Source organism: Moschus berezovskii, chromosome 9 (genome assembly GCF_049115385.1).
Source record: "Moschus berezovskii isolate FMDL1 chromosome 9, NW_MosBer_1.0, whole genome shotgun sequence".
NCBI classification, from domain to species: domain Eukaryota; kingdom Metazoa; phylum Chordata; class Mammalia; order Artiodactyla; family Moschidae; genus Moschus; species Moschus berezovskii.
In genome coordinates, this window is record NC_142468.1 from 78798954 (window position 1) to 78865243 (window position 66290).

General features: G+C 39.1%; 2 protein-coding genes and 1 pseudogene across 18 annotated transcripts; 1 reads left to right on the top strand and 2 right to left on the bottom strand.

The window, feature by feature from the left end:
* Positions 1-975: 975 nt before the first annotated feature.
* LOC148776587 (olfactory receptor 11G2-like) lies at positions 976-50334 on the bottom strand. Of its 17 annotated transcripts, none has more exons than XR_016038248.1 (5): positions 50010-50334; positions 33102-33339; positions 22512-23139; positions 15713-15797; positions 14643-15162 (listed from the first exon to the last, which is right to left on the bottom strand). XR_016038248.1 is itself a non-coding variant. In XM_088839855.1 (5 exons), the coding sequence occupies exon 5, from the start codon at positions 17026-17028 to the stop codon at positions 16087-16089; it is 942 nt and encodes a 313-aa protein (XP_088695981.1). In that variant the 5' UTR covers positions 17029-17039; positions 22512-22606; positions 22912-23139; positions 33102-33339; positions 50010-50334; the 3' UTR covers positions 16083-16086. The 17 variants fall into 17 exon arrangements, 7 of the variants coding, with proteins under 7 accessions (XP_088695981.1, XP_088695978.1, XP_088695982.1 ...); XM_088839855.1 differs by lacking the exons at positions 14643-15162; positions 15713-15797 and adding an exon at positions 16083-17039 and having other exon boundaries at positions 22512-22606; positions 22912-23139; XR_016038244.1 differs by lacking the exons at positions 14643-15162; positions 15713-15797 and adding an exon at positions 20602-21910 and having other exon boundaries at positions 22512-22606; positions 22912-23139; positions 50021-50334.
* Positions 50335-51394: 1060 nt separating this feature from the next.
* On the top strand, positions 51395-52365 carry LOC129555060 (olfactory receptor 11G2-like; annotated as a pseudogene).
* Positions 52366-58087: 5722 nt separating this feature from the next.
* Positions 58088-59410, bottom strand: LOC148776588 (olfactory receptor 11H6-like). The gene is made up of 2 exons (XM_088840338.1): positions 59363-59410; positions 58088-59059 (listed from the first exon to the last, which is right to left on the bottom strand). The coding sequence occupies exons 1-2, from the start codon at positions 59408-59410 to the stop codon at positions 58088-58090; spliced, it is 1020 nt and encodes a 339-aa protein (XP_088696464.1).
* Between the last annotated feature and the right edge of the window lie 6880 nt (positions 59411-66290).

Genomic DNA, 66290 nt, shown 5'->3' on the forward strand with positions numbered 1-66290 from the left:
AAACAAAGTCTAGAAAAGGAGGACCACAGAGAAGGAGGATCAAAGGGCAATATAATCTCCTTTCAAGGCATTTTTGATTTCTCAGCCAGCCATTCACATACAAGATAAGATTTCAAAAAACTCTAGCAGAAAGCAGAAACTGAGAGTCTAAAGCGCTGAGCAGATGTTTTAGGAGTCATGATTTTCAGAGTACAAAAATAGGAATTCAGGGATTGCTAAGGTGGAGGTATCCTAAAAACAGTCCAGGTTTGCAGCTGAGATCTCAGAAAGGTCATATTCCCGAGTAAGAGTCACATCCCAGAAATAAGAGCAAAAGTGATTAAGGTTGTTTTTACAACATGAATCCTTAAATGGGATCAAACTGATCTGTTTTTACTCTAACTGCTACTTGAGGGAAATTTAACCTTTGTTGCATTACTATATCCATTGTCTTTATGATGTTAAAAATATAATGTGCAGCATTCAATTAAAAATATGAAAGTGTATGAAGAAAGAGGACAGTCAAGAACCACGAGAAGAAAAAATGAACAGATAACATGCTCACAAGATACTGAAATATTTTCTGAATAATGTTGTTTTTAACCTGAAAATAAATAGAATAATTAGAAATGTTTGCAAATTAGTAAATAAAAATTTGGGCTCTACTTGCTAGTCTTTTTGGTTAATAGTTTTTATAGTCTCAGAAATTTCTTCAGCGCCTTTTTCATATCTTTGTTCCTAAGACTATATATTATTGGATTAAGAAGTGGTGTGACAACAGTCTGTCACGTTTACATGAGGCAAAAATATCCAGGTGATTCCCTTTAGGGCAATTCTCCTACTTTGAGAGTCTGAAAAGATGCTCTAGAAAATAAGGAAAGTGTGAAAAATGATTCTCTGTGTGTCATCACCATTTCATGCTCAACCTAACTATAAATTGTCAGTGGGTGAAAACAGATATTTTGAATAAAACATATCATTTGTTACTCACCTTTTATTACTTCACTCCTTTGTACAGAAGAGCTGTGGTGTTCACTTGACACAAGGGGAAGCTGGAGCTGTTCAGAGAGGCAGGACAGTTCCCCTGAATCAGCTGCAGAAAGTTCTGAGACAGAGGGAATGGAAATATGAATACGGTGGTGTCAAAGTTGTGTTATGTAAGCAGGATGTCTGGACTGAGTTTATTAACAAAGCCAAGCAAGATAAACTACTCCCTCACCTCCATGCTGTCTTGGAAAGGTTGGGTTAAACCCAATCTAGATTAGTCAGATTTTCAGATGTAATATATAAGATGAAGGGAAGATATTTCTCTGAAAATTTGCTTTTCCCCCAGGGCTAGTCCACAGAGGCACAACGGGGTAGAAGCATCATGCCCTGCTCTCACAATAGCACATCCATCTGCTTCATTTGGTTTGGTCAGGAGATGTCACAGCTGTCTCATTTCTGCAATGCTTTTGAAAACAAGAATAGCTCTCATTTCTGAGAAGTGGCAGGCAGTTAAAGCATAACAGAAGAGCAAAGGATTTGGAGTAAGTAGTTGAGGGTATGATATACAACATATAAACTATTTCTAGTTCTTCCAACTGTAAAATGGGTCCAGTAGTACTTTCAGCAAAGTACTTTCACCAAAGTACTGAGGATTCTGAATGATAAAACATGTGGAACCTTGTCTAGGGCCTGACACACTGTAATCCATAGGAATTTTTAGCTGTATAATATACAGCTGAAGCAAAGTAAAATGAAGCTTTACTTAAAGGATAGTAGTTTTCTCACTCTTTTATACTTATTTCTCCTCTAAGCATTATATCATTTGCTTTCTTGAACAAGAGGACTATCCAGACCTGAAGTTTCTCTGAGTGTCTGGTCTTCCTGGAGAGGAGAGTTGGTCTTCTCTACAGAAACCATCAAGGGGTGAAGGAGTAGAAACTGGGTGAATATCTTTCTACACTTGCTGAAGGATGCGAAAATTATAAGCAGAGACTCCAGAGAGTGAGAATCCATGAGGATCTATTTACCACTTCCAGAAGGATCTCTGTGTTAGGAGACTGTTCTTACTAGTTATTCCCTTCCTCTGGGACCTGTCTTCTCAGGAGACTGTGGTCCTTCTAACTTTGTCTCCCAGTAGAGTAGAAAACATTACTTTTTCCAGCCCCAAACTTCTCAGTGATGGCATGAGATTTCATCAATCTTTTGCCAATATGAGCCAACTCAGGGTGCTGTTCAATGGAAAGTCTATTAAAAAAAACAGTGTGGTGGCTGTTATATAGAAGATGTTCCTGGGTCTCTAGTTCAGTTTAGTTGCTCACTCATGTTCGACTCTCCGTGACCCCATGAATCACAGCACGCCAGGCCTCTCTGTCCATCACCAACTCCCGGAGTTCACTCAAACTCATGTTCACAGAGTCAGTGATGCCATCCAGCCATCTCATTCTCGGTCATCCCCTTCTCCACCCGCCCCCAAGGCTAGTCCACAGAGCATCAGAGTCTTTTCCAGTGAGTCAACTCGATGCATGAGGTGGCCAAAGTATTGGAGTTTCAGCTTTAGCATCAGTCCTTCCAATGAACACCCAGGATTGATCTCCCTTAGAATGGACCGGTTGGCTCTCCTTGCAGTCCAAGGGACTCTCAAGAGTCTTCTCCAACACCACAGTTCAAAAGTATCAATTCTTCGGCAATCAGCTTTCTTCACAGTCCAACTCTCACATCTTGACCACGGGAAAAACCATAGCCTTGACTAGACGGACCTTTGTTGGCAAAGTAATGTCTCTGCTTTTTAATATACTATCAAAGTTGGTCATAACTTTCCTTCCAAGGAGTAAGCGTCTTTTAATTTCATGGCTGCAATCAGCATTGGCAGTGATTTTGGAGCCCCCCAAAATAAAGTTGACACTGTTTCCACTGTTTCCCCATCTATTTCCCATGAAGTGATGGGACCAGATGCCATGATCTTTGTTTTCTGAATGTTGAGCTTCAAGCCAAACGTTTCACTCTCCTCTTTCACTTTCATCAAGAGGCTTTTTAGTTCCTCTTCACTTTCTGCCATAAGGGTGGTGTCATCTGCATATCTGAGGTTATTGATATTTTTCTCAGCAATCTTGATTCCAGCTTATGCTTCTTCCAGCCCAGCGTTCCTCATGATGTACTCTGCATATAAGTTAAATAAGCAAGGTGACAATATACAACCTTGACGTACTCCTTTTCCTATTTGGAACCAGTCTGTTGTTCCATGTCCAGTTCTGACTGTTGCTTCCTGACCTGCATACAGGTTTCTCAAGAGGCAGGTCAGGTGGTCTGCTATTCCCATCTCTTTCAGAATGTTCCACAGTTTATCGTGATCCACACAGTCAAAGGCTTTGGCATAGTCAATGAAGCAGAAATAGATGTTTTTCTGGAACTCTCTTGCTTTCTCCATGATCTAGCGGATGTTGGCAATTTGATCTCTGGTTCCTCTGCCTTTCCTAAAACCTGCTTGAACATCTGGGAGTTCACGGTTCACATTTTGCTGAAGCCTGCCTGGAGAATTTTGAGCATGACTTTACTAGCGTGTGAGATGAGTGTAATTGTGCGGTAGTTTGAGCATTCTTTGGGACTGGAATGAAGACTGACTTTTTCCAGTCCTGTGGCCACTGCTGAGTTTTCCAAATTTGCTGGCATACTGAGTGCAGCACTTTCACAGCATCATCTTTCAAGATTTGAAGTAGCTCAAGTGGAATTCCATCACCTCCACTAGCTTTGTTCGTAGTGATGCTTTCTAAGGCCCACTTGACTTCACATTCCAAGATGTCTGGCTCTAGGTCAGTGATCACGGTATCATGACTATCTTGGTCGTGAAGATCTTTTTTGTACAGTTCTTCTGTGTATTCTTGCCACCTCTTATATCTTCTGCTTCTGTTAGGTCCATACCATTTCTGTCCTTTATCGAGCCCATCTTTGCATGAAATGTTCCCTTGAAATCTCTCATTTTCTTGAAGACATCTCTTGTTTTTCCTATTCTGTTGTTTTCCTCTATTTCTTTGCATTGATCACTGAGGAAGGCTTTCTTATCTCTCCTTGCTATTCTTTGGAACTCTGCATTCACATGCTTATATCTTTCCTTTTCTCCTTTGCTTTTCGCTTCTCTTCTTTTCACAGCTATTTGTAAGGCCTCCTCAGACAGCCATTTTGCCTTTTTGCATTTCTTTTCCATGGGGATGGTCTTGGTCCCTGTCTCCTGTACAATGTCATGAACCTCCGTCCAGAGTTCATCAGACACTCTTATCAGATCTAGTTCCTTAAATCTATTTCTTACTTTCACTGTATAATCATAAGGGATTTGATTGAGGTCATATCTGAATGGTCTAGTGGTTTTCCCTACTTTCTTCAATTTAAGTCTGAATTTGGCAATAAGGAGTTCATGATCTGAGCCACAGTCAGCTCCTGGTCTTGTTTTTGCTAACTGTATACAGCTTCTCCATCTTTGGCTGCAAAGAATATAATCAATCTGATTTCGGTGTTGACCATCTGGTGATGTCCATGTGTAGAGTCTTCTCTTGTGTTGTTGGAAGAGGGTGTTTGCTATGACCAGTGCGTTCTCTTGACAAAACTCTATTAGCCTTTGCCCTGCTTCACTCTGTGCTCCAAGTCCAAATTTGCCTGTTACTCCAGGTGTTTCCTGACTTTCTACTTTTGCATTCCAGTCCCCTATAATGAAAAAGACATCTTTTTTGGGTGTTAGTTCTAAAAGGTCTTGTAGGTCTTCATAGAACCGTTCAACTTCGGCTTCTTCAGTGTTACTGGTTGGGGCACAGGCCTGGATTACTGTAATATTGAATGGTTTGCCTTGGAAATGAACAGAAATCATTCTGTCGTTTTTAAGATTGCATCCAAGTACTGCATTTCGGACTCTTTTGTTGACCATGATGTCTACTCCATTTCTTCTAAGGGATTCCTGCCCACAATAGTAGATATAATGGTCATCTGAGTTAAATTCACCCATTCCAGTCCATTTTAATTCACTGATTCCTAGAATGTCTATGTTCACTCTTGCCATCTCCTGTTTGACCATTTCCAATTTGCCTTGATTCATGGACCTAACATCCCAGATTCCTATGCATTATTGCTCTTTACAGCTTCTTTCACCGGTCACATCCACAACTGGGTATTGGTTTTGCTTTTGCTCCATCCCTTTATTCCTTCCAGAGTTATTTCTCCACTGATCTCCAGTAGCATACTGGGCACCTACCGACCTGAGGAATTCCTCATTCAGTACCCTATCATTTTGCCCTTTGATACTGTTCATGGGGTTCTCAAGGCAAGCATACTGAAGTGGTTTGCCATTCCCTTCTCCAGTGGACCACATTCCGCTCTGATCCCTGTGATCAGATTGACTAGTTTCCTATGGTTATGATTTCAGCGTGTCTGCCCTCTGATGGGGAGAAGGCAATGGCAAGCCACTCCACTACTCTTGCCTGGAAAATCCCATGGACGAAGGAGCCTAGTAGGCTGCAGTCCATGGGGTCGCTACGAGTCAGACATGGCTGAGCGACTTCACTTTCACACTTTGGAGAAGGAAATGGCAACCCACTCGTGTTAATGCCTGGAGAATCCCAGGGACAGGGGAGCCTGGTGGGCTGCCGTCTATGCGGTCACACAGCGTCAGACACAACTAAAGTGACTTAGCAGCAGCAGCCCTCTGATGCCCCCTCGCAATACCTACCGTCTTATTTGGGTTTCTCTTACCTTGAGCGTGGGATATCTCTTCACAGCTGCTCCAAGAAAGCACAGCGGCTGCACCTTCCCTTGGATGAGGGGTATCTCCTCAACGCCGCCCCTCCTGACCTTGAACGTGGAGTAGCTCCTCTGGCCCTCCTGCACCAGCTCAGCCACCGCCTATTGAATGGGGGGCAGCTCTCTGGCGTTTGCGCTGCGGGAGCCCTGCGTCTCCCGCGTCTGCGCCGCCGGGGCGGGGCCGGCGTCTCTGGCGTCTGCGCCGCGGGGGCGGGGCCGGCGGGGCCGGCGTCTCTGGCGTCTGCGGCGCCGGGGCGGGGCCAGCGTCTCCCGCGTCTGCGACGCTGGGGCGGGGCCGGCGTCTCTCGCGTCTGCGCCGCGGGGGCGGGGCCAGCGTCTCTTGCGTCTGCGCCGCAAAGAGGCGCGGCCGTTAGGAGCTACCCGACGCCTGAGGCCAGGGCCGGTGGCCAAGAGAAGCTGTCCCACGTCCAATAGGCGGTGGGCCTCTAGTGAGTGCTGTCAATTATGGGTTTTGGGAACAAAGTCTTCTCTGATTCTCCTGAAGAAAGAGATGGCTTGAAGGTATGATGTGACTTCAGTCATAGAGGGCTGCGCAGTTACTCCAAGAACCAATCGCCTCCAGGACCTCCCTGTTTGTATTATAGATCTACCCTTTCTCATTTGTGGTTGAGCCCTGTGAGTCTCAAACTGGTGTCTCAAGCAAGTGTCTTGATGGTTAACTTAGGTCCAAGAGAAGCCAGAGCAGAACATTCCTTAGCTCTACTCAGGGTTGCTTCAGGGAGTTGGATCTAAGATTTTCTGATCTTGACAGAGGTACAGGTATTTTAGCACAACCCATTTCTTGTCCCTCTGTCCCATTTGTGAAGGAGTTTCATGTCAATGACTTATCAGGTCATTTAACTTGTGTGAACTGCTTTGATGTTTCCCTCTGTTTACAACATGAGATTTGAAATTGGCAAACAAGGACCGTTGCAATTCAGCTGTAACTATTGTTACCCTTGTTGTTAAAGTTAAAATATATATATATTTATAACTTTTTTATTATATTGAAGTATAACTGATTAAAAATGTTGTGATAGTTTCAGATGGGCAGCAAAGAAATCAAGCTATGCATATACCATATCCATTCTTCCCCAAAGTCCCTTCCCATCCAGGCTGCCACATGATATTGAGCAGAGTTTCCTGTGCTAAAGAGTAGGTCAATATTTTATATTTTTAATCATTTCCCCACTACTTCTTACAGAAGTCCTTGTGTCACAGCTGGATTAAATTGCTTAGACACACAGTGGAATATTGTATATTTCGGTGGGGTGAATAATTTTACCCTCTGAAATGCAGACAAAAACACTGTGAATTGATGACTACCAGTGGGAGAGTTCAGCCCTGTGGAGTGAGGATCCCAGGAGATTAACTTAATCATGCAGAAGGGAGATAACTTATGAAATGTTCTCTTTGCTTTCTTTCTTTCCTTTTCTTTTTTTGTAGCCTCTCCTGTCATTGTTTCCCCCAGCTCAAAATATTTTCTCACAGAATTCTTGAAGGTGGTATTAGTGCTTTGTAACAGCTCATCGGTTGCCGGTCCATATTCCCTTTGTATTTTCTCCTCCTTTCCACTTCAGTGCAACTGCAAGCTTCTACATTTGTTTTCCTGAGAGTTTTTTCATCACTGGGAAACCTGCTTTGGCTGCCCATTTTTCTTTCTTCCAGGCTGGAAGTTAATGACCTCCGCACTTCCTGAAACCCTCAACTATGGACAGATTGGAATTGGAGTTTCAATATCCCAGCTCCTTTAGCAAAATATTTGGATAAGTCTGGAATGTCTAATTGCCTACCTTGGGATCCTCCAGAGGGATTAGCTGCATTTGCTCCCAATGGGAGTTGCTTTGACTATTTACCCTTTGTTGGAAGACTTCTCTTCCTTATTTGGCTTTTCTCTATCAGTCTTCCCTTCATTACCTAAATGAACTCTGCATTTGAATCTTTGTCTCAGGATTTATTTTTGGGGAGACCAGTAAAGACATAGGGGCTGTTATATTTGGTCTAGCCACCATTTGTGACACTTTTAGATAATCAAGTTTGTATCCAGTTTCAAACAAATTAAAATTTTTTTTCCATTAAGCTTTTTAACAGCTTAAATATTTATATTGTCAGGTGGGTGCTATTTGTTATAATGGTTCCTTTAAGAGTACTATCATCAAACAGATTAATCATTATAAAAAAATGTTTAACTCAGTCACAAAAAGGAATGATGTACTGAAATATGCTACAACTTGGGCGACTTTGAGAACTTTAGGCTTAGTAAAAGAAGGCAGTCACAGAAAGTCACATGTTGTATGATTTCTTCATATGGGCCGTCCAGAAGAGGCAAAGCCATAGAGACAGGGAGCAGATTAGTGGCTGCCAGGTAATGTAGGGGGGTGAGAATGGGAAGTGACCTACTGTAACGGATATAAGGTGTTATTCTGGGGTTATGAACAAGCTTTGAAATTACAGAAGAGTGGTGACTGCACCATACTGTGAATGCACTAAATGCCACTAAATTGTATACTTTAAGATGGCTGATTATAAGTTAAATGAATTTTGCCTCAATTAAAAAAATTAGATCCTAAAATTAATCTAAAAAAAAAGAGTACTCTCATCAAAACACCACCTATCTGCAGTCAGGCCTTTTTACTGTGGAAGATGGAGCATGCACGTAGATTTTCCAGGTAAAGGAATAATGGATTCATGTGACAGGTCACTGATTTTTTTCTCTTAATTGGTTATTAGCAATAAGCTTTCTTATAAGAGAAGTTTCAGAAGATAGTATTCCACTGAAGACACAGCTTGATTAACACACCCTTGTGAGCATAATGCTGTTGCCTCTTCTCTTAGAGAGCCCAAGAGTTTGCTGTATGACTCAGTGGCGGATGTCTGAAGTATAGAACCATTTTCTTGTAGAGCATGTGCAGTAGAGATTACTTCATTCTGTAGCCAAGCCATTTGGTTTCTGAAGAGCTTTCAAGTCATGTTGTTATAGACCATTTTCCTAGAATGTCTGTACCCTGGTTAATTCAATACTATAAACAATTACCGAATGATACCACTATTTTTTTCATACTCCTGTCTGGTGTCAGGTTACCCATCATCATTTTCTGGTTTTAAATCCCATTATGGTTGGTTGGAGGAGCCTGGCGGGCTATACTCCATGGGGTTGCAAAGAGTTGGACACTACTGAGCACACACACACACACGGTTGGTTTGAGTAAATCTTTTTCTCGTTTTCTTCATTCTTTTTTCCCCTTTCCTCTTCCCTTTCCCTTTCTCTGTTTCCCTCCTTCCCCCTCTTGTTCTCTTCCTCCCTCCCTGTCCCTCTTTCTCTTTTTCCTCACTGCCTCACTTTCTCCCCTCTTTTCGTGCCTTCTTCCATGCTCTGCGGGCTTCCCTTGTGGCTCAACTGGTAAGGAATCTGCCTGCAATGTGGGAGACCTGGGTTCAATCCCTGGGTTGGGAAGATCCCCTGGAGAAGGGAAAGGCTACCCACTCTAGTATTCTGGCCTGGAAATTTTCATGAACTGTATGGTCCATGATGTGGCAAAGAGTTGGACACGACTGAGAGACTTTCACTTCCACTTTCCATGCTGTGTGCTTAGTTGCTCAGTATCCTAATCTTTGTGACCCCATGGACTGTAGCCCATCAGGCTCCTCTGTCCATGGGGATTCTCCAAGCCAGAATACTGGAGAGGGTTGCCATGCTCTCCCCCAGGGGATCTTCCCAATCCAGGGATCGAATCCAGGTCTCCCTCATTGCAGGCAGATTCTTTACTGTGTGAGCCACCAGGGAAGCCCAAGAATACTGAAGTGGGTAGCTTATACCTTCTGCAGGGGATCTTCCCAATCCAGGAATGGAACGGGGGTCTTCTGCATTGCAGGTGGATTATTTACCAGCTGAGCTACCAGGGAAGCCTTCCTTCTTCCAAACATACATACATAATATATATTTATATATATTTTCTTTTTGCATACATCTGTTGATGGACATTTAAGTTGTTTTCATATCTTAGCTATTGAGAACAGAGCTACAATGAACACGGTAGTGCAGATGTCTCTTCAAGGTATTGATTTCAATTTCTTTGGATAAGTAGTCAGAATAGGGATTCTTGGATCATATGGTACTTGTAGTTTTAATTATTTTAGGAAGCTTTGGATTGCCTGTTGATGGTCCTATCTTTTGTTTATCACTTTATCTCCATCCAATGATTCAAAGGAAGTTAATTTATAAATAAACTTAATAAGTAAATAAGTTTAATGAGTAAATGAGCTTAATAAGTAAAACACTCCCTTTTTAGATTTGTTGAATTTTGAGTTAAAGACTGCCCATAAACCCCTCTGGTGTAACTTCTCCTTCATTCCCTCCCTAAGCAAAAATATAGAGTAATCTTTATAAAAATAAATGCTGATTGTTTAGGATTTAACAGTAATTAGAATAGCTTGTGGATTTTAGAAATGTTAGATTTAATTTTACCTTTTACATAGAGGGGGCTGAGGCTCAGAGAATTTTAATCACTTTTTGACAATGCACAGCTAGTAAAAGACAAAACTAGAATTCACATCTAGATCATGGGTGTTTGGGTCCATTGCTCTTTGAGCCTGAGTCAATGAGTTGTTGGGGGCAATGACTGCATTCTTGTGTGTTGCCTGCACAGTTCACAACATATTTATCAATATTCAATCCAACACTCTGTCCTTCTCTGGCTTCTTTTCTCACTTCTGCTTCATTTCCTTACACACAACTGAGGGGTACTGGCTCTCTCTTTCTATGCTAATGACTCGTTCCTGAACATCTGCTGCACTATCCCAGCATGGGTGGCTCTGCGTATTCCAGTATTCTTGTGTTTGCTCATTCATGTCCTTATGTGCTTAGTTTTCATTTCTCCCTAATATTATTTATCACATTTTTTGTGACATGGACCCACCGATGTTCTGTCCTGTACTCTCAGTCCAGTCATAAATTACATATTTCATTCCTTGAGTTCTACTTCTAGGAGTTCAGTTAAAATGCAGACAATAATCACATCATGATATTGGTATATTCTGTAGTAAAATCAGTCTCAAACCCTGTAATCTCTAACCTACTCAACAATAATCTGGATCTTACAGATCTTTGTGGAATGAGAATTAATCAGAGCTCATGAATTGTCTTTGGATAGCCCTGTAGCTAAGGCCAGTTTTTTCTGTTGTATGGGAAAATAACCACTTTTGACAATCCAGATTGACTTATTTTTATTCTTTATAAATGTCTAGTTATTAGTACAAGGAAAAATATTCAGTATGTGTAATAAAATTTTGGTAAAGATACCATAAGCACAAAATGAAATGGTAGAGAAAAATATTTGCAATGCATTTGACAGGTAAAGTGTTAATATCTAAAATAAATAAAATACTTTTTTGAGCAAAGTGTGAAAAATTAAAAATGGATAAAGATGTTAACAAGCAAAAAGTAGAGAAAATCCACTGGCCAATGTCATAAGGAAAAAAATGCTCAACTATCACTAGTAAAAGAAGGGGACTGTCTCTTTTAACCCACCAAACTGGCAAAATTTAAAGTAATTTTTTTAGCTCCTAAGGGTGAATGGGTACTTATAGTGGAAACATGGTTGTGCATAGCCTTGAGTGAAAGCAATCTAACAGTATCTAAATATTAAGTGTACTGATCTTTGATCCAAAAATATCAATACATTCCTAGAAATTTATCCTACAAAATAAAGGTATAAGTAGTTTAGAATAAGGGCTTCCTTGGTGGCTCAGATGGTAAAGAACTTGCACGCAATGTGGCAGACCTGGGTTGGATCCCTGAATTGGGAAGATACCCTGGAGGAGGGCATGGCAACACACTCCAGTATTCTTGCAAGGAGAATCCCCATGGACAGAGGAGCCTGGCAAGCTACAGTCCATGGGGGTCACAAAGAGTCATGTGATTGTGTGTATAAGCATACAGTTACATGTGCATTAAGATTAATATGGAAGGATACACATTAGATTATTCATATTGATTATTTAACTAGTTGTGAGGTAATTGTGGACAGAAGTAGGGAAAGAATAAAGGTAACAAGAGAGGAAAAGATCATGTACATGTACACCCATGGCTGATCCATGTCAATGTATGGCAAAAACCTCTACAATATTGTAATTAGTCTCCAATAAAAATTAATTAATTAATTTTTAAAAATTAAGAAAAAATGAAGATGGTGTGCAGAGAGACAGCTTGTCTGTTGTGATCATATATGTAAAATTATATGTGTGTATGTTTACAATCATATGTATGTAAATCATATGCATTAATGTAAATTTTATACTCTGTCTATATTATACATATGCACATAAATACATCTAAAGAGATGAATAACTAAAATGTAATGATATGGAACCCTGGACAGTGGAATTGAGGTGACTGAAATACATTTATACTTTACTATTTAAAAAATGTTTAAAATGCCATAAGTGCTGGAGAGGATGTGGAGAAAAGGGAATGCTCTTGCACTGTTGGTGGGAATTTAAACTGATACAACCACTGTGGAAGACAGTATGGAGATTCCTCTAAAAACTAGAAATAAAACCACCATATGACCCAGCAACCCTACTCCTAGGCATATACCCTAAGGAAACCAAAATTGAAAAGACACATGTATCCCATATGTAGTAAACAGTGCTGCTCATTGCAGCACTATTTATGATAGCTAGAACATGGAAGCAACCTAGATGTCCACTGACAGTTGAATGGATGAAGTTGTGGTACATATACACAATGGAATATTACTCAGCCATAAAAAGGAACTCAAATGTGTCAGTTCTGATGAGGTGGATGAACTTAGAACCTATGATGCAGACTGAGTGAGCCAGAAAGAGAACTGAACACATATATACAGAATCTAAAAAAATGGTACCGAAGAGTTTGTTTACAGGGCAGCAGTGGAGAAACAGACATAGAGAATAGGCTTATGAACATGGGGAGAGGGGAGGAGAGGGTGAGATGCGTGGAAAGAGTAACATGGAAACTTACATTACCGTAAGTAAAATAAATAGCCAATGGGAATTTGCTGAATGACTCAGGAAACTCAAACAGGGGCTCTGTGTCAACCTAGAGGGGTGAGATGGGGCAGGAGATGGGAGGGAGTTTCAAAGGGGAGAGGATATATGTATACCTATGACTGATTCATGTTGAGGTTTGACAGAAAACAAGAAAATTCTGTAAAGAAATTATCCTTCAATTAAAAATGTTTAAAATAAACAAGTATTATGTAAATAAGAAAGAGAATTAGGATATTTATTATCAAACAATTACTATGTTACAAATGCATTTGAGATAAAATGCTGAATGTAAGCTGCTGTGCAAAGAGCTGAAGCAATTTTCAGCTTCCTTGCTTCCTACCCTCAGGGAAACCATATAATATACCATTATTATATCATGTTTTATATGATAAAATAATTATTTTGTCATATAATACAGTCAGATTTCTTTTGCTTGTAGTAGCAGTAAACTGTAAACCATGAGACAGGTTTTCTTTAAGAGATTCAGAGACCCTTTCTATGAATGTCTATCAGGGACACACCTGATCTTTACCTTTACCCTGTAGTCCATGAGCTATAGTTATCTGTGTGAAATACTTCATTCTCCTGCTATCTCACCACTTACCTTTCCATTGTTTGCATATACTGTTCCCCAGTTGACTCCTGTAACAACTAATCTCTCTTTTGGTCATAGCACATCTCACAGTTTTAATTTTTTCTCATCCTACACTGTCAACTCCTTGAGGGACTGAAATGTGACTTACTGACTTATCTGATTTATTTCCTAGATATATACTTGACATATTACAAGTATTCACTAAATGCTTTTAATGAATTAGTGAACAATAAGGAATGCAAATGTAATAGCCCTGAAACTAGACCAGTTAACACTTTACATGCATGCTAAGTCGTTTCAGTTGTGTCCGACTCTTTGCGACCCTGTGAACTGTACCCACCAGGGACAGGCTCCTTTGTCCATGGGATTCTCCAGGCAAGAATACTGGAGTGAGTTGCCATGCCCTCCTCCAGAGGATCTTCCACACCCAGGGATTGAACCCAGGTCTCCTACATTGGCAGGCGGGCTCTTTACCATTAGAGCCACCTGGTGGGACTAGGTGAACACTTTAACAAACACTTTAACAAACTTTACTTCCTCCCGCACATCTTCAGCTGGTTGCTCAGTTGTGTCTGACTCTGCGACCCCACGGACTGCAGCATGCCCAGATTTCCTGTCCATCAGCATCTCCCGGAGCTTGCTCAGCCTCATGTCCATTGAGTCAGTGATGCCACCCAACCATCTCATCCTCTGTCATCCCCTTCTCCCGCCTTCAATCTTTCCCAGCATCAGGGTCTTTTTAAATGAGTTAGTTCTTCGCATCAGGTGGCCAAAGTATTGGAGCTTCAGCTGCAGCATCAGTCCTTCCAATGAATATTCAGGAGTGATTTCCTTTTGAATTGAATGGTTGGATCTCCTTGCAGTCCAAGGGACTCTCAAGAGTCTTCTCCAACACCACAGTTCAAAAGAATCAATTCTTTTTCGCTCAGCCTTCCTTATGGTCCAATTCTCACTTCCATACATGACAACTAGGAAAACCATAGCCTTGACTAGATGGACCTTTGTTGGTGAAGTAATGTCTCTGCTTTCTAATATGCTGTTTAGGTTTGTCATAGCTTTTCTTACAAGGAGCAAGTGTCTTTTAATTTCATGGCTGCACCATCTGCAGTGATTTTGGAGTCCCCCAAAATAGTCTGTCAAAATTTCCATTGTTTCCCCATCTATTTCCCATGAAGTGATGGGACCAGATGCCATGATCTTCTTTCTTTGAATGTTGAGTTTTAAGTAATCTTTTTCACTACTGTCTTTCACTTTCATCAAGAGGCTCTTTAGTTCTTCTTCAGTTTCTGCCATAAGGGTGGTGTCATCTGCATATCTGAGGTTATTGATATTTCTCCCTGCAGTCTTGATTTCAGCTTGTGCTTCATCCAGCCTGGCATTTTGCATGATGTACTCTGCACATAAGTTATATAAGCAGGGTGACAATATACAGCCTTGACGTACTCCTTTCCCAATTTTGAAATTGGAAAACATCTTCAGAGAACAAAATAATTTCCCATATTTTCTCTCCAGAACCAAGAAGTCTGAATGAAATGATGTTTGTGGGTTTTTGGATCCCGGCTCCTTTGTTTGCCTTGGAAACAGCCTGTGCCTTGCCATAGATTCCCCAAGAAACCCAGGAATTGTGGGCGACTGTTTCTTAGGCTCCAGTTCTCATAAAACTTACCAGTAGAGCTATCATTATTATCTATAGAATTTTGTTTCAAAGATACCAAAGAGTGAAAATAAGTCTTTCTTCCTTCTTCAAGACATCCTCTTGCCAAATGCAACCATGGTTAGGTTTCTTATTTATCCTATGAAAGATATTCCTTTTTTTAAACCACAAGGACAAATTTATAATCTCATCAATAAATGACAACTTACATACTATGCATCATTTATTCACTTAATAACAAATATAAGTTGGAGGTAGTTCCATATCTGTATATCTGAAATTCTCCCATTTAAGAAATGCTACATCATATTTTATTGCATGAATGTCATACATATTGAAATATGTCTCAATAAATAGGCATTTGAGTGGTTTCTAAAAATGCATTTTTCACATATGTATGATTATATGTGTAGATTGTGTATCTAGGAGTGAGTACAATTGCTGGGATAATGGATATGTGAATTTTAAATTTTCTGAAATTGCTTGCAATGGCCTAAGTAGAAGTTGCACCAGTTTAGACTTTTATCAGTAATGCATGCTTTCCCCTCTTAGATGAAAGAATATTTGATGGTTGTACACCAGAATGCCAAACCCTTCAATATTTTCTTATAGTTTATTATGTATTTCTCTCTTTATGAGTAGAATGAGAAGTATAAAGAAGATTTTTCTAAACATTTTAAAGTTATTACCAGAGCAAATCACTCAAATTTTCCATTCTTCAGCTTCTTGATCTGCAGAATGAGGGAGTTGGATAAAGTCTCTGAGTCCTTTCTCCTAAAATTTTGGGAAAAGTACGAATAGCCATGATGAATAGGTTCAACAATAGGATGAACAATTCTCGAAGTGTTCAGTTTCAGTTCAGTCACTCAGTCATGTCCTACTCTTTGCAACCCCATGGACTGCCGCATGCCAGGCCTCTCTGTCTATCACCAACTCCTGGAGTTTACTCAACTCATGTACATTGAGTTGGTACTCGCTATTTACTGAAGATGTTTTAACCTGGAAAAGTATAAAGATAGCCCAGTTGCCCAAAGATTTCCCCTTTTTTTTTTGACCAAGTTTCTTATTTTTGTATTTCCAGAAATTTCTGCAGGGCATATTTTATATCTTTGTTCCTCAGACTATAGATTACAGGATTAATGAGTGGGGTTCCCACTGAATAAAACAGAGTCACAAGCTTCTGTATTCCAGCATCATGCTCAGATGTTGGGCTCAGATACATGACCATCACTGAGCCATAGAAGAGTGAGACCACAGCCAGATGAGACCCACAGGTAGAGAAAGCTTTCCTTTGTCCAGCTGCTGAAGGGACTTTCAATACAGCTCTCAAGACCAGAGCATAGGACCCCATGATGCAGAGGAAAGGAATAAATAAGAGGAGAGAACTTATGACTGCCCCAAAAAATTCCATTACTGAGGTTCTAGCACAGGTGAGTGCTAGAAGAGGACCTGGGTCACACAGGAAGTGGTCAATGATCCTGGATCCACAGAAGGACATTTGGGAGATGATGATGATGGGGGCTGGGAACCAGAGGAAACCAAGTGCCCAGCAGCTGATCACAAGATTGGTGCAGAGACGTCCAGTCATGAGAGTGGAGTAATGTAGAGGGCAGCAGATGGCAAGGTATCGATCAAATGCCATAACAGCCAAGAAAAAACATTCTGTAGAACCCAAGGAGAAGAAAAAGTAGAACTGGAGAAACCACCCAGAGAAGGAGATGAGCTTGTTGTCAGAGAGGAAGTTGGCCAACATGTTGGGGACAGTGGAGGCGACATACCAGATCTCCAGGAAGGAGAAGTTGGCGAGCAGGATGTACATGGGGGTGTGGAGTCTCTGATCCCAGCACACAGCACAGATGATCGAACCGTTGCCCATGAGGGTCAGGAGGTAGACAGCAGAGAAGAGCACAAAGAGGAGAACCTGCCCCTCCCTGGAGCAAGGGAAGCCCAGGAGGATGAAGCCAGTGATGGTGCTGGAGGTGTTGGGGGTGTTGAAGATTTTCATGAGTCTGCAAGCTGTGAAAGGTCATAATTACTGAACATCCCTGGAATAGCAGAGGAGCTTCATTTTCTTTGTCCCAACATGAAGCTGAGATTTATTTACTTGTTATTAATTCATTATAATTGAGTGTTTACGTTTAAATATTGGGGATACAGCAATGAACACAAGAGATTAAAACCCATACCTCATGGAGCTCATCCCAGTAGGAGAATGCAATGTGTAATTCTCCTTTTGAAATAAATACATTGAGTTATTGTTCTTCTTGGCAAACTGCTTCTTAAGGGTAGGCTGAAGTTATTGCTATGTCAAACAGTAGTGTCATGGTGTTGACTGGGGGTGTACATGATCTTGCAGTTAGAAGGGTTTCTATAATTTCCTTATAATAAGTGGAAAACTGCATTTCCTATGTACTCCTTGAGTTGTCACCTAATGTAGCTGCTTGTAGGCAGGTACCTTGTTGGATCATGTGATTTTGAAGCAGGAAAACATGTGTGACTTTTGATGCCATTTAAAAGTTGACATTTGGCTATTTTCCAACCTAACTTGTTGATTCGTTCTCTCTAGTATCATTATCTGACAATTTCATAAGTAAATCAATCAACTTTGATGGGGAAAATTTCCTGAAAAAATAGCACCAAGAAAGAGGCCATCTAAATAGATTTCTTGAATAATAAATATATCAATAATATGGCCATGTTGAAATAGTTCTGTCTATTCTCTGTGATAAAAATGCAGTGCTGTGCACAGCACTTTGGAACCCATTCTTCTCGGTCAAAATCAGTATTACTTGATTCTCAGGTCAAGGGGTACTCACTCATGTGTTCAATAAGAACTCCCATGATTCTGTCTATTTCTATCTTAATGTGCATTACCTCAATGCCTTGCTGGCTTCAGCTAGAGTGAGATTGGGAGGGGAGAAGATGACTGCATTATGTGTTCCAGCTTCTATATGCTTTTGCTCAGCTTGTAAATTTATCTGTCAGCTCATGCAGCTCAATTTCAAAAAACATACAACCCAATCAAAACATGGGGAGAAGACTTAAACAGAAATTTCTCCAAAGAGGACATACATATGGCCAACCAACACATGAAAAATGCTCAACATTGCTCACTATTCAGTTCAGTTCAGTTCAGTCACTCAGTCGTGTCCGACTCTCCGCGACCCCATGAATCACAGCACGCCAGGCCTCCCTGTCCATCACCAACTCCCGGAGTTCACTCAAACTCATGTCCATCGAGTCGGTGATGCCATCCAGCCATCTCATTCTCCGTCGTCGCCTTCTCCTCCCGCCCCCAACCTTTCCCAGCATCAGAGTCTTTTCCAGTGAGTCAACTCGTCGCATGAGGTGGCCAAAGTATTGCAGTTTCAGCTTTAGCATCAGTCCCTCCAATGAACATCCAGGATTGATCTCCTCTAGAATGGACTGGTTGGATCTCCTTGCAGTATAAGGGACTCTCAAGAGTCTTCTCCAACACCACAGTTCAAAAGCATCGATTCTTCGGCGATCAGCCTTCTTCACAGTCCAACTCTCACATCCATACATGACCACGGGAAAAACCATTGCCTTGACTAGACGGACCTTGGTTGGCAAAGTAATGTCTCTGCTTTTTAATATACTATCAAGGTTGGTCATAACTTTCCTTCCAAGGAGCAAGCGTCTTTTAATTTCATGGCTGCAATCAGCATCTGCAGTGATTTTGGAGCCCAAAAAAACGAAGTCTGACACTGTTTCCACTGTTTTTCCATCTATTTCCCATGAAGTGACGGGACCAGATGCCATGATCTTTGTTTTCTGAATGTTGAGCTTCAAGCCAACCTTTTCACTCTCCTCTTTCACTTTCATCAAGAGGCTTTTGAGTTCCTCTTCACTTTCTGCCATAAGGGTAGTGTCATCTGCATATCTGAGGTTATTGATATTTCTCCCGGCAATCTTGATTCCAGCTTGTGCTTTTTCCAGCCCAGCGTTCCTCATGATGTACTCTGCATATAAGTTAAATAAGCAAGGTGACAATATACAACCTTGACGTACACCTTTTCCTATTTGGAACCAGTCTGTTGTTCCATGTCCAGTTCTAACAGTTGCTTCCTGACCTGCATACAGGTTTCTCAAGAGGCAGGTCAGGTGGTCTGGGATTCCCATCTCTTTCACTATTACAGAAATGCAAATCAAAACGACAATGAGGTATCCCCTTACACCAGTCAGAATGATCATCATCAAAAAATCTACAAACAGTAAATTCTGGAGAAGGTGTGGAGAAAAGGGAACCCCCTTACACTGTTGGTGGGAATGTAAATTGATATAGTCACTATCGAGAACAGTATGGAAGTTCCTTAAAAAACTCAAATTAGAGGTACCGTATGACCCAGCAATCCCTCTCTTGGGCATATACCAGGAGAAAACCATAATTCAAAAAGATACATTGCACCTCAATGTTCATTGCTGCACTATTTACAATAGCCAGGACATGGAAGCAACCTAAATGTCCATTGATGGGTGAATGGATAAAGAAGATGTGGTACAATGGAAAATTACTCAGCCATAAAAAGGAGCAAAATTGTACCATTTGCAGATACATGGATGGATCTAGAGACTGTTGCACATAGTGAAGTAAATCATAAAGATAAAAACAAATATTATATCAATTTTATGTGAAATCTAGAAAAATGATACCAATGAACTTATTTGCAAAGCAGAAATAGAGATACAGACATAGAAAACAAATGTATGGATACCAAGAAGGGGAAGGAGGAGTTGGGATGAACTGAGAGACTACACTTCTATGGATAAACTAGGTAACTAATGAGAACCTACTGTATAGCATAGGGGACTCTACTCAGTGCTCTGTGGTGACCTAAATGGGAAGGAAATCCAAAAAAAGGGATATATGTATATCTATAGCTGATTCACTTTGCTGAAGTGAATGCTGAATTAAAACTTTCATTATGTTTTAATAGCACATCTCTCTCTCTACTATCCTTTGTACACAGTTCAGCTGTAGTTATGTTTATTTCTAAAATACGCCTTGAGCCCTGATGCATCTGCTTCTCTCTTTCCCCAGCACCCTAATAGTTTAAGTTACCCATATTATTTCTCTAAATTACTGCAAAGGTCTCCCAAATGATTTCTCTGCTTCCTGCCTTTGCTTCTATACAATCAGTTCTCTACACAGCAGACAGACTGACCTTTTAAGAGTGTAAATAAGATCATGCAATTTCCTTATGCAAAAACATTCCGCAACTCAACCTAGAATAAAATCCAAGTTCCCTTTTATGATCCATGGGCCCCTGAATGATCTGGCTTCCACCTATTTTACCATTTTCTTCCCTTTTCCCTTTTCTGATCTGTCTTTTCCTATTCCCCCTTCTTCATTTACACAGGCTTTCTTTGTATCCTGCAATACACAACTTCTTTACTGACTGGGTTCTTTGCTTTAAATGTTCTCTTCGCCTGGAAATGTATCTGGAGCCCATTTTTCACTTTCCAGCCTAATTATTCTGATCTTCTGAACACCTTATGTATCTCTGTCATTCTTTTGTTTGTAAATTCCTATCAAAGTCTGAAATTCTTTTGTTTCTTATGTGTGTATCTTTGCCAGCCAAATGAGGGCAAGAACCTTGTCTGTTGGGTTCATTGTTTTATTAAAATTGTGGCACAGAATAGTTTTAATTGTTTTATTGATTGCTTTTTTTCAAAATTATTTTTCTGATTATAAAGTTTGGTTATTATTGAAATTTTGGAAAATGTATGCATTATAATGAAGAGAATAAAAGCTTCCTTAACAATATCTATACATAAAACATATTTTGGAAGAAATAGATTCCAAGCCTGAAAACAATAGAGTTCTGTTTTCTACAGTGGAGTGGACTCCTGGTATCCTCACTGACTTCTCTCAGCAGCCAGCCGGGACGATTCCCCTGTGAGCACAGTCCTTTGCCTTGCTGGCCTGGACAGGCTACTCCATTCAGAAGCACAGCTTCCAGAACTGGACCACCTGAGTCTGAATCCTGCCTCCACCACATTATAGCCATGGATGCTAGACCAAGTATTAACCTCTCCATGGTTTGGTGTCCTTTTCTGTAAGGTGAAGTGAATACAACTTCAGAGGGCATTTTGAAGATTACAGAAAGAATAGTTTTAAAATGCCTAGCAATATACATAGGGTGTATATATATATATCCTATTGTTTAAACTTTTTCAAAAGCCGCAAAGCAAAGTGTATTTATCCACTACTGATGAGTGGCAGGCAATTATGTTATGCTAGAAATTGTACTGAATTTGGATACAAGAGCCCAGGATTTGAATTCCAACACCTAAACATTGCATTGTCGTGGCAAATTCTATAAGCCAGTTATTTTTTGACTCTTAGTTTCCTCAGATGTCAGATGGAGATGATAACACCTTCCCCAGAGGGTTGTTATGAAAACTATTGAATGGAATAATAAATTGACAAGGTGGAAGCAGCTTCTCAATATCTGACATGTGGTAAATATTAGATGTTTTGGGTAAAACTGTGGCGGAGATAACAGGAGACATTTTTCTCCAGAGATGTAGATTCTCCATCTATATTTTAATATTTTTCTCTTCTAAAAACTGAATTACCAGACACAATGGCCATGAAATGGTGTCACATGGTCAGATATGTGGCTATGAAGGGACCCTGCTGACTGGAAGTTGGTACTTGCCAGCTGCCTCTATAAAGATTACATCATGACCATTGCAAGCTGCTGACCTTCAACACCCCCTGAAAGAAGTTCAGGGTGAAAATCAGGAATGAGGCACTCTGTGCTCTGAAAAAAACAAAAAACTGGCAGAACAGGCCTTCAGATAGTTAGATCTTTTCAGAAAAAGGTTTTATGAGTTCCAATTCTTGCATCTTCTCATACCTAGAAAAACACTGACGTCATTAATGGTGAAATCTGCTTTAGCTATTAAATTTTTTTTTTCTTTTTACAATTAAAAGTCAGAATAGAGTAGCTATGGTTCAGACATCCTGGGAAATAACTATTTCCCAGATATCCTGAAAAATGATATTATGGGTGTGATTTCAGATTAGACGCTGTGACCTAATGTAGAACTTAATGCTCCTGTAAATGCATTGGAAGGACTGATGCTGAAGCTGAAACTGCAATACTTTGGCCACCTCATGCGACGAGTTGACTCACTGGAAAAGACTCTGATGCTAGGAAAGGTTAGGGGCGGGAGGAGAAGGGGATAACAGAGAATGAGATGGCTGGATGGCATCACCGACTCTGTGGACATGAGTTTGAGTGAACTCCGGGAGCTGGTGACGGACAGGGAGGCCTGGCGTGCTGTGATTCATGGGGTCGCGGAGAGTTGAACACGACTGAGCGACTGAACTGAATGAATTTTTGTTTCTGTATTTTGCTCGCTGCTCGTAAAACCAAAGTTACTCCATTTTAAGATAAGTTTGTTTTTAAGTAAAGATTCCTAAAATTGTTTTTGAAAAAAAAAAAACTAAATTACCTTCTTTCCTGAAGTAAGAAAGGGATTCTCAACTGAAGCTTCTCAGTTTTTTACAGACTTTTCTGAGTAGAAGCAGTTGTCTTTGTAGTAACCAGCTGGGAGAGAAGGTGTAAAGAGTAGGTTGGATGGGGATCAGTGAATGTATGTGCTTAGGATCCATGGATGATAAGCACAGCTTGTCCCGTCCTCCTTGAGGAATCATTTACTCTAAGAAGGACTGTGCCAGGAGACAGGTCTATGCTAGTTATTCCCTTGTTCACTTCCTATCTCCTCTGGAGACAGTGGTGCCTTCATTATTGCTTTTATTTTCCCCAGTGATGGAGGAAGTAATATCTTTTCCTTAGTTTTAGTCTCTTAGAGATGGCCAGAGATTCAATCGACAGGTTCATCAGTCACTCACCAAATCTGTTCAGAATACTTCTCATATGATCAGGGGAGATTCTGTCAAACAAAACCCAGGCCAAGGTGTTCGTCTTGCTGGAGTTTGTTCTTTGGTCTTCTGATAAGTTGTTGTCAACTGTGGGTGCTGGGGACAGGTGCTTGTCTTGCTATCAGACAGAGGAGACTGGTTTTAGGGAGTAATGAAGCTGTGCAATCACTCTTTCCCCCAGACTATCATGGCCTTTTTCTGTAGAAAAAATAGAAATCTTGTGTTGACTCTGATAAGCATTTATCATTTAGAAAGAGTTACTTACACTTTCAAATAAGAAAATTTAATTTTGAATAAAAATTTTTTCCCAAGAATTGACTTTGCTTTTAAAAGTCTGTTTTAGAACTTTGAGGTTTTCACCAATTTACTAACACAAAAAGGCTCATTTGATTTTAAAAATGATCAATATCTAAACTTGATTGGATCATGGGCCAGAAAAATAAAATCTCTCTTCACCTTTTGCTATAAAAGATATGAGCAGTATAATTTGGGAAATTACAGAATAAGGTCCTTATATTGCATAATGGTATTATAGCAGCATAGATTTCTTAACTTTGATAATTATGCGAGGTTATGTGAGAAAATATTTTTAATTCTAGAAAATACACACTAAATCATTTAGGTAAGTTGTCTTCAGCTTATACTTAATAGGTATATATATAGTGACAGTCAGACATATGGACAGAGAGAGGGTAATAGATGTAAAAGGACACAGAGAGACTGTAAGAAATTGTGGTAAAATTTTAATGATTTGAAATCCGGATGAAGGGCATATAGACATTTTGTACGTTACTATTATTGCAACTTTTCTGCAAAGCTGAAGTTTTGTTTGATAATAAAAAACAATAAAAATAATCAGCTCACTTTTATTTATCAAATGTGCCTTTCTCCCCCCCCCACCCTGGTTCTCAAGGTCTTATTTGGAAGCAGTTAGTCTTTTTAAACATTTGCAAACAAAATACAGTTTTTCTTATGATTTAGCTGGGTCCTAAATCCCATGGATGGAGGAGCCTGGTAGGCTGCAGTCCGTGGGGTCGCTAAGGGTCGGACACGACTGAGCGACTTCACTTTCACTTTTCACTTTCCACTTTCACACATTGGAGAAGGAAATGGCAACCCACTCCAGTGTTCTTGCCTGGAGAATCCCAGGAACAGGGGAGCCTGGTGGGCTTCCATCTATGGGGTCACACAGAGTCGGACACGACTGAAGTGACTTAGCAGCAGCAGCAGCAAAGAAGATAACAAAAAGAAGAAAAATTGCAAAAATATAGAGAAAGGTTTTAGGGAGTTATTTCAGCCGTAGTAACATATTAGCAAGTAAAGTTTATTCTGCTTTTTGCTGCATATCTTTTGTGGCTTACACCTGACTGAATATATGACTCCCAGAAATCCATCACTGAATATTTACTATGTATGTGCCACTCCTCTGGATTGTGAATGAATATGAAAATTGGAAAAATAGAGAAATGCAAAGAACATTAAAACTTGTCCTCATTTATCATGGGAATTTAACATGAATATTTCAGAAGAAAAAATACGAAAAAGTGCCACAGATATTTTATACAATTATTAATGATAAGAACTTGGAGCGCTAAAGAACATTGACCATGGGATAGGAAATGAACTGTGTCTTAGATATAAAGGTCCATTAGTATCCAAAACATATTTCGTATGACTCTTTTCACTGAAGTAAAATGCAAAAGCTTCTTCAGTTTATACTTTGTGATATTTCTTTAGAATTATTTTCCATATCTTCTCAAATATGTTTATATGTATATACTTAAGTATGCATCTATCCATATTTATAAATAAACAGGGTTGTAAATTGTGATTTGTATTAAATTTTGCAGACCTGTTTACTTTATTCTAGAAATTCATTTGTACTTATGAGAAATATCAATTTAAATAGTAGTGAAATGTAAACTGTGGCCAACTCTTTTCAGGTAGGGACATATTAATTCAGAACTAGAAAGTATGCCATATGATTGATAACAGTCTTCAGTTTGAAATGTTGCTAGCATGATTTCACCTTCCTTTATACATTATCAGTTGATATATCAAAGTTGAGAAACTTCCCCTTTTCTGCATGGTACCAGTGAAACTGACTGATGAGAAGCTGGATGGGCTAACGGACCTCTTCCCTTCTGTCCAATACTAAGGGCTCACTTTTCTATCTTCAACTCCGGCTCCCATTCCCTCAGGGTACCTTGTGGCGTCTCTTAATTTAATTCAGAGAAAATTAACAAAATACAGTTTTGAAGTTACAAATATTAGTTTTGTTAGAAAAAATAAGGGACAAATGGTTAGTGAGGTTTTATATAGACGAGCATCCTTAGGATATGCTAGTTCTTTTAAACTGGGAAACTGAGCTAGATTTATCATTATCATTATTTACAAAATAACTTACTGGAGATTCAAAGTATTCTTTATATACTATTACATATCTTCCTTGGCCTGAAATAGGTTTACATCCTAATAAAACCTTTAAAATTGAAAATATGATAAGTAAATAAATGCTCTAAAATTTTTCAATTTTTTAATTGGAGGAAAATTGGTTTACAATGTTGTGTTGGTTTCTGCAGTACAACAACACGAATCAGCCATAATTATACGTATATCTCCTCCCTCTTGAGCCTTAAAAATGCATTTATTACACCTAACTTACCGAATATCACAGTTTAGCCTAGTTTACCTTAAATGTTCCAAGAACATGTATTAGCTTACTTTTGAGCTAAAGTCATCTGACATAAAGCTTATTTCATAATAAAATTGCTGAATTTTCATAATAAATATTATTGTTGATTTATTGAGTACTGTACAGAAAATGATAAACAGAATGGCTGCATGGGTACTGAATGGTATAAGTGTATAGGTTGTTTACCCTCATGATCATGTGACTGACTGGAAGCTGTGGCTCAGAGCTGAACCTAGCATTGTGAGAGAGTATCATACTACTTATCAACAGGCCAGAAAAATATAAAACTTCAAAGTATGGTTTTTACCAAATGTGTATTATTTTCTCACAGCTGTAAAGTTGAAAACTGGTTAAATAGTAAGTTGGGGACTATCTGTACTTGGTATTGAAACATTTGAAAATAAAGCATACAACTGGGGGAAAAAAAAACCCAAAATAGAAAAAAAAAAAAAAGACCTCCAAAACCTCCATATTACTGCCCAAATGTTGCCATTTCAAATATTTTGAAATGCTTCCCTTTGTATTTTTTTCTAAAGACCAGATTTTAATTTTTCTGCACATGTGTCATATTGTATTTATAATAGTATGCTATACTTATTCATGAAGTTTTTATCAACCATTTACCCAAACAATAATAGTTGGATATTATTTCATCTTTAGAGGCACATGGAGAATTTTTCCCGCTTTTAAACAATATATGTAAGTCTGCTATGACAAATAAATAGTGATGATGAATATGAGTTTGGACTCAGAGAGACCTGATTGAATCCCTGCTTTCCTAGTTACTATTAAACTGTATTACTGGTAAATTGTTACCTATTCTCTCCAGGCCTTAGTTTTCTACTCTGTAAAACATGTAAAATGGTAATGGCTCATATAATGTAATGAGGATTAAAAGAGAGATTGTATACAAAATGCTTAGCTCGGGAGCTCACATGTGATAACCTAACATTAAGAGGTGCCATAGCATAACACTTTATAGTATGGTTTTTGGAGTCATAGTTGGTTCCAACACTCATTAACTGTTCAGGCAACTTGCTTATTCAATCTAGGCTTTAGTTCCCTCATCTATAAAATGAAGATATGAATGGTATGCTTGAGGTTGTACATTACTTGAATGGCTAAAGTGGAAGTTCATTTTAGGCACATTGAGAGTTAGCTAGTGTAGCTATCGTGACTTTTAAAATTACTTCACAACTTTTAAGTCCAACATATAGGACAAATTGCTTTCGAAAGCCAAGACCATTTCCTATTTCGGTTACATCACTTGATTCTACTTTTTTCTCCCAGAACAACTGCACAGTTCTACTTTGTCATGGAAAATGATCAGCCCTTGGCCATCTGCCGCTCACTGAAATACTTCATTCTCATGAAAGATCTGAGGTAGGTTGATGTGTCTTTTTTGGCTCATTGATTTACTTAAGCACTCAAGTGTTATTTTCTTTCTAAGTGACATGGTCTTGTAGGTTGAGTTCCCTGGAAACAAATACTAATAATAAATATCAGTAATATTTGTACTGTGATGGCATCTGAAGATTGAGTTTTATATTTTAATACCTATATCCCAATGATGTGCTTCTTTATTTCTGTCTCTTTTTGGGCCTTTCTTTATTTTTAATTGAAGGATAATTGCTTTATAGTATTGCTTTGGTTTCTACCAAACATCAGCATGAATCAGCCATTTTTCTATCTATATCTGTTTGATGAATTGTGAATTATATTCCATCTTGAAATTGTATTTATTTCGATTAAGGATGCTCATTAATATATTAATAGGTTTGGCCAATTATAAGTCATGATGGGCGGTAAATGCTACATGGATATCTATTTGAGGAATACTTCTATTCTGTATATTGTAGTACACTAGTAAATAGATAGTGGTCTGGGAATGGTTATATGCATTTTTCGGAACTTGCCATGATTTCTTACCCCTTCATACTCATGGGTTTTTATCCGTGCCTTCCTTTACCTGCTCCCATAGCAACTTAAAATTCCCTTGTTTACAGAGCATCTTGCTTCATTTACTACTTGTTCATGATCCCCAGAAGAGAAGGAAATGTGTCTTATTTGCTTCTGTATATGGCTTGTCCCTTCCAGTTTAGTGCCTAACATATTGAATGTGTTTGTTTTAGTGAATAAGTGACTACGGAGGAAGATGATACAACAATTATTTTAAAAAAGCTGCTTTCACTTTTTCATAGTTTATTACTCTCATAGGTCCTCAGAAGAGGAAGACATTTCTTACTTTATTCTGGCTGAACAAAAGAATTTTAGTGAGATGACATGAAGAGGTTGTCAGTTTCTTTTTTTTTTTTTAGTTTTCCTCTGAGAAACAGTCTTCTTTTTAGTTTCTCAAAGAATCACAGAATTATGAAAAAATGTTACTTTGGTTCCAATTTCATAGTAAAATAGTTTCAAATTTTATTTTTAGATGATAATAATAAATGTTGTTTAAATGAAATACATGCATATGGAAAAATTCAAAATATACAAAGGCTTGTACGTACAGAGAAAATGTTTCCTTCTCTCCTTGTCCCTAGATACCCAGTTGTTTCTCAAAAGCATCACTGTTCTTAGTTTCTTCTTTCAGAGATACACAGTGTGTTTATGAACATAAATATGTAGATATTTATGTAATCTTTCTTCATATGAAAGATGGCCCAAGACAGATATCTTTCATCTCACTTTTTTTTTAACTTTGAGGGTACTTTTATATCAACATGTACAGATCTTCATTTTTAATAGTTATATAGTATATTCCACCCTACGTATATACAATAATTTATCTAATTAGTCCTTAATTAATGGGATTTGGATTGTTCTAATCTTTTACTATTAGAAACAGTAGTCAATATTCTTGTACACATGTCATTTTTCTTATTTGTGAGTATACTCCTCAGATAAATATCTAAGAGTGGAATTGCTGAGTCAGTGGGAATGCCCTTTAAATTCTGATAGTTATTTCCTCGGTGTGTATGCCCAGGAGTGCGATTGCTGGGTTGTATGGCAGTTCTATTTCCAGTTTTTTGTGGGAGAGGGCAAGGGTGGGATGATTTGGGAGAATGGCATTGAAACGTGTGTATTATTGTATGTGAAATGAATCGCCAGTCCAGGTTCGATGCATGATACAGGATGCTCGGGGCTGGTGTACTGGGATGAACCAGAGGGATGGGATGGGGAGGGCAGGGGGAGGAGGGTTCAAGATGGGGAACGTGCTAGTTACAAGAAAATCAAATACCTTCAATGTATAAATGCTATTAAGTTTTTAAAGGACTCTGGAGTATAAGTAAGTTTGTTTAAAGAAATTTAGTCTATTCAACCTGAATCAGCTCTGTCAAACATTAATTAAAAGCCTCATTTTAAAAAAAAAAAAAAATAAATAAATAATGGTGGTGGGAGGGAGGGTTGGGAAGCTGGCTGGAGGTGGAGGTGGTGAAGTTTATAAATCTAATTAGAAATAAAGTTGCATTTCCATTTTCCAAATCCACCCATCCACCAGCGTACTGTGTCACTAGACATTATGTACGATTTTACTTTGCGACAGAAACCATTACATTTAAAAATTCATTACAGCAAGGTGAGTTAGACACATGATGGATGCAGCTTTAATTCTGCCATATATTCTAACAGTTAAAATGTAAATGATGAAAAATATTTTGTGCTTATCAGCATTTATGTGGAAATGTGTTTTACAGTGATATATGATGTTATATTTCTATTATTGTGATGAAAAAAAAAGCAATACAAAAAGACGAAGTGTTTATTAAAACATGAAAAAAAAAAAGAAATAAATGGTTTTGCAGCACTGAAGAGATTATAGAAAGTAAATAAGCTGAATCAGACCTGTTTTATGTAGTAATTTTATAGTTTATTTTAATTATTTCAGTTGTAAAATATTGTTATACTGTTAATTAGTTCTGATTGTTCATATTAAACTATTGTAATGCAAAAAAATAAATAAAATTTTAAAAAAATAAAAAAAAAAAGATGGGGAACGTATGTACACCCGGGGCAGATTCATGTCAATGTATGACAAAACCAATACAATATTGTAAAGTAATTAGTCTTCAATTAAAATAAATAAATTAAAAAAAATAAATTCTGATAGTATTTTGGCAAAATGTCCTCCATAGATATTGTACCAATTTATGCTCTACCAGTAAGGGAAGAGATTGCTGTTTTTTTCAACATTATTTTTGATATATTTATTATAGAGATATATTTATTATAGCTTTCTTTGTACTTCTCTAATTCTGAACAAAATAGAATGTCTTTTTAGATATTTAAAAGCCTTTCCTTTGTTATTTACTTTTTTCATTTATTTATGACTTTTTAATTTGCTGATGCTATTTTTCATATTGACCTGAAGATATATACAATATTAAAATTGATGTTATCATGATAGATGTTTTAGAAGACAGAAATAAAAGCACTACCAGAAAAGTAAAGAGTTTGCTGGTGTCGGAAGAGTAATAGGAGACAAGTTTTGCCCCAGGATTGTACAATTTGTAAGAGCAAACACACACACAAAAAAAGAGGTGTAAGTATCCATGCTGAAGATAGAGGAAGAAACTTTCCCCTCTTCCTATTTTCAGAACTCTTACTTTAAAAAACTTGTACTTGTTTCTCTGTCATTGAAATGAATGTAAAATTTAAAAGTTTTAAATCTTGACAGGTTTTTCAACACCCTTGCCAGATTTATGACCTAGGAATGTCTTTGTCAAGGACCTGGGAAGACTCTGGAATGTAATAATCAAGATAGAAAGGCCCCAATCTTCCATTTCCTGTGGGAAGATAGGCGCATAACATTGGTGGCCTAATTTCCAAGTTGAAAACTACCTCTTGTTATATAGAAATGTCTTTTCTTCTTTGTGTGAAGCGAATTAGCAAACACAGATGACCAGTCCAATTACCAGGTGAACCTAGGATGAATTGACTATGTGTGATAAAATGGTCAAGTCTTTTTGAGGATTAGGTTTTATCTTGAAAACCTGTATGTAATGAGTTGTATTTGCTTGACTATAAAAGGATAAAATTTCTTTCAGTCTTTGCCATTTCTCAGTGGGTTGCCTGAGATGGCCATAGTCTCCTGCTTTAATGCTTATTCAATAATCAGTGAGTTCAGTTCAGTCGCTCAGTCATGTCTGACTCTTTGTTACCCCAGGGACTGAAGCATGCTAGGCTTCCCTGTTCATCACCAACTCCCTGAATTTGCTCTAACTCATGCCCATAGAGTCAGTGATGCCATTCAACCATCTCATCCTCTGTCATCCTCTTCTCCTCCTGCCTTCAATCTTTCTCAGCATCAGGGTTTTTTTCAATGGGTCAGTTCTTCACATCAGGTGGCCGAAGTATTGGAGCTTCAGTCCGGCCAATGAATATTCAGGACTGATTTCCTTTAGGATTGACTGGTTTGATCTCTTTGCAGTCCAAGGGACTCTCAAGAGTCTTCTCCGACACCACAGTTCAAAAGCATCAATTCTTCTACTCTCAGCTTTCTTTATGGTCCCACTTTCACACCCATAGATAATAAATAATAAAATTGCTTTATTCTCTTCCACCACTGTGGAGAGGTTTTCTAGATTGGCAGGAAATTTATATTTAATTATATTTCCCAGCAAACTAAACTCAGTTTTTCAATCTGTGGCTCTATCATTTGCAAAACTGGGGATATGCAGTACATCTTTGAGATGGCTTATAGTCCTAAAGTCAGTTAGTCTTCTTTTTAACCAAGAAATTAAAAACAGCTTCTGTCCCCCCAAATATTTTAAATCAAGACCCTTACTTTTATGTTCCTAATAATTTCTTCATAGCATGTTTCATATCTTTGTTTCTCAGACTATATATTACAGGATTAATGAGTGGAGTAACTACAGAATAAAACAAAGTCACTATCTTCTGCATTCCAGCATCATGTTCAGATGTTGGGCTCACATACATGGCCATCACTGATCCGTTAAAAAGAGAAACCACAGTCAGATGGGACACACAGGTGGAGAGCTTTTCTTCGTCCAGCTGCTGAAGGGACCTTCAGCACAGTTTGTAGGACAGAGCATAGGACACCATGATGAAGAGAAAAGGGATAAATAAGAGGAGAGAACTTAAGGTAGAGCTAGTTAACTCTATTACAGGGACTCTAGTGCAGTTAGAACTGGACATGGAACAACAGACTGGTTCCAAATAGGAAAAGGTGTACGTCAAGGTTGTATATTGTCACCTTGCTTATTTAACTTATATGCAGAGTACATCATGAGGAACGCTGGGCTGGAAGAAGCACAAGCTGGAATCAAGATTGCTGGGAGAAATATCAATAACCTCAGATATGCAGATGACACTACCCTTATGGCAGAAAGTGAAGAGGAACTCAAAAGCCTCTTGATGAAAGTGAAAGAGGAGAGTGAAAAGGTTGGTTTGAAGCTCAACATTCAGAAAACAAAGATCATGGCATCTGGTCCCATCACTTCATGGGAAATAGATGGAAAAACAGTGGAAACAGTGTCAGACTTTGTTTTTTTGGGCTCCAAAATCACTGCAGATGCTGATTGCAGCCATGAAATTAAAAGACACTTACTCCTTGGAAGGAAAGTTATGACCAACCTTGATAGTATATTAAAAAGCAGAGACATTACTTTGCCAACCAAGGTCCGTCTAGTCAAGGCAATGGTTTTTCCCGTGGTCATGTATGGATGTGAGAGTTGGACTGTGAAGAAGGCTGATCGCCGAAGAATCGATGCTTTGAACTGTGGTGTTGGAGAAGACTCTTGAGAGTCCCTTATACTGCAAGGAGATCCAACCAGTCCATTCTAAAGGAGATCAGTCCTGGATGTTCATTGGAGGGACTGATGCTAAAGCTGAAACTGCAATACTTTGGCCACCTCATGCGACGAGTTGACTCACTGGAAAAGACTCTGATGCTGGGAAAGGTTGGGGGCGGGAGGAGAAGGGGACGACGGAGAATGAGATGGCTGGATGGCATCACCGACTCTGTGGACATGAGTTTGAGTGAACTCCGGGAGTTGGTGATGGACAGGGAGGCCTGGCGTGCTGTGATTCATGGGGTCGCGGAGAGTCGGACACGACTGAGCGACTGAACTGAACTGAACTGAACTGAGTGCAGGTGAGGGCCAACAAGGGACCTGGGTCACACAGGAAGTGGTCAATGATCCTGGATCCACAGAAGGACATTTGGGAGATGATGATGATGGGGACAGGGAACCAGAGGAAACCAAGTGCCCAGCAGCTGATCACAAGATTGGTGCAGAGACGTCCAGTCATGAGAGTGGAGTAATGTAGAGGCCAGCAGATGGCAAGGTATCGATCAAATGCCATAAAAGCCAAGAAAAAACATTCTGTAGAACCCAAGGAGAAGAAAAAGTAGAACTGGAGAAAGCACCCAGAGAAGGAGATGAGCTTGTTGTCAGAGAGGAAGTTGGCCAACATGTTGGGGACAGTGGAAGTGACATACCAGATCTCCAGGAAGGAGAAGTTGGCGAGCAGGATGTACATGGGGGTGTGGAGTCTCTGATCCCAGCACACAGCACAGATGATCGAACCGTTGCCCATGAGGGTCAGGAGGTAGACAGCAGAGAAGAGCACAAAGAGGAGAATCTGCCTCTCCCTGGGGCAAGGGAAGCCCAGGAGGATGAAGCCAGTGATGGTGCTGGAGGTGTTGGGGGTGTTGGAGATTTTCATGAGTCTGCGAGCTGTGAAAACAAAATCACATTATTGAATAATTGTAAAGACAGGTGAGAACCCAGATATGAATTGAAGCCACTCTGGGGAATGAAATAGACATTTATGTATCAATAGTTACTGTTTTAGTCTAATCCTGAATTACTGTCCTAGTTTAGCAGTTGGATTATAAAAACACAAGTTAATGAATATCAGTATATATAGAGATATTTACTTATTGTGAAATATATGGAAACATGTTCAACATTTAAATCTTGATATATAAAATTCTGCAGTAACTATCACTGAAGTTGAGAAATAGAGGATCACTTGTACCCTAGAATCTCCTCTTATGCTCCATTCCAATAAGAGGATGATTATCCTCTGCCTCTTAGCCCCTTCAATTGTTAACACTCTCCTTTCCTAATGGTAATCACCTCCCTATTTTTCTTTATTTTAATAGCTAAGTATGCATTCTGAAACATATTTTTTTTTAGTTTTGCTTGTTTTTTATTTTACATAATTGAAATCACAGTATATGTAGTATTTGGACGGCTTCTTTTGTTCAACAGTAAGGTTTTTTACATTCATGTTGTTACAATCATCTATAGTGTGTCCATTTACACTCCACTATACTCTACAAATAAACCACCACTTATTAAACCATTGTACTATAGATGACTATTTTGGCTATTTCCAGTTTGGGGCTGTTAGGAGTAATGGTACTATGAATACAGTTCTCTTTTCCTGGTTCACACATGCATGCATTTCTGTAGGCTAGATCATAAGGGCATGTGTATCTTTACCTTCAGTAGATAAGTTCAACAGTGTTCCATCATTATTGCACTATTTATCACTGCTACTGATAGCATGTGAAAGCCCCAATTGTCAACATTCTTTTCTAATGGGAAGGTCTCTATTTACCAGAGCCTAGGGAATGAGCTATATGCTGCATTTTAGTGACTTCTCTCTCTTATTTTTGTCATATAAGACTGCATAGTTGTCTTCCTGGCAGTATTGCTTTTTTCAGAGTAGGAGCTTATATCAGAAATTTTTTACTTTCAAGGGAAAGTATTCCAGAAATTATAAAGAAAACTGTCTTCAAATTTGGTTTAGGAGAACATTTTAATGCATGTAATTTACAGCAATCTTTATCTTATATGAGTTTTGAGTCTTGTGCTCAGCCTTATGATTTAAAGAAATAACTTCTAAAAGGTTATTTTTATGTGTGTTAATAACTTTATCATCTCAAATATTTTCAGCACTTTAAATAGCTTAGTTAATGTTGAAGAACTTACTTTTTCGGGTATAGTCTATTTCATTGTTACATCTCTTCTTTTACCCCTCACATCCAATTCATTAGCAGGATTCTTCTGTTTCTAAAGTAAGGCTTGTATCATGCACTCCTTTGTCTTAACTGCTGTCTCTCAAGTTCAAATTACCATCCTTTCTTCCTTAGACTTCTGCAGCAGCATTCTAACACAGCTTGCTTCTACTTTTGCCCTTCTATCCTCCATTTTCTAAGCAGCAACCGAGTACTCCTTGAAAAATGGAAAAACTGATGATGTTACACTTTTAAGTAAAACTTATCCCTCTCAGCAATTCTGTGCCAAGAAGTCTTACAGAGCTGTTACAGAAAACAGGAAGGTGTTCTAGAAAACAGGAATTGCCATCACCATTTTATGCTCAATCTAACATATTTAATTAGCTTGTATCACTATTCACTTTTCATTACTGAGCTCCTCTGTACAGAAGACTGATGATGTTACCTGCCTCAAGTCTGAGCTGAAACTGTCAAAAAAAATTCCCCAAACCAATCAACCAAACAAACAGCAAAAGACCAATAAACTCACCCTGCATCAATTACAGAGGGTACTGTGAACATGGGTGCAGTGATGTCTCTGTATTTGTACCCTGGCCATTTGGACTGAGTTAATTAACAACAATCGCCTTGTTTTCTTCGTTTACTTGTTAAATTAGTCAACCCTGGAAAAACTGAGATCGAGTATGTCTGAATGAACCAGGCCATGCCATACACAGTACAAGGAAGATATTCACCAATATTTTAATTTTCCCTCAAAACTCAGGACAATAGAAGCCTTGGTATCCATTTGTTGGCTCTCTCTCTAGAACCCACCCAGAGATGTTTCATGTGTGTGCGCTCAGTTGCTCTGTCATGCCCAACTCTTTGTGACCCCATGGACTTCACCCTGCCAGGCTCCTCTGTCCATGGAATTTTCCAGGCAAGAATATTGGAGTGGGTTGCCATTTCCTTCTCCAGGAGATCTTCCCAACCATGACAACTCAATTCACTTCCTTAGTTAGTTTGTACAGTTTCAGTGAGGGACTGTAACATTGGATAATCTGTTTCTGGAAGATACTTAAAAATAAGGATAATTTTCCAGAGTAGGATGACAGGTAGGGAGCTGTATATGATAGAAAAATTATTGAATTTAGAATTATTGTTTAGAATTATTTAAATTATTATTTATTATTTAGAGTTATTTGTTTATTTGTCATAAGAAATTAATACTTAGCTATTATAAGCACACAGTTATGCCTTCTTTAAAGGACTGTTACAAAGATAACTGAATGAGATGAATTCCTGTGGAAGTACTTTGACTGTTGCCTGACCAGTAAGAGTTTAAGTGATATTGGTTGTATGCATGTGACCGTGATAATTCAAAGAGAGCTGTGGGTAAAAACCAGTAGATTATGATTTTTTGCTCTCCTAAACACTGCATAGGGACGGCGGAGCCTGGTCGGCGGAGCCTGGTTGGCTGCCGTCTATGGGGTCGCACAGAGTCAGACACGCCTGAAGCGACTTAGCAGCAGCAGCAGCAAACACTGCATAATCTTATTACCTGGATCAGCAAAGGGAATTCTAACCTGGAGCTTCTCAAAAGTTTATTTTTTATTCTCTTAGAAGAGATAGCCTTCTTAACAATAACCAGAGAGGAGGAAAGAGCTGGAAATGGTTGTGGTAAAAATTCTTGAATATGTTTGCTGAGGGATGGAGGGGTTATAAGCAGAGACTGCCAGGAAGTAAGTCCTGTTTTTCCTGATCCTTGAGAATCCATTTATTGATGCTAAAGGAAAACAATGTCAAGAGACATCGCTATGCTTGTTATTCACTTCCCTTGGGATCTTCCTTAATTTCAGTGTTTTTATTTTCTATGCGATTGAAATGATGTCTTTTTCCTTCTTTAAAATTCTTACAGATAGAAGGAAATGTTAGCAAATCAACTGGTTGCTTGATTAATTAATCAACCAGTATATCTAACTCTAACTCCCCTAAGTGTGCATACCATGTGGCCAATGAAGACTTTAAAAAACTTGAAGGCAATAAATGCAGCCCCAGATGTCCATAAATGATTTGACTAGACCTCAAAGTTATTACAAGCTGTTCTGACACTCTCAGCTAGGTCATGCTATTCTGTTATCGGACACATACATGAAACAAAACAAAGCTACCTTATAATTTTGTCTAAGGATAAAAAAAACCAATGTCACTGTGCCAGTCATGAAATACCAAATATCCTCCTCTCTTGGCTAAAATGAGTGTCTACTACTTAAAAAAAAAGCCAATTACAGCTTTAATCTCCTTCTTCTCTGCCCTCTATGTAGATAAAATCTTATCTAGATACCTAGTCTTAGAATTGCCCTTGCATAGACAACATACAATCTGCAGCAGACCATCACTTCCTTAGATCCTCCCTCAAATCAGTCAACCAAATCACCAGTCATATAATAGATTATTTTATAATTGAAGTGCAATTGATTTACAATACTGCTATTAGTTTTAGATGTATAGCAAAGTGATTCAGTTATGTATACATGTATATATATGTACATATATATACAGATTTTTCCATTTTTTTCAGATTTTTTTCCATTATAAGTTATCATAAGATATTGAATATTGTTCTTTATGTTGTACAGTAACCCCTTTGGTAACCATAAGTTTATTTTCTATGTCTGTGAAGCTATTTATATTTTAGAGGTAAGTTTAATTGTATAATTTTTTAGATTCCATATATAAATGACATATGGTATTTGTCTTTCTCTTTCTTACTTAGTATGATGATGTCTCGATCCATCTATGGTGCTGCAAATGGTATTATTTCATTGTTTTTATGTCTGAGTAATATTCCGTCGTATACATGTATCACATCTTTATCCAGTCATCTGTCAATGGACATTTAGGTTGTTTCCATTGTCTTGGCTGTTGTAAATAGTGCTTCTATGACTATTGGGCTGCATGTATCTTTTCAAGTTAGGGTTTTCTCCAGATACATGCCTGTAGCCTACCCGTCTCCTCTGTCCATGGGATTCTCCAGGCGAAAATACTGGAGTGGGTTACCATGCCCTCCTCCACGGGATCTTCCTGATCCAGGGATTGAACCCATTTCTTTTACGTCTCCTGCATTGGCAGGAGGGTTCTTTACCACTAGTTTCACCTGGGAAGCCCACAGCGTAGGCTATTTCCCTTGAAATCATGACTACATCTCCACTCCTCAACTCTAATTGTGCTTTGTCCTTCAAGGTGCCCTTTTGTCATCAAAGAGTAAAACAAAAAGGCACCTTGGAGGACAGAGCAAGGAAGTCTCTCCCCTTCTTCCAAATGTAGATTTCCACCTCAGGAATTTCTTTCACCCTTTGTGCACATAATTGTTAGACACTGTACTAACTGACCAGGAATAACTTTAAAGAAAGGAATAATTTTGCATCTGAGATAGGTATGTAAGGTCAAGTCCACCTGACATGTGCAAACTCTTGACACCTGAAAGAATTTTCTCTGAGGCTGCCCAGTGTTACCCACTCTTCAGGTATACCAGGCAGAGCCTGTGTTGAATCTCAGAAATACTTCCTACCTGAGCCAACTGGATTCAACCTCCTCCGCTGTTAGCCACAGTTTTGATGTGTATGAGTTCAAGGAGGAAGAGAGCACCTCCTCTGTTTCTATTCTCAGGACACGTAAGGCTAAAGCAGAGCTGTCCAATAGAAATAGGTGGGCCACACACGCAAACAACATGTATAAGGTACATTTTTCTAGTTACCACATTAAAAAGAAATAGTAAATTTAATTTTAATAATCTATCAGCCTAAAACATCATTTCAACATGTAGTCAATATAAAATTATTAACCAGATATCTTGCATTCATTTTTTTCATCCTGCAAACTGGGGTGAATTTTATATACATTAACAGCATGTTTCAGCTTGGATTCACATTTCAGGTGCTCAGTAGCCACATATAGCTAGTGGTTACCATATTAGACAGTGTAGCTCTTGGCTTCCTGCATCCTCCTTTGTAATGAAAGTGGGTGAAAGTGTGGTAAGTTAAGATTAGGAGGTTAGGAGCTTTAATAAGTAACTTTAGATAAATGACTTATTGTGTTTTCTTTACTCTCCCTTCCTCTTTGTCCTCTTCCTCTGAAGGGAGGCTGAAATTCAAAACATAACTTTTAGAGAAGAGAGAGGGATAAAAACCTTGAAGTGGCAAAAGAGACAAGGAGGGCTGCCAGTAAAGTCCGGTCAGGGCCACTTTGAGAAAAATAGCACAGTGGAATTGTATCGATGTTTCCCACAGTGATGGTTGTAGAAAGGGGTTGGTAGGGAGGGAGAAGAGGCTAACTTATTAGGAGATGGCAGAGTTTATGGCCCCCTCTTTAGTCTTTCTGATGGTGGTATATAGACCAGAGGATATGCCTTTTTATACAAAGAACTAAGAGGTCTAAATGTTCTAAGTAGTACATTTGACATTGAGATGCATAGGTGTTCTGGAGGAACTCTTGACTTGTGGGGCCACAGATGTGTTAACAATTCAATTAAAAAAAATTGTAGAGAGAGAGGAATGCATAAGGTGCCAGAGCACAGAGCAGTGTTGGACTAAGAGCACAGGTTTGGGGGTGCAGGTGGGAAGTGCCAGAAAAGTGCTCACAGAGAAGCTGATGTTTCAGCTGAGTTTTGAATGATGAGTTGGAAGTTTTCTAGATAGAAGTCAGGGAACGATGGTGGTTGGTAATGTTACAAACAGTAAAAGAAGCATATAGAACATTCCTAATATATAACTGAATTACACAGTGAGTGTGGGGCTCCTGAAAGGAGATGAACTTAAACATGCAGGAACTTAGATATGCTAAAGATGTTGAACTTGATCCCATAGGTGGGAAGGAAATATATAGGGATGGAAAGCAAAAGAGATGACAAGATTTGCATTTCAGAAAATCTGGCATCTTTAAGTTTAGGTATTATTTTGTTTAATGCCATAAAACAGCTTCTTCTCTCACCAAGTATGTCATAAGCTATCAGATTAGCTTTAAGGAGAAGATGAATTCAAATTAATTTCATTATCTCAATCTTCTGAGATTTTCACAATTCCCCTTAAAAATACTGCTGATGTCTCAGAGTGTTACAGAGTCAAGTTAGTAACAGATCCAATGAGTTCTGAAGGATCATATACCCCTCATGTGTGCACATTGAAATAGCATGAGAATTGCCTTGGTCCTATAATGGCTTGTGAATAGTTAATACAGTTCCCCAGGTCTTTATTTGGGGGGATCACTAGCTCTGTGTTCTTGAGGATCTAGAATGTTTGAATGGTAGCCATTGGGTCACCTTGGAGGAAAAGATAGACTTAAGGGTATGTTCATGTTCTCTCAGTTGACGTCGACATATATCATCACACTGGAGGCATGAAATAGTGTTGCTACACTTATTTATAAAGTCTGGTTTGAAGAAACAGGCTAGCAGCACAGTACACAGCTTTGGTGCTAAGAACAGAGGGAAAGGTAACGTTAATGAAGAAAGTCCTGGAACTTTTTGGAGGGCAATGTGACCAAAATTTAAAATATATTCACTGTATGACTCAAAATTTTTGTTTTTCTGGATTTGTTTTTCATATACAGTTTCCTTAATTTCTCCCTGTTATGGTAAATTAGAAAGTTGGATGGAATTATTCTGTACATATATACACTATGATACAGTTGTCGGCTTAAAAATATAGCCACAACCTGAAAGGAGACAGTTATTTTATTTGGTGGGAATATTTAGGACTCAGAGCTCAGGAGACAGGCAGGAGGGGAACAAAGGGAGCAGGCAGTTTGAAAGCATTCTATGTATGGGAAGAAGCAAGCCTCTGGGCTCACTGAATTCATTCCTTTCATATACACCTCAGCTTAGTTCAGTTCAGTTCAGTCGTTCAGTCGTGTCCGACTGTCTGCGACCCCATGAATCACAGCACGCCAGGCCATCACCAACTCCAGGAGTTCACTCAAACTCATGTCCACAGAGTCGGTGATGCCATCCAGCCATCTCATTCTCCGTCGTCCCCTTCTCCTCCCGCCCCCAAACTTTCCCAGCATCAGAGTCTTTTCCAGTGAGTCAACTAGTCGCATGAGATGGCCAAAGTATTGCAGTTTCAGCTTTAGCATCAGTCCCTCCAATGAACACCCAGGATCGATCTCCCTTAGAATGGACTGGTTGGATCTCCTTGCGGTACAAGGGACTCTCAAGAGTCTTCTCCAACACCACAGTTCAAAAGCATCAATTCTTCGGCGATCAGCTTTCTTCACAGTCCAACTCTCACATCTATACATGACCACGGGAAAAACCATAGCCTTGACTAGACGGACCTTGGTTGGCAAAGTAATGTCTCTGCTTTTTAATATACTATCAAGGTTGGTCATAACTTTCCTTCCAAGGAATAAGCGTCTTTTAATTTCATGGCTGCAATCAACATCTGCAGTGATTTTGGAGCCCAAAAAAATAAAGTCTGACACCGTTTCCACTGTTTTTCCATCTATTTCCCAAGAAGTGATGGGACCAGATGCCATGATCTTTGTTTTCTGAATGTTGAGCTTCAAACCAACCTTTTCACTCTCCTCTTTCACTTTCATCAAGAGGCTCTTGAGTTCCTCTTCACTTTCTGCCATAAGGGTAGTGTCATCTGCATATCTGAGATTATTGATATTTCTCCCAGCAATCTTGATTCCAGCTTGTGCTTCTTCCAGCCCAGCGTTCCTCATGATGTACACTGCATATAAGTTAAATAAACAAGGTGACAATATACAGCCTTGACGTACTCCTTTTCCTATTTGGAACCAGTCGGTTGTCCCATGTACAGTTCTGACTGTTGCTTCCTGACCTGCATACAGGTTTCTCAAGAGGCAGGTCAGGTGGTCTGGTATTCCCATCTCTTTCAGAATGTTCCACAGTTTATTGTGATCCACACAGTCAAAGGCTTTGGCATAGTCAATGAAGCAGAAATAGATGTTTTTCTGGAACTCTCTTGCTTTCTCCATGATCCAGTGGATGTTGGCAATTTGATCTCTGGTTCCTCTGCCTTTTCTAAAACCTGCTTGAACATCTGGGAGTTCACGATTCACATATTGCTGAAGCCTGGCTTGGAGAATTTTGAGCATGACTTTACTAGTGTGTGAGATGAGTGCAATTGTGCGCTAGTTTGAGCATTCTTTGGCATTGCCTTTCTTTGGGATTGGAATGAAGACTGACCTTTTCCAGTCCTGTGGCCACTGCTGAGTTTTCCAAATTTGTTGGCATATTGAGTGCAGCACTTTCACAGCATCATCTTTCAAGATTTGAAATAGCTCAACTGGAATTCCATCACCACCACTAGCTTTGTTCCTAGTGATGCTTTCTAAGGCCCATTTGACTTCACATTCCAAGATGTCTGGCTCTAGGTCAGTGATCACGTTATCGTGACTATCTTGGTCGTGAAGATCTTTTTTGTACAGTTCTTCTGTGTATTCTTGCCACCTCTTCTTAATATCTTCTGCTTCTGTTAGGTCCCTACCATCTTTGTCCTTTATCGAGCCCATCTTTGCATGAAATGTTCCCTTGGAATCTCTAATTTTCTTGAAGAGATCTCTTGTTTTTCCTATTCTGAGCTTCCCATGTAGCTCAGTCGGTAAAGCATCTGCCTGCAACACAGGAAACCTGGGTTCAAGGCCTGGGTCGGGAAGCTCTCCTGGAGAAGGAAATGGCAATCCATTCCAGTGGACTGCCCAGAGAATCCCATGGACATAGGTACCTGGCAGGCCACAGTTCACTGGATTGCGAGAGTCAGACACAACTTAGCACCTCAGCTATCCCAGGCCAATCCTGCTTCCTTGTTCACCTTGCTTCTTGCATTTCCCCTGTCCCCCAGTACCCCCTACCCCCACCTCAGCAATCATCGTAAGGGTGGCAGCATTTTTTGGATTACAGTTTTAGGAGCCCTTATTCACAGGGAGGCCTGACATGCTGCAGTCCACGGAGTCACAAAGAGTCAGACACAACTGAGCGACTGAACTGATACACATTTTGAGGTCAGATTCACATTTTGAAGAAATAGGCTGTGACATTTCTTGTTTATTAACATGGCAGGAGATATTTTCATTTCACATAGTCAACCATGGATTGATTTCTTTATATATTTATCAAAATATAAATATTTGATTCAGTCAGTTACATTTTGGTTCTCCAAACAAAGTTCTTTTGTAGTGGGTCGCTTGAAAGATGTTTATTTACTACTCATTTAAATCCCAAACAGGTATTCCTACTCCACAGGAGACTGTTCTTCATGTGATGATTCTGGAACTTAGGTTTTTCCATCTTGGGCTTTGCCATCTTCAAAACTCAGCTTCTTGGGTCAACATGCTCAATCACATCAGAGATCGTCAAGGATTTTGTATGGGTAAGGCCTGAAGTATTGCACATCAGCTTTAAATACATCATAACAAGTAGAACTCAGTCACATGAGCACACCTATGCTGCAAGGAAGGCTTTGAAAAAAACTGTTGAGTTGAAGAAGAGGAAATGGATTTGTTGCAGTTATACAATTAATGTCTCAACTTCTTGGTTGACCAATACCTATCTTGTTTGACCTATATGTGGAAATAAGGAGTTTTGTAAGGAATAGAGACAGCTCTGTGGGATAGGCTTGTGTGTGTGTGTGTGTGTGTGTGTGTGTGTGTGTGTGTGATTTCCTCAGTTCTGTCTCATCACAACAAAAATTTGAAGTGATGGACCAACATTACAGCCCTCGGATAGACCGTGTCACAGCTCTTGGACAGATCAGTGTTACAGCTCAGTTTTATTTAGAAAATAAAGGAAAATACATCTTCGAGCTGTGATGGAATGCCGACCCAAAGACTGAAGAGAAAGAGAGAGACCCCCAGTCCTTTGGCTCCTCTTTTTATATGTTTTTCTCCTCCCCCTGGGTCTGCCCTATGTAGATTGAGCTAGCCAGGAGTGCTGTTTGTTTTCCCTGAGGTCCTAACTCTGGTCCTTGGACCTTCCTTTGTTTGGGGGCCTTTCCCTTCTCTGTCTTTTAGCCACCACCCTTCTGGACTCCTTTTTCCTGTTTTAATACTTAACAGGCTCAGTTTGGATTTAGTGGATGAGATCTTTAAATTGCATTTGGACCACAAGAATGGGAAACTCTAGGTCTAACAAAGGTTGAAGGTAATGGTACATATCATGTCAAAAACCTTTGTTAGCTAAGAAGTAATTTATAAAGTTAGGAGACACAGCTCTTGAGGGAGCAATAATGTGCGAGCCTAGAACATTTGGGTGTGTGTGTTTGCATGTACGTGTGTTTGCATGTACGTGTGTTTGCACGTGAGTCTACATATAAGCGTGTGCACATGCATGGGGTTTTTATCTCCAATTTGATCATCACTGAAGATGAAACATTCTTGAGTCTGTATGATGCATATTAATTGCTTCCATTGCTCCTGGGGTTGAGATCTCCAGAGACAGGCTTCAGAGTCTGGAAGGAATAAATAATGAGAAGCAGAGAGATTTGTGGTATATTCTACTCTCTGAGTAAAACCTGAAAGGAATCTTTGTGAAGAAAGGTACCTGAAGATGTTTTACAAAGGAGTTGACACCCTGGACTCCTGGGAAGCATGAGGATAAATGTATATGGGCATATGGAACAGTCACTTATTTCCTATGTCTTGATGTCCATTTTATTTTGTTTATTAACATGAGAAAGCATAAATTTTCATGATTGCTTTCATTTACAAATACTGTTCCTATTACAAAAATCTTAATAGACATGGAATTAATAATTTTTTTTTGTCAAATTGTCATTTTGTGTTTTACAAGTTGTCTTCAAAAGAACTGTATTTTTAGCAGACAGGAAAATGGAAACTTTTTTCTTGAAGACTTGGGCAATAATTTAGATGAGTCTCTTCTGTTCTCTTTCACACGGATGACAACATAGCAAATGAACACCCATTTTGTGTGGCTTGTGAGAGAAGAAAACTTTGTAAGTAGAAGCTAATTTACTTAATGAAATATGGAGATTCAAAAGAGTCAAAAGAAAATGGGACTGGGGAATCAAGTAGGATTCTTTACAGTCTAAGCCACCAGGAAAGCCCTCTGAGACATACCCAAAGGCAAAAACAGGAGTGTCTGTTCAGTGTGTTGGTCTATGGGAACTGAAGGGCCCCTTAGCCTGTGTCTGTTGTGCTGAGGGTGGCTGTTTGCTCCGAGGCATCCCAGGTGAGAGGACAATCAGAAGACAGCTAAAGAATATTACTGTGGAAAATGAAAAGTAAGATCTCTCTTTTCTGTCTTCCTCCTGTGCTCCTTGAGCAATATTTAATTACCTCTGCTTATTTTAAAGACCAGGAGATTAGGTTTCTACCACTGCCCATCTCTTGAAACCAACCCTGGTATCTTTTTGCACATTTATTACCCATGGTCAGGTTCTTCACCCATTCTCCTTGAGTTATCAAAACAGCTTTCTAATAATTTCTTGTTAATTTCATCAGCCTATAATTGTCTGGTGAATTGTCTTGTGAATGCAGCTTCCATAAACTCTTGATCATTTTACTGTTCTACTAGAGCAGCTCCAGATTTCCACTGACTAGCAAATTAAGCCCGAACGAGTCAGACTGGCAGTGAGTCCTCTGCTTTGAGGCCCTATCTTTGTACCTAATATCTGACTATACCTTTACAGATATTCTAACTTCCACTCTTTTGGATTGTCCTGTGAACATAATTTCTTGTATTCAAATGCTATTGATATTCTGCCTCCATCATTGATCATGGAAATGTGTGTTTTGCCAAGGTCCATCACCCTCTCAAAAGACTTTCTTTCTTTCTTTTTTTTCAACTGAATATAATCGTCATGTCTCACATGATTCAGAAACCAGTACTCGAGAAAATAAGCACCACACTCGGGGAGTTGGAGAACTCACATTTATTATGCCGGTGGGCCCAGAGAAGTTAACACTCCAGGCTCTGAGCCCCAAACAAAGGGGTTGCAGAATTTTTATACACGGACAGGCCTGATTAAGTTGATTTGCAGGCTTGTGGGGGCTGGGCGATTGCAAAAAACAGTACAGGGGTGAATGAGATAAGAGCCAGTTCCTAGTATTGTGAGTCCCCACTTTCTGAGACCTAAGTGATCCAGACTTTGCAAGGAGCAAGCTGAGTTACAGAGGCAGAAGAAAGAGGAGGTTATGTAAAATTTTAACTTTTCTTCTTCATTCCCTCTCTTGATGCTTCTATCACTCATTGCAGAAAGCATCATCTCATGTTTTGGTAGGACATTCAGAGCTCCCAGTCGTTTAGGGGGCTATATTGAGCTCTTAGCATTTGTAACTTTATGCATTCAATTTGAGGGGTTATGAACTGGGTAATATCATTGAGACTACAAGGGCCAAACCAGAGTGCCACAAACAGCATGAAAAGAGGACCTGTTAAAGGGAGAAGCCACGATGCCCAGCTCCAAATATTGTTCCAATCACCCCAGGAATTAGCTAGTTTCTCTCTCCTGTTTGTGATTTGTTCCCTTAGCTGTTGGGCGATGTCCCTATTTCTGATTGGTTTTCATAAAAGCAGCATTCTTCATTCAAAAAGAGGAATAGTCCTCCCTTTTCAACTGTCAGTAGGTCTAGCCCTCTCCTATCCTGTAAAACCACCTAGCCAAGGAGTCTAGTTGGTCCTGTAATGAAGAGCACAGCAATAATACCAATTAGGGATAGAGGCTAGGGTTGACAATGAAAATCCATTGATATTTTGCTAGCTGGATCCTCAAGCTTCTTTCCTGCGTTGACCCGCCAGCTGCTGGAGTGTGGCTGGAGCAAGGCTGAAGAATCCTCAAGCTCCTGCCGTGCATTGACTCGTCAGATTCCGGAGTGACCAGAGCAGGGCTCAGTGTCCTTCGTGGGTGAGGGCCGTTGTCTTTGGAACCGGACCTTGAGGCGGTTTTTGGGGTGCTGAATGCTTTCCAGGTGTCCTCATCACAGGAAGTAGTTGCCTTCTTGACTCTGGTGTGGTGGATCCAAGGGATGACACCTATAACTTTAACAGCAGTAGTGGTTGCCAGGAGAACCGTGTGAGGGCCTTTTCAAACTGGCTGAAGTGTTGTTTTTTTTTTTTTTTGTCCTAATCTTTAACCCATACCTCATATCCTGGCTGATAGAATGAACCCAATTGCCCAAAGGAATGGGTGTCCTTTCTAAGGTTTCTCCGGCAATATGGAGACTTTTCCAGGGCCTGAAGGTATCAGGACACCTCAGTTCAGCTAGTTGCTGATGGTCTTCCTTGAGTTGTTTATCACTGGGGGTGGTCTCCCATATAAGATCTCAAAAGGAGAATAGCATGAGGACCTAGGGGTGCATTTACGGAGGGAGATGAGAGTGCACAGAATGATAAGGCAGCTTGTTCTAGCCTTGTCTTGGTGTTGGCCGGGGGATATTCTTGTTGCACTACTACTTGGAAAAACAAGCTTAACAAGAAAGTTAAAGATATATGACCCAAAGATTAATAGATGTAGGAAAGCTGCTGAGGGGCTAGCCAGGAGAACCAGGTCCAGACACTGATTCATGAAATTAGTGTTTCTCTAGGTATAAGATGCAAGAATTTGTACTCATAAAAATCTTTACCTGAAAACACCTGATAATCTGAAAGCTTGTTTTTTTATTTTACCCCCAGAGCACAGAATGCCTTATTTTTGCATCTCCACCCTGATCTGTCAAGGTGGTGCTGAAGGTCAGCATCTTGTAATGGTCATGATTTAATCTTTGTGGAGGCAACTGGCAAGGGCCAACTTTCAGTCAGCAGGACCCCTTCATAGCCACATATTTGACCAGGTTTTGGGGGCATTTCATGGTCATTGTGTCCTGCAGTGCTGGGAAGGCTCATTCCCAGGTCGAGCAAAGATTCCATTGACAGCCCACTCAGTGTGTTGTCACTAGACCAGGCCTTGTAAGTGGCAAAAGCCTGTGGACCATACCTGTCTTACTAGCCTCTTGGTCCAGGAAAATATTTCCTCTTGTTTCTTCTCATATCTAGAGCTACATTGTTACAATTATTGATCTCATATGGAACTGCATATCAGCATTTTATCACAGGCTCAGTCACACATTTGGTAACAAGAAATAATCTTCTGAAGCAAGCTACATAGACAATAATATAGCTACCAGTTATTAGTAAAGTCACAAGCAAGAATTTAAGTCAAGAACTTTCATTGTGTATAGCCTGATATACCCCAGGTCATCTGACTCAGTTAAATGATTATATCCGAATGTTAATCTCCTGGTTGTACATCATGAAGCATCTGACCTTTATCTAAAGATTGGTTACCGAGATAAGCTTTAGAAACAATCTTAGAGTCCTTAATTAAGCTTTTAAGCAATATAACATAACAAGGAACTATCTCAGAAATGTCTTAGTCAGCACAGACCTTAATTAACGAAACTGAAAGGTAATTTTTTCTTTTTTTTGGAGAACTCATTGTGAGGGCATTAACACTGTAGTCAGGAAAGGCTTTAACCCATCAGATAAAAATGAGGTCTGTCAGGGAGCCGGGAAAAGCCACATGGCCGCGTTGGATTCCCATAGCCCTGTTTGATTTTTAGCTGTTGTTTTACCATTTTTAATTTCCTGATTTAGGAGCAGACTATTACCATGTTTTAAGGACATCAAGATAGCAAAATCTAACAGTGAGGGTTTTTTTTTTTTTTTTTGTAGAAGCAGAATGAGCTTTGTCTACAAGTAGCATAATCTTAAATGTTTATTTACTTTACCAAAGTAACAAAAAGATTTTGAAAACAAATGTAAATCACTTAAAAGCAAAGAAATTCATAACCTGTAAAGGAGCATTCTAAGAAAACTTTGTTCTCTAAACAGAGAGAAGACCAAATTCCAGTCTGGTACCAGCTTATTGTTAATAACAAAATTTATTTATCTGCTTAATCTTAGAAAGTCTTTTCCATAAATTTTGAAGAACTAGCAGTATTCTTCTAAAAGCATGAGAGTAAAACCATAGAAGGAATATTTAAAATCTGACTCTATTGCAATTGACAAAGAAACCTGGTTGTAACACTTTAATATGATAACTAGAATTATAATTGACCATATTTTATCAGGGCATATCAAATCTTGGTGAATTTCACATAATTTTAGGATATCTTATTAGCAACATCAACCATACAGTATAACCTAAAAAGTTTTATCACCCTTTCAGCAGTACTTCTCATACAATTGGACATGTCCAGTGAACCCAGGTAGCTTAATAGCTCTCTGGGATGTCTCAGGGGCCCTCTGAAGCACCCCAAAGTTAGCTGGAAGTCAAGTTATTTAGGAAGCTTTGCCAATAAATGTCAAAAGGGTTTATAACAGTCAGGTATGATCATATAAATCACTGTGAAATAGTAGTTATTTACTTATCCAAAAGTAACAAAAGATTTCAAAGGTAAATATAGAACAGATCAATTAAGAGATAAAGAAACTTGAATCTACTATTAAAACAGTTTTAACATCTGAAGAAAGTTTGTCCCGTTAACAGAGAGAAAGGCCGAATTCAAGTTTTGTACCACCTTACTTTAAACTCATTTAGGTAAACTTAATGAAATTTATTTTAAAGTTAGTCAGTCCTAACCATGCACAAAACTTTTTTTCAGGGTCCACTTTCCACAAACTTTTTAATCACTTTCTGCAACAGCCACCTGTTAAGTCAGACCTACTTTCTCTTCCCTTTATAAAATATAATTTTATTTTTTATGCTGTCTTTATTAAAAACATATATCCTACTTTCCTTATTATATTAGCAAACAAATGTTAATACTAGATATTTAATATTGAATACTTCCCAGTTCATGTGAATCTGAAATTTATTTAGGTTAATTTTTCTTATATTTAGAATTGTTTGATTTGTAAGTGCTTACTTTTCTTTAGGCCAATTAAATCAGAACTCACTTACAACTTCAACAATACTCTCAGAAAAAAATACACTGAGATATACATAAATTCAGACAGACAGAGATCTTATAGTTTTCTGTTTGAGATTTAAAATATTTCTTTGACCCCCTTTGTTTTCTTTGTTTGAAGTTCTAATTTGTCCAAGGCTGAAGTCTCAGGCAGAGTTGGCTGTGTATTTCAAGGACATGGAGAGTGTTAACTTCAGGCTTTTTCCTAGGCAGGCCTTTTAACAAGCTAGTTGTTTTTAATTGCATATGCAAAAAGAATTGGTTTTGCATTTTCAAAAAGAAAAATTTCTCTCACTCTGTTCAATCAGCAATCACGCACTCACAATCATTGAGCGGTTATCACAATGCCTCCCTTCTCCTGAGTCCCCAGGTTTCCTTAACTGTTGCTCCCTTCCTGGGAGCTCCAACGAGGTGATCAGTATCCTCTTTTACCCGTTGGGGTAGGATCCCAGTTCATGGGGACATTACCGGGGCCTTACTTGATCCTGTGGCCATTCCTGGTGAGCTGGTCCGTCCCTCCAATGAGTCCAGTCAGGGCTTGGCCGTCCGGAGAGTCGGAACACTGGTCCGAAAGAGAACCTGGAATACTGTCAGGTGGCATGCTTCCTTGTTAGTCTCGGGGTTCCTTTGCTCCAGCCCAGTGGAACCACCAGTCCTGTGGCTCAAGGGGCCCTTGTGGTTGGAATCTTGCTGAGGCCTCCAGAAATGGTGCAGAAACCAGTACTCGAGAAACCAAGCACCCTATTCGGAGAGTTGGAGAACTCAGGTTTATTATGGCGGTGGGCCCAGAGGAGTTAACACGCCAAGCTCTGAGCTCCAAAAATGAGGTTGCAGAGCTTTTATACATGAACAGGCATGATTAAGAGGGTTTGTGGGTTTGAGGGGGCTGGGCGATTGCAAATAGCAGGACCAGGGTGAGTGAGATAAGCTCCAGTTCCTAGTATTGTGAGTCTCCACTTTCTGAGACCTACATGATCCAGACTTTGCAAGGAGGAAGCTGAGTTACAGATGCAGAAGGAACAGGAGGTTATGTAAAATTTCAACTTTTCCTCTTCAACATGACCACGAAAATTTTCTTATGTCCCATTACACTGTTAACTATGTCAGCAGCAGCACTACAACATAGGTGGAGGGCTGCTAACATCCAGTCCATATTCCGTATTAGCTCCCCATGAAGTTGCCACAAATAAACACACAGTCTAAGCAAAAACAGTTTCCTTGCAAATGAGATTCCAAGGTAAATACCCTTGCCATTGTAGTGCTTGCATGCTCAGTTGTGTGAGACTCTTTGTGACCTCATGGATTATAGCCTGCCAGGCTCCTCTGACCATAGGATTTTTCAGGCAAGAATACTGAAATAGGTTGCCATTTCCTCCTTCAGGTGATCTTCCCGACCCAGGGATTGGATGCGCGTCTCCTGCGTCTTCTGCGTTGACAGGAAGATTCTTTACCCACTGAGCCACCTGGAAATTCCCTTAGATCTCTTCTAATCAGATTCAAACTCCCTCTGTATAGAAATTCTAGAGGCCCTAATGCATTGTTTGAAGTTGTTTTGAGCAAAAGATGTCTGACATAGCTTCCGAAGAGTAGGGACTCTGCTTTTTGTTCATTCTTTCCCTATTTCCTAAAACAGTGTCTGGCAATAGTACGTGCAAAATAAATATTTGTTGGATAAACAAGGAAGGAAAGGAGAAAAAGAGGATAGAAAAACTCACTTTTCCAGAGGGAAAATAGAAATATAAAAAACCCCATATGTTTATGGAAAATAAACATTTCTCTTCACCAAAAATTGGAAAAAATATAGATATTTCTGTGATTCTCATCGTCTCTTGTCACTTCCACAGGTCCGACGAATGAGGACCTTGGAGACTAATACCTCTGGGTCTGTGAGTGAGTTCATTCTCCTGGGCTTCCCCTGCCGCAGGGAGATCCAGATCCTCCTCACTGTCATATTCTCCCTCATCTACCTCCTGACCCTCCTTGGGAACGCAGCCATCATCTGTGCTGTGTGGTCAAGCCGGAAGCTCCATACACCCATGTACATCCTCCTGGCTAACTTCTCCTTCCTGGAGATCTGCTATGTCAGTTCCGATGTGCCCAAAATGTTGGCCAACATCATCTCCCAGACCAAGAGCATCTCCTACGCTGGCTGCCTGCTCCAGTTCTACTTCTTCTTCTCCACTCCATGTGTGCGGCTGAGTGTTTATTTCTGTCAGTGATGTCTTTTGATCGATTTCTTGCCATCTGTAGACCTTTGCATTATCCTATCATTATGACCCACCGCTTGTGTGTGTTTTTAGTGGTCTTCTGCTGGGCAGGTGGCTTTCTCTGGTTATTGATCCCTTTGATTCTTATATCTCAAATGCCCTTCTGTGGTCCAAACACTGTTGACCATTTTCTCTGTGATCTGGCACCTTTGCTGGCACTGTCCTGTGCTCCAGTGTCTGGAATTAGGCTGATTTGTGGTATCGTGAGCCCTCTAATCATCCTCCTCACCTTCCAGTACATTCTTGGCACTTACTTTTGTGTCCTTAGTGTGGTGCTACAGATGTCCTCAGGCTCAGGAAGGCAGAAGGCTTTCTCTACTTGTGCCTCCCACCTTGCTGTGGTATCCCTCTTCTATGGCTCAGTCATGGTGATGTATGTTAGCCCAGGTTCTGGCGAATATCCAGGGATACAGAAATTTGTGACCTTGTTCTATGCTTTGGCAACCCCTTTCTTTAATCCCCTGATCTACAGCTTCCGGAACAAAGATATGGAAGAAGCACTAAAAAATCTTTTGAGTGTTTTACTGAAGGAAATCTTTAAAGGCTCCAAAAGTTGAATTTAACATAATGCATAATTCATGTTTAGGAGGATGCAAGATCATGAGATGAATGAGATTATGTTTTTTTCCTTTCATTTTATTTCCATATATTGGGAGGATGGCTTTGAAAAGTCCATTAGACCCATGATTAAACTCTTAGGAAGTTATTATTCATGGTCCAGATATGTTTGTACCTTAGATTTAGTTGTTTTGAACAATTTAATAAGATTTTCACATAGTTCTCTTTTGGTATACATTACATTTTGCTGACTTATCTCAACATCCTCAAATTCTGCCTTCATCAAAGCCAGTTCGATTTTTTAGAGCATAGCAAATGCTAAAGTATTGCAATCATATGAATATTTAGCTAGTAATCCTTCAGATAACCAGATTACCAGATTTTTAAACAAAATGCTCAATATCAGAGAAGATTTAGCAGAATTTCTTTTGTGTATCCCATTATTTTAAGTATTGTTTTGGGCACCAACAAGGGTCCTCAGTAAGATTATGTTGTCTTGATCGACTCTCCACATTTTGCCAATACTGTCACTTTAGGAGGCAGGTCCTTGTCTTCCATATGCAGATACGTGAAGATTAGTTCATATTCAGTGTAAGCCAGAGGTGTAGACTTTGTCGGATCACTACAAACCAGCACACAGTGCACTTATTTTCTTTTTTTTTAATTTATTTTAATTGGAGGTTAATTCCAATATTGTGGTGGTTTTTGCCATACATTCATGAGAATCAGACATGGGTGTACATGTGTTCCCCATCCTGAACCCCCTCCCACCTCCCTCCCCATCCCATCCCTCAGGGCCATTCCAGTGCACCAGCCCTGAGCACCCTGTCCCATGCATCGAACCTGGACTAGAGATCTATTTCACATATGGTAATATACATGTTTCATGCTATTCTCTCAAATCATCCCACCGTCGCCTTCTCCCACAGAGTCTAAAAGTCTGTTCTTTACATCTCTTTTGTTGTCTTGCATATAGGGTTATCATAACCATCTTTCTAAATTCCATAAATATGTGGTGATAGACTTTATTGGTGTTTTTTTTTTCTGACTTACTTCACTCTGTATAATAGGCTCCAGTTTCATTCACCTCATTAGAACTGATTCAAATGCATTCTTTTTAATAGCTGAGTAATATTCCATTATGTATATGTACCATAGCTTTCTTATCCATTTGTCTGCTGATGGACGTCTAGGTTAGATATTGTAAACAGTTCTGTGATGAACATTGGGGTACACGAGTCTCTTTCAATTCTGGGTTCCTCAGTGTGTATGCCCAGCAGTGGGATTGCTGGGTTGTATGGGAGTTCTATTTCCAGTTTTTTAAGGAATCTCCACACTGTGCTCCATAGTGGATGTACGAGTTTGCATTCCCACCAACGGTGTAAGAGGGTTCCTTTTTCTCTGCACCCTCTCCAGCATTTGTTGTTTGTAGACTTTTTGATAGCAGCCATTCTGACCGGCATGAGATGGTACCTCATGGTGGTTTTGATTTACATTTCTCTGATAATGAGTGATGGTGAGCATCTATTCATGTGTTTGTTAGCCATCTGTATGTCTTCTTTGGAGAAATGTCTGTTTCGTTCTTTGGCCCACTTTTTGATTGGGTCTCTTATTTTTCTGGAATTGAGCTGTGGGAGTTGCTTGTATATTTTTGAGATTAATTCTTTGTCTGTTGCTTCGTTTGCTATTATTTTCTCCCATTCTGAAGGCTGTCTTTTCACCTTGCTTATAGCTTCTTTCATTGTGCAAAAGCTTTTAAGTCTAATTAGGTCCTATTTGTTTATTTTTGCTTTTATTTCCATTACTCTGGGAGGTGGATCATTGAGGATCCTGCTATGATTTACGTAGAGAGTGTTTGCCTATGTTTTCCTCTAGAGTTTTATGGTTTCTGGTCTTACATTTGGATCTTTAAATCCATTTTGAGTTTATTTTTGTGTATGGTATTAGAAAGTGTTCTAGTTTCATTCTTATATAAGTGGTTGACCAGTTTTCCCAGCAGCACTTGGTAAAGAGATTGTCTTTTCTCCTTTGGATATTCTTGCCTCCTTTGTCAAAGAAAAGGTGTCCGTAGGTGTGTGGATTTATCTCTGGGCTTTCTATTTTGTTCCATTGATCTATATTTCTGTCTTTGCTGTGCACTTATTTTCATGTAGTTCTCTACAAATTTCTCTGAGTCCCTCAGAGGTATTTTCTACTAATTTCTTGTTTTCTAAAATAAGAACTTAATTTACAATATTGCACTTCATGAGGAAACCTTAGGCTAAAATTTTGTTATGGAATAGCTTCAGCACTAACTTTGATTTCAAACTTAATCAAACATCAGAAAACTCCTGCTGGATATTTTTGCATGAAGATGCATTTCAAGTTAGATGTCTAATCCTAAAGTTTTAATCTTTTAGATTAGCTCTAGTCATACTTATTTGTCACCGACTCGATGGACATGAGTTTGAGTGAACTCCGGGAGTTGGTGATGGACAGGGAGGCCTGGTGTGCTGTGATTCATGGGGTCGCAAAGAGTCGGACACGACTGAGCGACTGAACCGAACTGAACTGAACTGAATACTATTTGTCAATGGCTCCACTGAGCTATAGCTTGAATTTAAAGTCTTAACATTTACTTTTTTGAAATTGAAGTATAATTTTGTTACAGTGTTGTGTTAGTTTCTGCTGTATAGGGAAGTGCATCAGCTATATGTATACATATGTCCCCTTTTTGGATCTCACAAAATGAAATAGTGTGGTGTTTACCAAGAATAAGTGTAGACCAGTAGAATATAATATATGACTTATGTCTGATTATTAAAGAGATTTTAATATAAAATATAAATGTTTTTCATTTTGGTGAGAAAGTTCTGAAAAAAATCTTAACAATCAACAAGGAATCTAGTTCTAATTTTCTGTGAGTGTTGTTTTTCAAAAGGCACCTCTAATTTAACCATATTAATCCAGGGAATATATAAATACAGTCAGCCCTCTGTATTTGTAGTTTCTGAATCTGTGGATTCAAGGAACTAAGGATCAAAAATACTAAAAAAAAAATGCCAGAAATTTCCAAAAAGAAAAACTTGAATTTGTTGTGCACAAGCAACTATTTTCATGACATATACATTGTGTTTATAACTACTTACATAACGTTTACATTGTATTAGGTATTATAAATAACCTAGAGATGCATTGGAGAAGGAAATGGCAACCCACTCCAGTGTTCTTGCCTGGAGAATCCCAGGGACAGGGGAGCCTGGTGGGCTTCCGACTATGGGGTCACACAGAGTCGGACACGACTGAAGTGACTTAGCAGCAGCAGCAGAGATGGCTTAAAGTACACAGGATGTGCTTAGGTTACATGCAAATACGATGCCATTTTATGTAAGGAAATTGAGCATTCTCAGGTTTTAATATCTGTTTAGGTTCCTGATATTCTTTCTCTTTCGTGATTTTCTCGCAAATACAAATAAGAGTAAAGACATCACCTTGGGAGAGGATGAGTGAGTGGAGTACTTTGAGAATGCAGGAAAATATATTCTTGTAACATAAATAATCTTTCCTGTTATTAAGAAGAAGGTAGAATTGACAAGCTTGACAACTTATCTCAAAAAAAGAGGGAACAATTTCTGTCCACTGCCCTATTTAATAAGTAGAAATCTTGCCCATGATTTTTACATTATACGTCTCATATTTAAACTGTTCTCTTACACAAAAGTTGGGTTTTTCTGCTGGCTCAGCAGTAAAGAATCTGCCTGCAACGCAGAAGACACAAGAAACGCGGGTTCAGTCCCTGATTTGGGAAGATTCCCTGCAGTAGGACATGACAACCAACTTCAGTATTCATGCTGAGAAAAGCCCATGTACAGAGAAGCCTGGCAGGTTACGGTCCATGGGGCCATAAAGACTCGGACACAACTGAAGTGACTGAGCATGGCACATACACAAAAGTTAGATTTAATTAGCAGTATCCGAATTTTCAGTGAAGGTGACTGCTTCCATGGGAAAACCTGGAATTAAAATGTAAAGATTTATGTACGTATTTATATATACCAGAGGAATCTGCTTTGTTGTGTCATGACAGAATAAGACCAACCTATATAAGAATTACATACATTAAACAGAATTTCTCATACTGTCAAGACCATGACTAGTTTCACTAAATAAAATATAGAAATATACACTTAAAAATGGATGAATAAAGATCCAAGTGGAGATTTATAAGTAGACAATTTTATATGCAAGTCCAGAAGTATGAGTTGAAGTTGCAAGTAGAGGTAAAAACCTAAGAAGTATCAACATAATGAAATGGCAACATAATCAGCATGAATGGCATTTTAAGCTGTTAGATTCTTTGAGATCTGTCTGAACCAGTGCTGAGATACAAGGTGAACCACAAACAACACACATGTAGTTTTTAATATTTATTAGCCACATAAACAATGATTGAAAGAAATAGGCGAAATTAATTTTGATAATATATTTTAACTCAGTTTATCCCAAAGAGTATCATTTAAATTTATAATGAATTTAAACATTGTTAATGAAACATTTACATTCTTTTATTATACTAAGTCTTCAAAATTGGTGTGTGATTTTACAATTATTACATTCTTCATTAGGATTAGTTACATTTCAAGTGGTCAATAGCCACATGTGGGTTATGGCTGTTGTACTTGACAGTGTATGTATACATAGAGAAAACTGAGGTCTAATTAAGGAGCCCAAAAGTTGTCGAGGTTAAACAAGTAAGTGAATTGTCATTTTTCAGAATACAGTTTCTTTGCTTAGAAGGAATAACTGTCCTCTTATTTCACTGGTTTTCCTATTTTAAATCCCAATTTAAACAATTGGGAACAATTGTTTAAATCATAAATTTAAACAATTTATGAACAATTCAGAGTACAGGCGGATGATCAGGTCAAGCCGAAAAATTTATATCAAGTGCTGACTGCCTTGAAGTAGCTTATATTTAATTGGCAGAGTCTGTTTTCTGGTTTCTCATGCTTATTTTCTGTTAACAGTAAATGTTCCTCTACTTAAAGCTTGGAAGGTGCAGAAACGCAGTTTTGAGTAATAATACTTAATGATTTGGCACATGTAAATGTGTGCTTGCCTTTGTACTCTCTTCAAAGTTGGACCAAGAATATTCCTTAAGAAGAAACCATATAAATTCCTATTTTAATTTGCTACATACTGTGTGTAGCTCATCAGTTTTAGGTAGTAAGGAAAACACAAGTGAAAAACACTACTGTTTCAGTGACAGATATTGAGTCCTTGATCTTATAAATTAAGTGATTGGCTTTTTTTGTGAGCATAGTAAGTTGGTGCTATTTCTCAATTATAGACAACCTTATAATTGGAAAAGCAAAATAGTTGATAAATTTAAAGTGCATAAAACAGTATTAGGATAAAATCCAAGACACAAGTTGGAAGTATGAGCCTTAGTTTTATATATACCAACTTGATTATATTAGTTTTAGGACTACAAAAAAAATCTTTAAAACATCAATTTATATTAATACATTGGTGAATAAAAACTCCATGAAACTTTGCTGCAATAGACCTTTGGAACTGTGGGTATTTTATTTTGAGATAGGATGAGAGTTTTTTGGTGTGTGTAATGAATCATACTTTCATGAGATTAAGAAGTCAAATACTCAGACATGCCCAGAAAAGAATTTTTTTAAATGAGAGAAATTCTGAAATCTTGAGAGAATAATAATGTAAAAATGTATATCATTTCTCTGTATTTTTAGAAAATTCTGAGGCACAGAGGACTTTCCTCAGTGCATCTTTCATATCTTTGTTCCGGAGGCTGTAGATCAGAGGATTAAAGAGTGGGGTTGCCATGCAGTAAAACAGGGTCACAAATTTCTGTGTCCCAGGATGGCTCCTGGAGCCTGGACTCACGTACATCACCATAACTGAGCCATAGAACAAGGAAACCACCAAGAAATGGGAGGCACATGTAGAAAAAGCTTTGTTCCTGCCTGAGCCAGCTGGGACCCGAAGTACAGCTCGCAAAACTAAGGTATAGGACCCAAGAATGTAGAGGAAAGTGATGAAAATGATAAGCGAGCTTACAGTGGCACAAGTTAGAGTAGTTTTTGGAACGGGGGCACAGGACAGTGCCAACAATGGTCCCAGGTCACAGAAAAAATGGTCAATGACATTAGGGCCACAGAAAGGCACCCGGGACATAAGAACTGCAGGCATCAGTATTGATAAAAAGCCACCTGCCCAGCAGAAAACCACTAATCGGGCACAGAGTTGATAGGTCATGATGGTGGGGTAATGCAGAGGTCGACAGATGGCAAGGAACCGATCAAAGGACATCGCAGATAGAAAGTAACCCTCAGCTGCACACATGGAGAAGAAGAAGTAGAACTGGAGCAGGCAGCCAGCATAGGAGATGCTCTTGGTCTGGGAGATGATGTTGGCCAACATTTTGGGCACATCGGAACTGACATAGCAGATCTCCAGGAAGGAGAAGTTAGCCAGGAGGATGTACATGGGTGTATGGAGCTTCCGGCTTGACCACACAGCACAGATGATGGCTGCGTTCCCAAGGAGGGTCAGGAGGTAGATGAGGGAGAATATGACAGAGAGGAGGATCTGGATCTCCGTGCGGCAGGGGAAGCCCAGGAGAATGAACTCACTCACAGACCCAGAGATATTACTGGCTTCTGAGAGGTGCATTCTTCTGATCTATGAAGGGAATGATCATTAGATTAGCCATTTCTTTCTCTTGAAAAGTCATTTTTTAATTTTCTGACTTCTGTTTATTCCTTTAATGCACTTTCGTGAAAGGGCTCCATATGGTTCTGATTTTAACTCATTTCCCAATGATCTAGCTTCGTCCAGTGAGAGCAGAGTTCTGAGAACCCCAGCCAATATGTTACTATATGCTCCCAGAGCGCCCACTGTAACAGTCTCCATTTTTTTCAGAGTACAAATTTCACTGACATCATATAACATGGAGTCCAGATTGTTTTCTATGTTTGCATTTACCTTAATTCTTCCTTGATGTAAAGTTCCATAAGATACACCCTCATACATCCATGTAATTTCTTTTCTCCTCGTTGCAAAGAAAATTTTATTTAGAATTTTGGAAAATTCTAAGAAAAATCAAAGTTCAAATTAATATGGTAACACATGGTAACTAGAGTTATTGTGGTGATCATTTTGTAGTGTATGAAAATACTGAATCATGATCCTGTACACCTAAAACTAATATAATATTGCAAGTCTATTTTATTTCAATTAAAAAAAAATGGCCTGGCAATATTCATAGCAGAAAAGTGGAATTCAAGGCTTGTCTTCAATAAGACAAAGAGAATCATTTTATATGAATAAGAGGTAAAAGATGAATGAAAAAATATTAAAGCTTGTCATGTTGTAAAAAAATAATAAATTACTATGAAGTTGAATTAGGTCAGTACAAAAAGAGTACCTTACTATGTTGTCAGTTAACATTTTCTCAGGATATCTGTCCTGGATGGCTCTGTTAATGGAAGCAGGGTGCTGAAGACATTGCCACAAATTCCATTTTAGACAGTACCTATTAGTTTCTTAGAGCTGGTATTTAACTTCTACTTGCTGAGCCAACAGCTAAACTGATACAGAGAAAAAAGGACCTTCGTTGGCTTCTCTTTAATTAGGAGATCCTGGCTTTCAAATAGAAAAACAGCAAGAGGCAGATGGAGAAAACTTCTCTCTTTGCTTAGATGGCTGCAAAAGTATATTGTGCATGTACTACAGCTTTTCCTCCTTGACCCAAATTCTGATTTATGATAAAGAAGAGTTTTAGCACGGCTACTAACTAAAGCTGGAAATCACCATCTTTGACCTGCCCTGCGTCCTAATTTTTGGCACTTTTATGAAAGTGAAAGTCACTCAGTCCTGTCCAACTCTTTGTGACGCCATGGACTATACATCCATGGAATTCTCCAGGCCAGAATACTGGAACGGGTAGCCTTTCCCTTTTCCAGGGGATCTTCCCAACCCAGGGATTGAACCCAGGTTTCTGGCATTGCAGTCGGATTCTTTACCAGCTGAGCCACAAGGAAAGCGCAAGAATACTGGAGTGGGTAGCCTATCCCTTCCCCAGTGGATCTTACAGACCCAGGAATCGAACTGGGGTCTCTCCTGCATTGCAGGCGGATTCTTTACCAACTGAGCTATCAGGGAAGCCCTCTGACTTGAACCAATTTCTGAACATTTTTTTAAAAAAAAATTTGACGTCTAAGGTAGTGAGCAAACAGCACCCGCTGTTATGTAGGAAGCATTTATTGTGACCATCACTTAACATTCATTATCTCAATAAATTCTCCTCCCTCTGCTTTCCAGTTCTAGAGCCTTAAGATAAAACACCTTCACATTTCTAAATGTAGCGCTGAATTTTATTGTCACTCTGAGCACGTTGATTCTAAAATCCAACTTTTTCCCCTACACAGATGTCAGCTATGTATGTATTAGCTGTGTTTCCTTATTGTGTTTTATTCAATTTGTTCATCTGCCACTTGCCTATATCAAATTTCCACTTGTGCATGTGGAGGACTAGCCTCAGGAAAGCTGTGTTAGTGATTGAGGCTATATACTATAGGAAAAGATTATTTACATATTTCTCACTGTCTCTCTCTATAGGATACATCAGATACATCACTAAGATGGTGAGGCGGGTATCTTCCAAACTAGCAGCTTCCATCAAATGCCAAAGGGAGATCAAGTATAAAAAGAGTTTTGTGTTCATTCAGAAAGACCAACAGATGGATGAGTTGAAATGAACTATAAGCTATACATCCCAGGTGATGGGCTCATTGGAGAAAACTTTGACTGGAAATTCAGTGATTGGAAGGGATGATATGATGCTTTAAATCAGAAGTAGACAAGCTAAATTTTCAATATTGGATATTTAGCTAAAATATGTGTAGTAAGAGCCATCACACTTTTTACTGTGACCATAATTTTACTTATACAGTTGAACTGGCTATGGTGGGTAAATAGAGTTGAACTGACTATGGTGGGTAAGACTGTGTGTAAACAGGGCAAAGAAACTTGATAAAGAAAGAAAAATAGTGGAATGAAGGTGCGTTGCAGGGGTGTTATATTTTAATGGGAAATCCCCCTTCACTCACGGTCAGAATCAGTGTAAACCCACCTCAAAATTAAGGTAAGGATAAGAGTATTTGAGGAGGAGTCTTTGATGTTTTAACATAGGCTCTTGAATGAGCAGACGTTAATCAGAATTCGAAGTAAGAAAAAGGAAAATGTCATCAGAAAGAAAGAGAAAGAAACAACAGATTTCTTTCAAATTTTTATCTGTAATACAACTTGGTACTCTCATGAATGTCTTCCTTCCTTTCCTGATTAAAAACTCCTCTGGTCTACGGCCATACCACCCTGAACGCGCCCGATCTCGTCTAAAAACTCCTCTGTTCCTGCCTCACTGTTCTAAGTTCAATTCACCCAGGGCCCTTCTCTCCCTGCCTTGGGTCACTGTGGACTCTACCTGAGACTATATGTTGATTTTTCCTTTCACTGCAAATACAGGAATTCTTCAGTCTTAATTACACTTAATGAAAATAAATATCGATTACTTACAAAAGTTTTATCTCCTTTGAAGTGATATGAAGCTCATTAGCTTCTATCATTTCTTTACCTGAAAAATAATGCCAAACAGAGAAGTGTCAGCTCAAAATTTCCTGATGGGATTTTTGAACAGTTGTATGCTGGACAGATGTGATTCTACCAGGAAGAATGAAGATTTTGTAAAAAGTTATATATCAGTTGATATATTACCTTGTTTATCATATGAAATATATTTATAAATAAAAATCCAAAGGACCGTTCACAGCCCTCTTTCTGTAGCAATAATACACACAGTGGACATTGCAGCAGGCAGTTGAGGGGCTACCATTGTGCCCTCTTAAAGATCCTAGATGAAGAATTTGGGGGTCCTGGTGACACTCTGCCACACTTTGAGCTTCACAAAGGATTCTCTTTAACTTCAAAAAAAGAATAAAATGCCAAGAAACTCTCCGTTTTACTATGTATACCTTTCTGGCCACATACTGTCCCTAGAGGCCATCCCTCAGGAGCAGCAGGGACAATCAGAGTGCATCGTTCAATCCCCAAGTGTGTTTTACTTTCAGTGTTGTGCTCAAAGCTGAAAAGGCCTTCCTGAATCCATTGGTGAGACTGTCACCTAATAATGGCCCCGCTAATTTGCTGCTCACCTGACACCCACAGACAGGCTCTGGATTTAAAACCAGCTCCATATTGGATATCACCAGTTGCTTTAAGGCTCCCAGAGCTCCCCTGTTAGCATATGTGTTTCTTCAAATGACATTGAAAGTTCACTTTAACAAATTCCCAGATCCTGAGTATCTTCCTGTGGGAGCATGCTCAGTTGCTCAGTTGTGTCTGACTCTTTATGATCCTGTGCACTATAGCCCACCAGTCTCCTCCGTCTGTGGGATTTTCCCAGCAAGAATACTGGAGTGGGTTGCTATATCCTCTTCCAGGGAATCTTTCTGACCCAGGGATCGAACTTGTATCTTGCATCTCCTGCATTGGCAGGCAGATTCTTTACCACTGAGCCACTGAGGAACCCCAAGTATCTTCCCTATGACCCACTAAAAAGGTAACCTCCCTGCCTATCTTTATCAGTCTGTACAGCAGTGTTAAAAGTTGGTCTGCATTCCCTGAGTAGACTTTTGGTGGCAGGAACTGATTCCCAGTGAAATTGCCCAGTGGCTTTCAATCCTCATGAGAATAAGAAAACCTAGGGTCTCACTTGTTCAGAGCCTCCTATCATACCCTCAACCACAAGGATTTTATGTCTTCTTATGTTTTCCAATTATCTTCTCCTGTCTCAATGGATATAAACACTCTACCCGGTTTTTATTGTGTTTAGGTGATAGTACCTGCTATTTGCTGATTACTATGCCAGCAGATTTCATATGTGTTATCTATTATATATGTGTGCATGCTCAGTTATAAGTCATGTCCGACTCTTTGTGACCCCATGGACTGTACCTGGCTGGGTTCCTCTATCCATGGAATTCCCCAGGCAAGAATACTGGAGTGGGTTGTCCTTTCCTCCTCCAGGTTATCTTCCCAACCCAGGGATTGAACCTGGGTCTCCTGCATTGCAGGCAGATTCTTTACCACTGAGCCATGTGGGAAGTCCTATCAAATACTTGTAAATCTCATTAAACTCTTTGGAATACTGTCTTATCCTTTTAAAATGATTGAACAGAAGCCCACAGAGGGTAAGAGTTTATATTTGGCTCTAACTCAACTTGGTTTATCTTTTCTACAAAGAGGGTGACTGGAGTGAAAAGTTATATCTAATCTTCCCATGGCTTCTACCTGTTATTCTTTCCTGGTCATTGTTATGTCTTTCTATCCCTCTGGGAAAATTCTATTAATCTTGTTATTTTGGCTTCTTGGCTTCCTTAAGTAGTTTTACTTCAAACACTATATTTGAGAAGGCTGTTCAGAATCTGGTTTATGGCTTAACATCTTATTTTATCTTGATACAACAAATTTGTCTGAAAAATGATTGCTATTGTGAACAAAGATTTGTTTAAAATAGTTATTGCCCATAAGCAGCTTTCAAGGTAATGAGCTACTTTGGCAAAAGTTCCAGCAAAAATCCCATTCAAGGACAGAACTTTAATTCTTTTTTATTCTTTGCTGTGTAAGCAGACACAGAGTAGTCTTGACAATGAGGTGCATTTGAATTCTCGGTAATACTGTTCCTGCCTGAAAACTCCCATGGACAGAGGAGCCTAGCAGGCTATAATCCATAGGGTCGCAAAGAGTTGAACACAACTGAGTATGAGCTTGCAGTGCCTCCCAGCAAGGTAGGGGTCAGACCAGATTCAGATGTTACTTCTGTTCGACTCTCTATTTCTTGTGCTAGACTCCATCTTTCTTCTCCAAGCTTTAGTTATTTTAGCACAGAGATACCAGGTGTCCAAAACCAGGCAGAAAGTCTCTAATCCAAGCTGACAAAGGCAGCAATATTGGAAGTAGCCCACTCACTCTGTTTGATGTTCACTAGTTCCAGCAGAAAGCAACCTGGGGGAAAGATAATTCTGAGTTAATAGTGACCAGGTCCTTTTACTGTAGCCCTGCTTCCTGTTGCTTCTTCTAGTAATGACTTAGAAGGATTTTCCATTGGAAGCACCAGTGATGTATCTGCAAGTCATAGAATCACTTATACTCTCACATTGTGTTTGGAGACTCATCTTTAAACTCCTCCCTCAGTGACTTGCTTATAAAAACTTCTTTTCATTCTTTGTTGCTTTGATGATGACTGTCTAACTTTTTCAAACATTTTGTTACTGATAATGTATATTGTCAGTATTTCATTAGCATGTAACCTTCCAAATCAGTTCTTTCCCTTTTTAACTCCAGAAACACCTCAGAAACCAATCCTCTCAGATAGGTCAATTGCCTCAAGAAAGAAAGCCATCCTGGTTCCGGGCAAATTGGACCTTCCCAGGCACTCTTTTTGTTCCAGGCAGGATATTGTGGAAGGTAGGCAGCTAAGCCCCAAGGACTGTGTTGAACCAGGTTCAGCTTTGGGCAGTATGGCCCAGGATACCAGGTCCCTCTCTTGGCACAGCCTTCCCCAGGCCATACATTAGGACTCTTAGTGTTGCTGTGTTCCTTGTGAATTTGGGCAGAAGTGAGAAGTGGCCAAATACATATACTTGTCACTTTATACTTGACTTTAGATCGATGATATCCAAACTGTTGGAGATGATATAGGTAGTGCTTAATTTCACCATTCTGCTTCATTTGTTCTCGCCAAACATGTCCTGTACATTAAATAATGAATTTTCAAATGAAAGCGAATTTAACTAATTCTGAGAATTTTCTGGTCTTTTGAGAGTCTCCCATGCAACTTTGATATGACTGCTAATCTCAGACAAGAGGTGGAATCCCTGACTCAGAAGAAGTTGGGCAGAAATAGAATTTTAATAGGCTTGAAAGCAGGCACCTGGCACTGGCTCGGAGAGACTCCAATTATGTAAAAAATGCGTTACACCCATATCTTTCCTCACTCCCTCCACTGTTCCACCCACTTCATATTGTCTTTAGAGCACTGTTTTGTGATTTTCTTTTTCTCCTCTTGGTTTCTTCCCAAATGCTGATTGATTTAATCAGTTGATGGACATGAGTTTAGGTAAACTCCGGGAGTTGGTGATGGACAGGGAGGCCTGGCGTGCTGTGATGTATGGGATCGCAAAGAGTCGGACACCACTGAGTGACTGAACTGAACTGAGGAACATAATCATTTTATGGTTACAGCGTAATATAAGTAGTTCTCTCTTGTTGGACATTTAGATTGCTTTGCAAGTTTTTTCTATTACAAACTATTCTGTGATGATGTTCTCTTACAGTGAATTAGTATAAGTGTATTAGCTGATCAAAATGTATATATAATTTTAAGACTTTTCTTTGCCATATTGCTAGATTGCTTTCTAAAAGTGTTGCCCTAACTTAGTCTAACCAGCAGATAGTGAGAATGCTCATTTTCCTCACATTTGAAACACACACACACATACAGCTTATTATAATTCTGTCTAAAAATTACCATTATGAATATTTTAAAGTAATGTGTCATTATTTTAATGTGTATTTATTTAATTAGTAATTAGGTTGAGTCTAAGAAGTGTTTTTGATCATTTTGCCTTTTTTTCCTTTTCATTTATATATATAACATTTTTCTAATCATGTGTTCATTTTTCTTGATTTAAAATAATTTCTTATAACATATTTATATTTTCCATTTTTGATGTTTTACCTATTCAATACATGTGCATAGCAATTTTTTGAACCAAAGCTATTTTTTATGTAGTCACATATGCACTCTTTCTCTTAATGGTTTATACTTTGGTTTTATGCTTAGGAATATATT

Coding starts and splice junctions, on each gene's coding strand:
- LOC148776587 (XM_088839852.1), bottom strand. CDS start 22,936: ATGAGAAGTATTCTGAACAGATTTG. Junction 17,040..22,911: donor AAGTATTCTGAACAGATTTG/GTGAGTGACTGA, acceptor GACCTTTCACAG/CTTGCAGACTCATGAAAATC.
- LOC148776588 (XM_088840338.1), bottom strand. CDS start 59,410: ATGTATGAGGGTGTATCTTATGGAACTTTACATCAAGGAAGAATTAAG. Junction 59,060..59,362: donor TACATCAAGGAAGAATTAAG/GTAAATGCAAAC, acceptor TTCCCTTCATAG/ATCAGAAGAATGCACCTCTC.